Genomic DNA, 72,089 nt, shown 5'->3' with positions numbered 1-72,089 from the left:
TTATTTCAGAACGATTTGATTCTGAAAATATCACTTGCCAAAAGAGATGATAAGTGAACTGCAATACAGTACATGCTTTTAAATCCGGTATTGTAGCAGTGTGTAAAAGTCCCCATTAATGACCCAGCAGCAACATGAAATAAAAATGTTACCAATGCACAGAACTGCGTAAAACGTAAAAGGCAATAGAATTTAGCAAAAGATTTAAAAAAAAAAAAAAGTTTCCATAATTAAAACAGTATCCAAAGGTAGTATTCAAAATTTGCAGAATATTTTCTTTCTTTCTTTTTTTTTTTTAATTTCTTAGCAGACGCCCTTATCCAGGGCAACTTACAATTGTTACAAGATATCACATTATACATTATTTCACATTATACAGATATCACATTATTTTATACAGTTGGGTTTTTACTGGAGCAATCTAGGTAAAGTACTGCCCTATATAGTGTTTTGATGAGGCCCTAATGTCACAGTGCACTTGCAAATGAAAATGCACAAAATCACCTAAAGATCACAGATTTGACTGTTACTTCAGTTTCTTTGATATTTTGTTTAGCGTAAGAAAGAGATTTTGAAAACTTTGAAAAACAATTTTGTTTTAAAAGACTTAAAGACTTAAAGACTTCAGTTGGCTGAACTTAAGTTTCACAAACATAAAAAGTTGTCAAGACTTTAGTTAACTAGGACAATAGTTTAGTTTGGTTGACTTTGGCTTTGGGTTACTAGTTTGTATGTGAAAATGTGAGCTATTTCTTTGTAACATAACCCCTCCCCCTTTTCTGTGTTTTTTGTTTTTTTTTTAGTATCTCTCTGTCCAGCCCATAAACACTAGACCGGCTTTCGCACACACATAATTGAATAGAACCAAAGGAACTGAGGGGAGGAAATGGTCTGACAGGAGGACACCTCCAGGGAACAAATAAGTGCATTGTGTTTCCTCCTGACACATAGGCTTTGTGCAGCAAATAGTTCCTCATCGTTGTGATGAATGCATCTGTCTTGCTTTTGTTTTGTTATTTAGATTGCACCCCTGTTTCCTCACCAATTTCAATATCACCTTGTGTATGTAGCATTGAATATAGACAACCCCTGTTCCTGCAGTCAAGCTAATCACCTCTTTTTAACTTGGAGGAAAGGCCCAGTCTGGCTAACTTCTGCCTGGACTCAGCAGGCACATGACCTGTAGGGACCACCGTCGCACAGTGAGGCAAACTATCCCCAACTGATTTGCCTCCCTAACCCAAAAGCTAATGTAATGCTCCATGTGAGCCAAGATCAGCCATTGGTCTGAGCATGATTTAAACTAGAAAGCTCTTGATCATAAAACTGACCCTGCACTTCACACAGTAAAGCTTTTACCAGAGGACTTTCCAGTAGGGTTGCCACCCCGCCGGTATTTTACTGGGCTGTCCGGTATTTTTATGTACTTTGACCCCCTGTCCGTTTTTTTTTTTTGGAAGATGTCCAGTAATTCTAAGAATTCTAATCTACTGGATATGTTCTTAAAAAATGTGTTACAATAAACAATTTAATATCACATGTTGTGCTTGTATGAGTGAAATTCAAATACTATAACACAGCGGTGTGTAAATGCACCAGAAAGAATTGAGGTAACAACGTAAGCCACCAAAACGCTGTACCGTTATGTTTTTCTTGTGTGCTTACCGCTGTGTGTTATCTGGTATGAGCATGTGCGCTGCTGTTAAGTTTGACAGCCCTTTGAATGAAGAAGTGCGAAACTATTAAGTAGCATACTGTAACGTTAAGCGAAAAACTATTAAGTAGCATACTGTAACGTTAGTCACAATGGCAGAGACAAATGAAGAAGTAGACAATAGGATGGGATGGGGCATCCAGTATTTGTATCTCAAAGGTGGCAACCCTACTTTCCAGCCAAGTCTGTTTCCTCATGTATGAGTGACATATTTCAAAATCAATAGGAACCAAGTTTGTCTTATGACCCAATTTTGTTTCACTAATTTACTGCAAATGCCATAATTGTACCTAACAAAATGTATCCATTTTTGATAATTGGTTCCACTTCTATTATAGGAATATCAAGAACAGAGGAAGGGCCAGGAAATTCTGTGACCTTCCCCATCATATTGCTATACTGTGCTTCGCATTGCGTGGCTGTAGATACCATCACTTACTGTAGAATAGTGCCAATAGGCGCATGTGCTTATAGTTGAGAACACGTTGTTTTCTAAGTTGCTACGGTAACATAAATATAAAATACCACAATAAAGCCTTGTAAGTGGATTTATAATCTATTTTATCCTGTATTAGAGCACTTTCATACATAAGCTCATGTGCCTATTTGTGCAGTTACAGTATTAGAACTAACGGTAGCTCTGCAAAGAGAGGCCTTGCATTGCTGCTGCATCCTTATGCTCTATGTATAAATAGAAGACAGGTTTATTTTGTTCAAACTGTTTCGTATTACAAGTGCTACAGATAAGTAAGTAAATAAGAATGTACTGTAAGTAAATAAATTCATCTTCCTGAAAACTGTTTTCAATATGTAGTTGCAGATGTTGCATCATGTTTTTTCCATATGATTCTTGAAATGTATTTTTGTTTACGACTGTAAGTCGCCCTGAATAAGAAATAAATAAGAAGAAATAAATAAATAAATAAATAAATAAATAATAATAATAATAATAATAATACCTTTTTGTTTGAGTAACTGTTTTATTATTTGTGTGAAAAGAAACATTTATAAGAATAAACTGTTAGTTATAAGTACTACAATATTTCAACAGTATGCAAATGATGTAACGGTCTCAAACTTGTACATCTGTTGGGTTCAGTTAATGGTTTCAACTGCTGAAAGAGTTCAAACAAACTGTAAAGACTGAGTCTGTGTTTGTGAACATGCAGCCTGGGTCTGCATTAACCTTTACTACTTTTTCCAAAGCAGGAGGAATACATTTGAGCCATTCTTGTCCTTTAAAATTACCCAACAATAATTTCTGTAATTGTATACATTAAATATAGCAAATATGAGTTAGAATTACATTTTAAGACATGATTAATGAGTATATTACATTATTTACTATTACATAGAAATACATTCTATATCTCTTGTAACTTGTTTTGCCTTGATCACTTATACAATGCATACTTGAGACATTTTCTGTAAACGGATCCAAGAGACACAGATGAATACATAGTTAAGGTAATCGTGTCTTGGCTCTGATTGCATCATTACAGTTTCCTACAAGAGACCATTATTAATGAGATCTGTAGTGAATTCTTTGCAACTAGGTATGATTAACAGTTGCACATTATAATTAATCCTTCGGGGCAGGGATGAAGCACAAGCCAATTAATGTGCATTAGTTTTCCTTGCTTATTAATGAAGTGTGACTATAATGATGCCTCTAGGTATTTGAGCTATGAGCCCCACTAATGTAACACCAGGGCTTTGTCTTGCAGTAGCTTGTTTATTTAGGATTTATTTTTCTTTACACACACACTCAACTTGTACTGTTTCATCTTTCTTTACTGTTTAAAGGATATGACATGCTGATGTGTTTTTATCAAGAAGGCATTTTAAAATGTATCAAGGTTTGTTTAAACCTTTGTTTGTGTTGTTGTTTAAACCAGTTTGCTGTAGTATAGTGCACTATAGGAAACTATAGTTTTAGATGTTACTTTACAATAGCATTGGCCAATTTCACCAAGGCTATCAATAAGCCATTTGTATTTTTGCTGTTGTGTGGGTTGGGGCTCAGTGTTTCCCTGCTGTCCACAGCAGATTACATGTTTAAGCTTTCCAGAGGTGTTTGTTTTGGTCCTTTTCACTCAGCCTTCATCCAGAGACCCTTTAATATAATTACTATAGTGGCCAGTGGAATTAGAGAAGGGACATTCCCCATTGCTCATTAAACAGCTGTAGTTGAATAATCAGAAAAAAGACTGCTTCCGTGCACTGCTAATTAAATAGTTTATTGGTCATCAGTTGTTGGTAACAGGATGTTAACTGCATTATGAGGGTAAATGGAGCCATATGTTTAGGTCTTTCAAGCCTGGTGTCTCAATACATACAGCAGTTGCTCAATTTTCACCTAAAAAATAGCAGTTTATTAAAGTTTTTTAAAGACTTTGGAAATATGCCCACAACACACTGACAAGCTGGCAAGTCAGTACCATTCTGTACTAATGTCCTGGATCTTTCACTTTCAAAAATGAATGAAGTCATATCTTATCCTTACAGCACAGCAGAAAGTAGGCCGCAGTGTTTGTTAACTGGGCCCTGAATCAAGTAATTCCAGCTGGTGCAGGTTATTAACACTTTCAGTCAATGATGTCCCTCTATCTCTTTACTTTGCTCATCTGCTTTCCCATGAGGAGTGAGAGAGCATATGCCATTGCAAACCCAGACAGCATAGCATGCTGCCTGCACCAAGCAACAGAAAAAATGCACAAAAATATAAGTGTATTACTTCAAGTAGAGGCTTACCTATCATTTTTATAATATTGGTATGTCTATTGTTGAACAGCATATTGAAAAATGAGAATACACAAATACAGCCACTGTAAAACGGTGTAAAAAACCCTAAAACCGTCTGCAGTGCACTGCAAAATGTCTATTGACAAAACTTGTTTTAACAAATGTTTTGTTAAGGAGTGTTAAAGACCATTTTGACTACATAAATCACACATGCAGTTCTTAATCCTTTATTAACAGTTTTTACTGTTTTTTTAAAAGCATTTATTTACAACAGTTTTGATCAGGGCCCATTGCCTGGGAGTCTCTTTATTTATTTATTGTGTCTCTTAAATATTTGTAAAGAGCCAAGGATTTCTATTATTTAAACAGTGGCAGTATATAGATCCACAGCCATTTCAACCAATTAATTTGACCAATACAATTGTAATTCAGAATGTATTTTATTTAAATCCTATACTGTATAATACCTTTTTAGTGCATACACTGTATTATCTAGTCAATGTAATCCCTTCTTTTGTTGTGTGTACTTTTACTGGTATGAAAGAGGATTTAAAAATAAACTTGTACCAGTAACGCAAATCTGAGGGCGAAGTATTCACCAGAGACTACTGGAACTGTGGGAATACACACATCTGATTAGGAATACATCAAAGAAAGCAAGACAGGAGAAAATTAATGAGATTTTCATGGGAGGCCTGGCCAAGTGCTGACCTTTGTGCAAATGTTGCAATCCCCATAATACAATGTAACATTGCACATACTTTACAATCTAATATATCTATTTAGTCCTTAGTTTGCTTTGTTTTTTCTGTATGTAGAGAAACCCCAGGAGGTAAAATATATGAGTTACATGACCCCATCTGTGGCCCAGAGTCTTGAAGGGGATCAAAACAATAAAAACCTTTATAACAATAAATGAATACATAATAAATATATACATTATTTATATACAATGTTCAAACATGTTTAGTCTAGAATACTGGCCTGACCTCATTAAATTAAAGGGTAAGTAGCTTGATGCCTTTGTAATTTATTTTTACATTTTCTTTAATACTTCAAAGTGTGTCCGATCATTTCAAATGGTTCTGGGTTCTCCAATATTGGCTGTTTGCAAACAACATAAAATACATTAGTAAAGAAAAAGAGATGCCAATGACATCTGAAGCTACTAACTGTTTAAAACAAGAGTCTCCTTAAAAGGAGATGCCGATTTCCTTTTAAATTATTGCTTAGATATTCAAAGAACTGTGACCTTAATTTGAAAACGCATAAAGTATCCATCATCATCATCATCATCATAATAATAATAATAATAATAATAATAATAATAATAATAATAATAATAATAATAATAATAATAATAATAGATGGAACATGGACTCATTTTCCCTCCATTAGGGACGCTCATGATCTGGCTCACAGAGCACTCAGTTGTTTACCTCAAGTTACTGTGTAAGTCAGTCTATCTGCGTAACTAGGGCTTAATGAATAACAAGTAAAGTCCCCTGTGAAGCTTGTGAAGCTTTCTTTAAATATATTGTGTCAGTCATGTCATCTACATTTACAAACAAGCAACAAAGAAGCGACCAAATAACTAATCAGTGTGCCGAGTGGTTTGAGACTGCAATCGCTGACTGCCACCATGCATGTTGTAAGACAAGCAAATGTGAACTCTTCAGTGACAGACACATCCTACACTGCTAGCTAGCATACTGAACAGTGTTGCATCATTGTGGATAGCTCACATGAGGAGGGACAGCTAACACCTCACTGCAGGCTTCTTGAGTGCATTTATTTCTGTAACAACACATAATACTGCAGAGATATGGCTTTTATTCATGTGAATGCCTGTGTTATTAAGATCAGCCACTGTCTTAGCTTGTGTCAATTAACCCAGTTCATTCAATCCACTTTAGGTACAGATTTAAGGAATTTTTTTTAAGGATAGTTTTTTTAAGAGGCGTTATAAATATTATCTTAGCACTTTGGAAAATAAAAATCTCTCTCTCTCTCTCTCTCTCTCTCTCTCTCTCTCTCTCTCTCTCTCTCTCTCTCTCTCTCTCTCTCTCTCAAACAGTTGAAAATTGTTTTGTGAATTTATTTATTTAAATGGTCTTTAAAAATATCATTAACAAAACATTCTTTAAGCCAGTTCTTAAAAGTTAATAGCAGTACCTTTGAAGTAGGTCAAATGTATTTTTTCTTGCATACTTGTTTATGTTTCTTTGCTCAGAATAAAATAAACAGTCAGTACTCCCTGACAGCACAGTAACCTCCAATACAGGAACATGGGTGGGTGTAATTACTGCACAAATTGGCCTTGCAATAGCCTGAATAGCTTTGGCAGGGGAAGAGGTTAATTGAGCAATTTGAATAATGTCTAACTTAAACAAAGAGGTGGGCATTCTGTTACAATACTGACATGTTATTTCATGAATCCTGGATTCGCAGATACATTTAAATAGTTTGAAATACATTAAATGTAGCAGTCTGTAGTTGTATTATGTCACACTTACAATAAGACACCAACTGTGAGTTTGAAAGGAGAAGATACAAAATAGCCACCAGGGGGCAATCACTTCTTTCAAATATGCTGCCTGAAAGGTACTGTGAGAGAACAAGGAACAACTCTTTCATTTACACAAGTACAGGCTACTTGATAATACAAAGATACAAAGAGGGATATTAAAAGAGCAGATCCTTAAAAACATATATTTATGTACGCCTTTTTTTTAATTATATATATATATATAGTTTTCTTTATATTTCTACTACTGTAATATCTACAACCAGGAATAAACTGTGAAATGGACTCACTCTGATTCCCTTTACTTTAATTCTGAACAATATGAATCAGTTAAAGGAATGATAACCAAGGCTTTAAAAATTATCGATTGTGATGAAAATATTTTGTTTTCTGAATGACTTATTTTGTGTGCAGTCAGTGTGAGTCAGACAGTCAGGTTTGCTCTCCCTTGAAAACAGAGATACTACAATTGGGCAGTTTTTATTTTATTTTGTTAATTCAATTTAGGATATATAGATTTGAACAAGTGCTGACCTTAGAGTAAATGTTGCAATCCCAATCATACAATGTAACATAGCACATACCGGAATCAAATACATCTATTTAGTCCTTACTTTGCTTTGTTTTTTCTGTATGTAGAGAAACCCCAGGAGGTAAAATATATAAGTTACATGACCAAATCTGTGGCCCAGAGTCTTGAAGGGGCTCAAAAGAATAAAACATTTATAACAATAAATTAAAACATAATAAATATATACATTATTTATATACAATGTTCAAACATGTTTAGTCTAGAATACTGGCCTGACCTCAAGCAAGATACACTGAAGGGTAAGTAGCTTGATGTCTTTGTAATTTATTTTTACATTTTCTTTAATACTTCAAAGTGTGTCCGATCATTTCAAATGGTTCTGGGTTCTCCAATATTGGCTGTTTGCAAACAACATAAAATACATTAGTAAAGAAAAAGAGATGCCAATGACATTTGAAGCTACTAACTGTTTAAAACAAGAGTCTCCTTAAAAAGAGATGCCGATTTCCTTTTAAATTATTGCTTAGATATTCAAAGAACTGTGACCTTAATTTGAAAACGCATAAAGTATCCATCATCATCATCATCATAATAATAATAATAATAATAATAATAATAATAATAATAATAATAATAATAATAATAATAATAATAGATGGAACATGGACTCATTTTCCCTCCATTAGGGACGCTCATGATCTCTCTCACAGAGCACTCAGTTGTTTACCTCAAGTTACTGTGTAAGTCAGTCTATCTGCGTAACGAGGGCTTAATGAATAACAAGTCCCCTGTGAAGCTTGTGAAGCTTTCTTTAAATATATTGTGTCAGTCATGTCATCTACATTTACAAACAAGCAACAAAGAAGCGACCAAATAACTAATCAGTGTGCCGAGTGGTTTGAGACTGCAATCGCTGACTGCCACCATGCATGTTGTAAGACAAGCAAATGTGAACTCTTCAGTGACAGACACATCCTACACTGCTAGCTAGCATACTGAACAGTGTTGCATCATTGTGGATAGCTCACATGAGGAGGGACAGCTAACACCTCACTGCAGGCTTCTTGAGTGCATTTATTTCTGTAACAACATATAAAACTGCAGGGATATGGCTTTTATTCATGTGAATGCCTGTGTTATTAAGATCAGCCACTGTCTTAGCTTGTGTCAATTAACCCAGTTCATTCAATCCACTTTAGGTACAGATTTAAGGAAATTTTTTTAAGGATAGTTTTTTTAAGAGGGGTTATAAATATTATCTTAGCACTTTGGAAAATAAAAATAAACTTCTCTTTCTCTCTCTCTCTCTCTCTCTCTCTCTCTCTCTCTGTCTCTCTCTTTCTCTCTCTCTCTCTCTCTCTCTCTCTCTCTCTCTCTCTCTCTCTCTCTCTCTCTCAAACAGTTGAAAATTGTTTTGTGAATTTATTTATTTAAATGGTCTTTAAAAATATCATTAACAAAACATTCTTTAAGCCAGTTCTTAAAAGTTAATAGCAGTACCTTTGAAGTAGGTCAAATGTATTTTTTCTTGCATACTTGTTTATGTTTCTTTGCTCAGAATAAAATAGACAGTCAGTACTCCCGAACAGAACAGTAACCTCCAATACAGGAACATTACTGCACAAATTGGCCTTGCAATAGCCTGAATAGCTTTGGCAGGGGAAGAGGTTAATTGAGCAATTTGAATAATGTCTAACTTAAAGAAAGAGGTGGGCATTCTGTTACAATACTGACATGTTATTACATGAATCCTGGATTCACAGGTACATTTAAATAGTTTGAAATACATTAAATGTAGCAGTCTGTAGTTGTAGTATGTCACACTTACAATAAGACACCAACTGTGAGTTTGAAAGGAGAAGATACAAAATAGCCACCAGGGGGCAATCACTTCTTTCACAACCTTACATATTCCATAAGATGCCTGAGCCACTGAATATGCTAAGGAGGGGCAGCCTGCTCCCAAACAAACACATTCTGGCATCTAGCCAGCAAAGTAGTAAAACCCAGGGTGTCTGACTGTTATGTTTATTTATCAGACGCCTTTGTCCAAGACGACTTACAGAGACTAGGGTGTGTGAACTATGCATCAGCTGCAGATTCACTTACAAGTGCATCTCACCCGAAAGACGGAGCACAGGGAGGTTAAGTGACTTGCTCAGGGTCACACAATGAGTCAGTGGATGAGTTGGGATTTGAACCGGGAACCTCCTGGTTACAAGCCCTTTTCTTTAGGCACTGGACCACACAGCCTCCGACTGTAGCCTAGCCAGGGGAATGTCACTGGAAAGAACGGCAAATAGGGTAATAAATGGGACAGGATCAAGTGACTGCTGGGAAATCTGTGAAAGGGTGTTAAAAATAGATGTCCAAAATGGAGCCAACCTGGGACAGGAGCAATATGTATGAAACAGGGAAACAGGACACTGCTGTCATCTGTCACAGGTCAAATCCAAGGCCAGATAAACCGTGGCTAATATGATTTAAGATAGATGACTGTGGTGCAAAACTTTTTTTTATTATTTTTTTTTTTATCAGCCCATGTTGGGTAACGACAGAAAAGGAGTGCACAAGAGAGCATTGACCCATTCATCCTCAGAGAGGTCCAAACCCAGATCCTGCTGCCATAGATCCTTCAATGTGTGCAGTGCAATAATAAAATGGTGCTGTAGATTTTGAATACAATGCCTTTATAACTTGAACTGGATTTAAATATGCAATCTATAATGGAATTAAGGGGTCAGCAAAGAAAAATGGGCAATTTAGTTGTGCAGATGTAGAAAACAAAGTGTTATGAGCTGCATGCCTAATACCATGAGTTCAAATCCAGTTGTAAGGCGTGTCCTGGAGGTTGTCCCACTCAGCTGGGGTTTCCTTGTCAAGTGACACAATAACCTAAAGAAATAACACAAGAGAGAGAGTGGTGCCCGGGCCTTAGCCAGGACCTTAACATCCATGTTGAGCAGCAAACAAGGGCTCCTTCATTTTTTTAAATAATAGGGATATTGTTGCTTGACTTAGGATCAGACCTAGAGACACGCATGTGAAAGAACATGCAGCACAGCAAAGGAGAGAGTTGGGTGGAGGAGGGGTAATGCATTTCTATGGGGACCTACGTCTGGACCTGGGGACTCAGCACATTAACTTGATCGCTTGCATTATTTCATCCAAACAAACCTTAGATTGGGGGTTAATAATAGAAACGTTATTTGCAAAGAAAGTGTCAAATAGGGACGGGTCGGCAGGAGATTCAGACATTGAATGAAAGTGTTTAAATCAATCTTTTATATCCTGCAGATCAATAGGTGTTGAACCTGATTGTCATGAAATTCAGTGATAAACTCACAGAACGGATGAGCTAAGATTTTACTAGCATTGTCACCGACTCATATAAAACATATCATTATTTAAGCAACGGCTGTTTTGTTTGCTTGGTGGACAAAAGATCACATTCTGTTTGTAAGGCCAGCCATTCTTTGTATAGTGCCAGAGAAGGTATATTTGTATATTGCTGATCCAGTTTTAACATATGGCCAGTTAATAAACATACCCTAGTCAGCACAGACACTCTCTTAAACCAGGAATCAAGCCTTTTGGCAAGCCAAGCACTCTGTTTCCCTGATGGAGTTGAGGGAGAACACTGCTTGTATTCCTAAGTGATACAGCACAGGCGTATCACTGCTGTGTCTGCATAAAGGAATATATTTACTTTGTCCATGTTTTTAAAGACATACAAGAATGTGAAATTAGAAAAAAATTTAATTTATGCATATGGTGTGTACATACATAAACCGACTGTTACACATGTGGGTACCGGAAGAGACCCCACTCTTTCCTTGTCTATGATACAATGCCTAGGTAGAACATGTCTCAGTTAAGATTTCTGTATTGTAAAAATGTCTGGTTTTGTGTTTCTCGCGCAAACTTAACATTTTCTTAACATAGTTTTTTGCAATGAATAGGAAATGGGAGGCTGTGTGGTCCAGTGGTTAAAGAAAAGGGCTTGGAACCAGGAGGGCCCCGGTTCAAATCCCACCTCAGCCACTGACTCATTGTGTGACCTTGAGCAAGTCACTTAACCTCCTTGTGCTCCGTCTTTCAGGTGAGACGTAGTTATAAGTGACTCTGCAGCTGATGCATAGTTCACACACCCTAGTCTCTGTAAGTTGCCTTGGATAACAGTGTCTGCTAAATAAACAAATAATAATAAATGTCCACATAAGTAAACCTCCAGGTTCTCTCGGTGTAGCAAAATACATTTTTGGGGGTAATGTTAATGTGTCTCATTACCTTGACATTTGAAATTGTTATGTCAGGATCACAAGATGAATTCTCTTGTGGTCTTTAATTAATACATGTTTATTTATTTATTGTATATGTCCTCAATTAGCAATATAACTATATTTTTATTATTATTATTATTATTATTATTATTATTATTATTATTATTATTATTATTATTATTATTATTATCATCATCATCATTATAATAAAATCTATTTTCAAGTTTTTCAGGACAATCTGTAATGCCAAATTCAAACTCTGTATCTCCACTACACACACTTACCAATCAGCAGGACTGAAAATCAATGCACAAGACCCCGATTCCACTGTTATGTGAATTGCCTTGTTTTGACCCATCGCCATTAAGCTAAGAAAGTTACCAAGCAAATGAACCCTGAAGGCAAGAGCCTGGTAAGTCTCTGTCTAGACTTGGACCTGAGCATGAGGATTCATTTTACAAGGAGGTAGACATGAGCTTGTAGTGTGTTTTACAAGAAAAATGCAGTACGAAAAGTTCTAAAATACTGCAAGATTAAGAAAATACACACACACATACTGATACACAGAGACAGTGGCCAGGCTTCTATGGCAGGGTGGACAGAGGCCACAAGGCCTCAAAAGAGGACCATTATTTGTACCCTTGCCACTCCAGACATACAAGCCTGATTATGCAGAGCAGAAAATATTACCAATCGCTACAGTGGTAGATATTTATTATTACTCAGGATTGAAACATGTGTTGATTAAAATGAAATACTTATTCTAAATTACTTCTCAGAACACAGCTCTATCAGAACAGTTATTGATTTAGCAATACTTTCTTTCTAAGACGTTTAAAAATGTTATTTCTAATTGATTTAGTACTGATTCCATAAATAAAGGGGTTAATAGTAAGTGGTAAAATCATACACAACAGTGAAATAATTGTTCTTGAATTTGGGGTGACTTCTTCAAATCGGGAAGAAAGTATTACAAACAGAGACGATAACTCAAATACAACATAGACAGCTAGGTGAGTAGTGTATGTATGTCGTGCTTTGCTCTTACTGCTACTGTCCTTTTTAGTTAAACATGCAAGTATCTTGCTATAGGAGAATGTGATTATTAAAAAAGACCCAGTACTAAGCATCCAGGTCATGAATAAACCATAAATGTTATTGATAGAAGTAGTTATGCATGACAACCTCAATATCATTTCATTGGAACTAAAAATATGCAATATTTTTTATCCACATAAGGGAAGTCTCAAAGAGAGCCCTATGAGAACAATAACCAGCCCTGTTGCAAATCCCCAGGCAATTACACATAGTTTAATTAACGTATTCGTTGTCATAATGGCATGGTATACAAATTGCTACATACCTGTCTATAGCCATTATGGTCAATAGTATTTGTGTGGCTGAACCGTAAGTATAAACATAAAAAAATCCAGACAAAAGCAGCTGAATAGGACATGGTTCTCATGTCTGAGAAAAAGTCTGCCATCATTCTAGGCAGTATAACTAAGCTCCCAATCAAATCACATACAGACAAATTACATATAATTATATACATAGGCTTGTGAAAATGGTTTTTCAGTTGCAATCACATAGAAAACAACATTTACAAAAAGCACAGGGTAGAGAGTGTCAGAAAGCACAAAAAAAAACGTTATAGTTAAAATGATACTGTCCAGCAGTTGTCCATTTCTGAAGATTACAAAATTGTAGTCTGCTTAAAAAAATTAATGAATGGAGGCTCCAGAGTGGCACATCCGGCAAAGGCACTCTGCCCAGAGTGCAGGGTGCACCCTATAGCTTGGTGATCACTGGTTCAAATCCAAGCTATGCCACTGCCGACCATGACGAGCACTGTCTCTGACACTAAGCTCTGAATATGGCAGCATGGCAGGCTTGCAGAGCAAAATAAAAAGTTGACAGCACTCGTTTCAGAGGACACAAGTGCTCATCTTCATCTCTCCCAAGATAGTTCATGGGTTGCAACAGTGAGCCAGGTTGAATAATAATTGGACTTTTCAAAAATTGGAAAATGAATTCAAATATGTGTTAAAAAAATTAAACAATAATATTTACACATGTTTTGCGCTTCTTTCACTGGTATAGATATAACAGTACCTTTCCAAAACCCACATTTTATGTGATGGTGTCCACACCCATCGCATCATGGTATCAAATCCTAGTTAACAACACATCAACAGGGAATCAGTATGAGCTGTATGCTTTGGGTCTGGTTGGCAGGTATTTTAGTGAACATTATACAATGGCAAGAAAAATTCCTAAGCTCTGATTGGTCAGCCTTGCACTAGACCCGTGATGTTATTGTAATGAATGACCCCTGCTGGCTGAATAGGCACATTGTATGTGTGCGTAAAAATCATGACTACAAACCCCGCTACAGGGGAATTCCCCTTTAGCGAAACTGTAGTGTGTCTGGCTTTAGTGCCAAGGGTCAGTGGTTCAAAACCAGACCGAATGTTATCTTTTTTTTAAAACCTCCTCACTAAAAACCTAGACAGACATATCAATCCACCATAACTGTCAATAAATCAGATTAAATTACGCAATTCCTGAAGTGAATTTTACCTTAAACAACATGACAACTGTGGAAACCTCGTTTGGTAAAGAGCCTTCAAACACAGAGCAGCCTGGAGAGCAGGCAGCACCTCTCAATGAGAGAAAAAAAGAGACACCTGGAGATCAACTCTGAGGGACTAGACAAGATACAATCTGACAGGAAGCATCCACGAAACAACAAACCAACTGGGCAGTCAAAGTTTTGTATGACTGGGTGAGTGAGAGTAACACAAATATAGACTCGAAAACTGTCACTGAACACCCACAATACAGTTCTATGACAATTGTATGCCTCTCAGAAATAGCTCCAGAGAGCCATATGGCTTAAGTAGTTATGTGGGGCTCAGAGGGGCTTAAACAGACACTTAAATGAACCGCCCCTGAACCGTAACATTAATATACTGTCAAATGCAGAGTTCAACTCTGCCAACAATGTGTTCACAGCATACATAAAAAAACTTGCATAAAATACATGTCTTATTGTTATTAACTCACTTTAATCAGAAATAACGTTTAAGTATATCTATTAGAACATCATAGTTATACTTTACTACAGTTGTAAATGTAAAACAGAAACTATTTTATGAGGCGGAATGTTATTTTCACATTTAAAATCACCTTTAAACATGAAATGAGTCTTATTTGCTATTCTTTACAGTGTGAGCCACTGTGTAATAGGAATAATGGACTCCAGGTTGTGTGTTGTGCTGGGATGACATCACTTCTCGGATGTTGGACGCACTCGGCCTGCGGCCTTGTGCCCAACTACCTGAGGTGTGATGTGTTTGTTTACAGGGAATGTTTGTTTTCACTTAGGTGTTTCAGTGAGGATCCAGAATGGAGTCCACACCTGTATGAAAAAAACTTTCTTACTAACTATTCCAGCAAAAACTTCAATTTTCACCACTACTTTCTTTCCCCTTTGAAACTGTAGTTCTGTGAAGAGATTTTCCATTTGCAAACTAAACAGTTACAGAGGGGCACACATTACAGTTGTCAAACACTAGTGGTAGTCTCCAATATCTATTACTGCAGGAACAAAAGATGATTAAGAACGCAGCACATAAAGTAATAAACAGATTCAAATAAATTAAATATTATACAAACTGGGAAGAAACAGTATATTTCTTTCATGGGTCTGTATTTTTAAGTGTGTTCCTAAAATAAGTTATGGGTTTTTATAGAACCATATTATTCCTTAGGTCTTTCCATGGAAGCATCACTGCATCACTCTCAAGTTATTTCACACACATTCTTTAAACTGAGCAACAGAGGTTTGTTATTTTTTTTTTCAAGATGAAACCCAAGGGTTTAGATAAAAGCATCAGGGAGAATACAGTGCTGCATATACACTTCTAATTACACAGGGATGGGGTGTCAGTGAGCAAGAGCTGCATCTCACTTCACAGCAGGTAAGCAAAAGCCATGAAAAATCAAGGGCTGGGATGTTTCTTGTCCTGTTCCAAGGATGTTAAAAACATTTATACAAGTCAAAAACTGCATAAAACTTAAGGAACATAGTCTGGTAGACATGAGCTAGGACTGTTAACACTGATCTTGTCTGTTGGGTCATGAATGTGTTATTTAGTACGCAATTCAAAGATTTAGTACACATATTGATTTGATCAGAATAATAAAAACACTTTTCAAAACACAGCTATAAAATAAAAGTTGGGTGATACAGGGGCAGAGCACTACCTCCTCTATAAGGAGGTTCTTGCTACCGAAGTATGTGCACTACACACCCCTCACTATACTGTATGGGGATCGCTCCTCATCCCCCTGAACTAAACCCTTCTCTATTGCACAGACGAATTCCGGTTTCACACACAGCGACTCAGGTTGCAGTATTAGGGTATATTGCTCTTACTTATGATGGCTTGATCTCCTGAGCATAAAGGGCTGCCTCTTTGAGTGCTTTTAGCAGGCTCTGTGTCTCTCTCTCCTCCAGAGTAATCCCGCACTAGTTTGGCCATAACCTGGCAACCCGGGTGTGTAGTGCAGCATCTTTTTGACTGGTCACTCAGCCAATCAGGGATTCACGGTCAGCCAACCCTGGCCGAGTCCTCTGTTCAAGCAATTGACTGACAGTGCGGCTTCCCTGGAGCAACCAAGCTGCTGCTGTAGGGGCTTGCATGCACCGAGAAGCCAGTGCCAAAGTCTGCCCCTGTCACAGGCGGCGAGAGATTTTCTTCCATGGTGCAAATATAGATTTACTGAGTGCTGCTTATTTAGGGTTACCAGGCGTAGCAAGAAAACTGGGATTCTCCTAGTTTTAAGCCCTGATTTATTTATTTTTTGTCCCGGTCAGAAACATTATAATTGTTACATTTTCCCAGTTTTGCCATGTACAAAACTATAGCAAAACTATAGAGGTTTTGTCACAATGCAAACACCTGTACTTGTTGGCACAGATGCTGTGTCACAATACAAACACCTGTATGTGTCGACACTCACCAACGGGACTGGGCCCTTCAGCTGCCCGATGATGCTGCTGGCCTGCCACTCTGCCGTCTAAGAGTCCACTGGTTGCACCCATGCTCTGCCGATGCTTGACCAGGAGCTCAGTACCCTGGCTGAGCTGTTGTTTGGCCGGCCGGCAGACGCTGTAGAGAACACCACGGGACCAGAATATGCCAGGTGCCTACAGTTTCACTTGCAACCACCTTCAGCTAGTGGGCAGTCTCCAAAAGTGACACTATGACACTCAGGGTCAGGGATGGCACTTTCTTACCAGGAGTTAGTATGGGTCTACAGCCCCTGTCGGAAGTGGGGCTGCTGCCCCAAATTGGACAGTGCTTGGGTAGGACCATGCCGGGTCTATCGGGTCCAGATGCCACCAAGGGACTGGAAAGTAATGCTCCACTGGGATCGCCTCGCCCCCCCCCCCCCCCCCTGCTCCGCACCAGCCAATAGGGCACCGGATAAGGCTAAAACCTGTTCCATTTTCACATCGAACAAGCTGAACTTGTCAGAGTGTGTCCACCTCACGAAATTCTGCCTTAACTAACGGAAAGTAAAAATTAAATTAAAAAAAAAAGACATTTGGGATATTCATTTGTTAAGTGTGTTCATAGAATGATGTTTTCGCTTATGAGTTGTAACGAATGCATTTGTACTGTGGGCTAAGTTTTGAGATGCAGACGTGTTTTTTTTTATAAAAACGTTTTCATACTAACTTTTGTTTTGTACTTACAACATTCATTTAAAAATCCAATTGAGGCCTATGATTAATGTGTTTTGTGACTAATTTGAAGCTATTAATATGTTTCAATATTAACTAAATCAAGCAGTTAATCAAATTAATTTAATCTTGTTACATAATTGATTTATTAAAATGTTTGGATATACTGTTACTTCAGTCATTACTGTCTTGTTCACAGTCGTCTTAAAATAACGTAATATGTTTTGTTGGAAAATAACAAATAACACGTGTTTGACCGATTCAGATTTTGCTGCTGATATATTTATTTTCAAAAAGTTGTCTTTAGTTGTGCTGTGCGTCTTTATGTTTTTTGGGGGGAGGGGTGGGGTGGGGGGGTTAGTCCACTTCACAGTCTTGCACCAGGGCCCAGTAAATCCTACCGCCGGCACTGCGAGTAGTAATGCGTGACAGGCTGGATTTTTCATTCTACCAGTATTTATTTGTTTTAGTTTAAAATAAGCTTTTTGTATGGTAAGGTGTACCGTATGAGAAACAGATTTTAGATGTATTATTGTTGTATGTATTGTATTTGAATTAATTGTGCAGGTATTTGCAAACTGAGGGAATACGGTAACATTTAACAACGAATTGTATTTTAATGTAACTCTGAGGTGCTGTCTTTCTGTGCCATTTGTCATACAAACGAAAGTTTTAAAACACATGAGAAAAATAACCGGACCGTGACAAAAATGACATTTCTTGTGGTTATAGTTATCATTATTATTTATTTATTAGCAGACGCCCTTATCCAGGGTGTGGCAGGATAGCAGCAGAGGGAAGACTCAGAGACAGAAAGTGCAGTGAAACCAAAATATTATAATTAACAAAACACAAATAAAAAGGCACGATGGCCAACCAAAAAGACAAACACAAAACAGGCTTTAAACAAACCCAAAAAACCCCACTCACTCACATCTACAAACACTCACCTACTAACATACCCAACCACTCCCTTTTATACAGGTGCCTGGGCTAATTGGGCAATTCGCACCTCATTAGCCCAGGCACATTCCACACATACTCACTGAACCACACCCCAAACTCACTCACATCCACTCTAAACAATACAAAAAACACAGAACCACCACAAAATAGGCTGCACCCCATCACACAGGGCGACTTACAATTGTTACAAGTTATCACAGTGCAAAGTATCGCATTATAAAATATCATTATTATTATTTATTTCTTAGCAGACGCCCTTATCCAGGGCGACTTACAATTGTTACAAGATATTACATTATTTTTTTTTTTATTTTTTTTTACATACAATTACCCATTTATACAGTTGGATTTTTACTGGAGCAATCGAGGAAAAGTACCTTGCTCAAGGGTACAGCAGCAGTGTCCCCAACCGGGGATTAAACCCACAACCCTCCAGTCAAGAGTCCAGAGCCCTAACCACTACTCCACACTGCTGCCCATCATATTACAGGTTATCACATTATAAAATATCACATTACAGAATATCATAATACAGATGAGTAGTTGTGAAAACACAATAAAATCAATTAAGAGCAAAATTAATCATACAGTAACTTAAAAGCAGGAGCGAATTCGACTAAGAGCAGTTAAACCTTAAAGTAACTATATGGAGCAGTTCAGTGCAAGTACAAGCTGATGGAAGTACTGGTACAAATGGGTGCCTGTGAAAGAGATGGCTGTAGGGAGACGTCAGACCAGGGAAATTAATCCACAACACAGCCGTACTGGCGGGGCAAACTGAGATGCTACGGCGCTCAGTGCTTTATTAAATAATAAAACAAAAGATTTAAACAAAACACAAAACACTTTTTCAAAACAAAAGGGCACGTTGGCCAAACAAACAAACAAATAACAAATAAGTCTCGTGCTGGTGTATAAGCCAGCATGCTTAGCAATTGTTATCTTTCTGTTTGTGTTACCTCCTGTCTCCACTCTCATTCTCCACTCCGAACACACTCTCCCCATGCAGCCAAAGCTGCAGGGCTTTTATATTATGACCGAGGGGTTAACTAGCTAGTAATTCTTATAACCCCTAGGCCATAGTCTGCACGAGTTTAATAAGGATGTGTGACTGTCAGCTAGTTAAATAAATCAGTAGCTGATCAGTCACGCATCCTCACAATGTTTTTAAAATAGAAAACAATAACAAAACAAATAATTACATGGCGGACAGCACCTTGCTCATCCTTTCCAAACAATAATAAAATACAAAAACACAGCTTTTCGCCATCATATATAATAAATCATAATAAATACAAAATAATACAATAAATCATAAAAACGACATACAAATATACATAGGGGCGGAGCTCTCTACCACACATGCCCCTCCTTGTGCTCAGCACACATGCCGCAAAGGCCACCTCCAAAAACAGAGGCTTTAAGGGGCTCACTGGTGGCAAACTGGCACCCTCAAGCAGTAGCAAGGCTGTCCCGGGCCGTGGCAAGCAGGCAATCCCAGGTGAAGGCGAGCAAGCAACCCCTGGCGAAGCAGAGCCGGCGACCCCAGGTGAAGCAGAGCCGGCGACCCCAGGCGAAGCAGAGCCGGTGACCCCAGGCAAAGCAGAGCCGGTGACCCCAGGCGAGGCAGAGCCGCCGACCCCAGGTGAAGCAGAGCCGCCGACCCCAGGCGAAGCAGAGCCGGCGACCCCAGGCGAAGCAGAGCCGGCGACCCCAGGCGAAGCAGAGCCGGTGACCCCAGGCAAAGCAGAGCCGGTGACCCCAGGCGAAGCAGAGCCGGCGACCCCAGGCGAAGCAGAGCCGGCGACCCCAGGCGAAGCAGAGCCGGCGACCCCAGGCAAAGCAGAGCCGGTGACCCCAGGTGAAGCAGAGCCGGCGACCCCAGGCAAAGCAGAGCCGGCGACCCCAGGCGAAGCAGAGCAGGAACATGTCCCCGGGAGGCAATGTCTGCAGCAGACCCTCGGGAGGTGACGGCTCCAGACCCCCCTGCAGCGGCGGTTCTGGACCACCAGACAGAGACAGCTCCGGGCCCTCCTGAAATATAAAAGTGAGAGACAGCAACAGCTCCGGACCCTCCGACAGTGACAGCTCCGGACCCTCGGGAGGGGAGCCCCTGGCCATGAAGGCGGCAGTGGGAAACATGTTCGGTAGCTGGCAGCTCCCTTTTCTGGGGCTCCGGCCCAAGATTTTCCAGCAGCGCAAAGGCTGTTGCTAGATTTACCACCAACCTGGGCGATGCTGAACCGGCATCCCCAGGCAATGGCAAGCAGGCCTCCCTGGGCGATGGTCAGCAGGCCTCCCCGGGCGATGCAGGCTCAGCAACCTTATGCGTTGCAGGCTCAGCAGTCCTAGGCAGTGCGGGACAGGCAACCCCAGGTGGTGCGGGACAGGCAACCCCAGGCTGTGTGGGTCAGGCAACCCCAGGCGGTGCGGGACAGACAACCCCAGGTGGTGCGGGACAGGCAACCACAGGCGGTGTGGGTCAGGCAACTCCAGGCAGTTTGTTTTTAAAATATAAAACAATAACAAAACAAATAACATGGCGGACAGCACCTCACTCCTCCTTGCCAAACAATAATAAAATACAAAAACGCGGCTTTTCGCTATCATATACAATAAATCATAATATAAATACAAAATAGTACAATAAATCATAAGGGCAACTGAACAACACCACTGCTAAGGACTCCTACCTTCTTCCCCGCATCGACGAGTCGCTGGACCTTGTCTCAGGGTCGAGGTGGTTCTCCTCGCTGGATCTCCGCAGCAGATATTGGCAGGTGATTCTCTCCCTGTCAGCTCACCCCAAGACCGCTTTCTCCGCCGGCCAAGGGTTGTGGCAGTTCACCGTGATGCCCTTCGGCCTCTACAACGCCCCTGCCACTTTGGAGCGCCTCATGGAGAAGGTCCTGTTCAGGGTGCCCCCCACGCAGTGCTTGGTGTACTTGGATGACCTGCTGGTCCACGGAGGGACCTTCCCAGCCGCCTTCACTGTGCTGAGGGGAGTGCTGAAGAGAGTGACGGAGGCAGGGTTGAAGTTGCACCCGGAGAAATGCCACCTGCTCTGGCGAGTGGTCTCCTTCCTGGGTCACCGTGTGAGTGCGGAAGGGATCAACTCCGTGTTGCTGCCGTCCATGACTGACCTACCGCCATCAACCCCCACCAGGTGAAATTACGCTTAACTTTGCAATGGTGTCATACCCTTTATTTTCCTTTGTGTTGGTTGCTGTAACTTAACATGCAGTTCAAATGAATAATAGTAAATAAAAACACGATTTGCTAGCTCCGTCTTCTCATCACTATTAAGTTTTACACTATGGTCGAGAGCCTAAAACACACTTGATTGACTATTGCTAGGTAGCTAATTGTTTCTCTTAACCAATAGGATTTTTTCGATGTCCAAACTGATATACACAAAGCAGGTGATTGACACCTCCGCGGCGGTGCAGCATTTATATCCAGAAAAAAAATATACTGGATATATTTTAAGGGTCCTAAAACTAGATGAGTCCTGTGCGTGGGATTTTATGAAGAGTGTGTGCGGTGCTGCGCGCTGCTAAGAGGAAACATTAATTGTTTATTTTTACCAGTCCCAGGACGGTTTTATTCCGTGATGCAGTCTTTGCACTGTTTATTTTGACAGTTCATTTAAGGGGTGCCTTCCATGAGGAAGCCTATTTGACTTCATCACATTTCCCCCTCCTTAACATTGCCCTCTCATCGCAACTGCTGCCGCTGGGGAAACGAGAAGAAAAGTCAGCATTCGGGTTCTGATGTCCCGGACGGTTCTTTACTGTGTAAACCGGAAAGGTTGCATAGCGAGATACCTAAGGGTCACCCTGGCATTAGAATCTTCCTGACCATTGTAGTGCTCTATGGTCAGTCTCAAGGGAAAATTCTCTACCTAAAAGATAGTATTTAAAAATATCCAATGCCCATTTAAGGGTTAGGCATTCCTTTTCTATGGTAGAAAAACAATCCTGTCTTGGAAAGAGCTTCTGGCTTATGTAGGCCACTGGTTCTAACTCCTCTGGCTCCCCTTGTAGAAGCATAGCTCCAAGTCCAATTGCTGGCGCGTCCGTTTGAACCATGAAACAGTTATTAAAATCTAGACTCCTTAAAAGTTGACCCGAACATAAAACTTCTTTCAACTCTGTTTATTTTAGAAAGTTTACTTAAGAGGTGCCTTCCATGAGGAAGCCTATTTGACTTTATCACAAGCATGATATAATGTCCTCCAGAATGCAGAACAGCAGTGCATCAGCACTGCCTCAAATACATGGTGACTGGTAGCGTTGTGTTGCCCTACAAGAAATCTAATCTGAGTCTGGTGTTTAGCAGCATTAATACAGGGTGAAGTGATGGAACAGCTGCAGGGCTTATGTGAGGTGGATTGGCTACTGCTTACAAAATATTATGAGTTCTCTTTTCATGCCATATATATATATATATATATATATATATATATATATATATATATATATATATAAAGATGTCCAGAGATGAACAGTGCCTCACAGAAATACATAATTGCATCATTAAGTCAATATAACACTCGAGACACAGTTTCAAAACAACTAAACAATGAGTTGAAGTCATGAGCTCTGGAGATCAGAAACAAAGCCTGTTCATAAGGGAGTTGTGGGAAAACAGATACGACACTAGTGCTGTAAGCATTGTTTTTGTTTGGTTGATATTAAGTGCCAATACTGCTGTTGAAGGATGGAGAATGTACATGTTTGCTACAGAGTACATTATATATATATATATATATATATATATATATATATATATATATATATATATATATATACAGTACTGTGCAAAAGTTTTAGGCAGGTGTGAAAAAATGCTGTAAAGTAAGAATGCTTTCAAAAATAGACATGTTAATAGATTATATTTATCAATTAACTAAATGCAAAGTGAGTGAACAGAAGAAAAATCTAAATCAAATCCATATTTGGTGTGACCACCCTTTGCCTTCAAAACAGCATCAATTCAGGGATTTTGTAGGCATATAGTCAGGTGTATGATTAAACAATTATACCAAACAGGTGCTAATGATCATCAATTCAATATGTAGGTTGAAACACAATCATTAACTGAAACAGAAACAGCTGTGTAGGAGGAATAAAACTGGGTGAGGAACAGCCAAACTCAGCTAACAAGGTGAGGTTGCTGAAGACAGTTTACTGTCAAAAGTCATACACCATGGCAAGACTGAGCACAGCAACAAGACACAAGGTAGTTATACTGCATCAGCAAGGTCTCTCCCAGGCAGAAATTTCAAGGCAGACAGGGGTTTCCGGATGTGCTGTCCAAGCTCTTTTGAAGAAGCACAAAGAAACGGGCAACGTTGAGGACCGTAGACGCAGTGGTCGGCCAAGGAAACTTACTGCAGCAGATGAAAGACACATCATGCTTACTTCCCTTCGCAATCTGAAGATGTCCAGCAGTGCCATCAGCTCAGAATTGGCAGAAAACAGTGGGACCCTGGTACACCCATCTACTGTCCGGAGAAGTCTGGTCAGAAGTGGCCTTCATGGAAGACTTGAGGCCAAAAAGCCATACCTCCGACGTGGAAACAAGGCCAAGCGACTCAACTATGCACGAAAACACAGGAACTGGGGTGCAGAAAAATGGCAGCAGGTGCTTTGGACTGATGAGTCATAATCTGAAATATTTGACTGTAGCAGAAGGCAGTTTGTTTGCCGAAGGGCTGGAGAGCGGTACACGAATGAGTGTCTGCAGGCAACAGTGAAGCATGGTGGAGGTTCCTTGCAAGTTTGGGGCTGCATTTCTGCAAATGGAGTTGGGGATTTGGTCAGAATTAATGGTCTCCTCAATGCTGAGAAGTACAGGCAGATACTTATCCATCATGCAATACCATCAGGGAGGCATCTGATTGGCCCCAAATTTATTCTGCAGCATGACAACGACCCCAAACATACAGTGAAAGTCATTAAGAACTATCTTCAGCGTAAAGAAGAACAAGGAGTCCTGGAAGTGATGGTATGGCCCCCACAGAGCCCTGATCTCAACATCATCGAGTCTGTCTGGGATTACATGAAGAGAGAGAAGCAACTGAGGCTGCCAAAATCCACAGAAGAACTGTGGTTAGTTCTCCAAGATGTTTGGGCCAACCTACCTGCCAAGTTCCTTTAAAAACTGTGTGCAAGTGTACCTAGAAGAATTGATGCTGTTTTGAAGGCAAAGGGTGGTCACACCAAATATTGATTTGATGTAGATTTTTCTTCTGTTTACTCACTTTGCATTTTGTTAATTGATAAATATAAACTATTAACATGTCTATTTTTGAAAGCATTCTTACTTTACAGCATTTTTTCACACCTGCCTAAAACTTTTGCACAGTAACCGCCCCCCCCCCCCCCCCCCCCCCCACTTATCTATCTTATTGCTCTACCAGTTTTTATTGTTATCCAGTATTTCTATTCTTTGTGTTTTTGTTTTGATTGCCTCATTGCATATTTATTGTAATGAATACTGTCTTACCCTGTGTTTTATTCTTTTGATCTGGCACTTGGCTCTCCTACCGTTTTTAGTATATGGCTTATTGTGGTTGGGAATATAATTCTGATCAGGTAATTTTTAAATTGATTTCATTTTCCTGTAGTGTTTATTTGTTACACATGATCCATTCACTCTGAATCTATGCTTGGAAGATATGAAATCAGAAACCAGAGTGGTTTGCTGTGATATACATTATACTACGTTGTGTGTAACAGATGTCATCTGGAGCATTTTTATATTTTCATTACTTTTTTTAAGGTAACGTGTCTGACAGGTTGAAGCTCAGATATTTTTTACACGACTCTTTATCTGAGATCCCCATTTTGTTCAAATGTACCCTATTTGTGAGGCATGTTGCACATGGGCATGGGGTAACTATGCTGTGGAGAACACAAATCCAGGTTAGCACTGCAAACCTTTGTGCCTGTAAAACACAAACTGAATTGAAGATAAACAAGATAAATCATCACATCAATGTTGTGGAAGAATGACGGTTTGGGTTTACACAAACACAACTCATTTCATTTGGATTGCCACATTCTTTATTGTCTCATCATAAATGTACAACAATATTAGGAAAATAATATAATTAAAAAAATCTCTTGATACAGAATCTGATAGTTAATATTGTATATCCCAGTCGTTCTTCACTGTTTGCTATATTATATCTATTTTAAGACATATTAATGAATCATGTTGGTATATATTGATTATTCATTAAACCGATGTACTTGTGTAAATTTAAATAGAGTTAATTTGAGTGTTGCATAATGCACCACCAGCATCATTGATTTGATAGTATTGTATTTTTAAAACATTTTAAAACATTACTCCGAATTTCCTTTGTATGAATTCCATAAATGATAGGATTAACAAATGGTGGAAAGGTCGCAATTAACACCATAAACATTTTCCGTGCATTTGGGCTGACATTTTGAAATCGCTGCATAATGATGGTAAATAAAATAGTTAATTCAAAAATAATATAGACAGTTAAGTGAGTAGCACATGTATGAATGGCTTTGCTTTTACTACTGCTTTGCCTTTTATATAAACATGTAATTAGTATTTTACTATACGTCCAGACAATCACCAAAAAAGACAAACCGCTTAGAAAAACTGTAATAAATAAGCCATACATGTTATTTACAGTCGTGTCAGCACAAGATAAAAGAAATAAAGCTGCATTGCTACAACTAGCCTCCACTATCCGTGATCTGCATCTCGGAAGTCTAAGAGTCAGAGCAAAGAGGATTATTATTAAAACGAATGCCCCTCCCCAGGCAAGGGAGCAGAGCTTCACCAAAGTACTATTTGTCATTATGCTGTTGTATCTTAATGGGTCACAAATTGCAATGTATCTGTCATAAGCCATTACAGTCAATATCAGTTGAGCTGCTGAACCGTAGAAATGAATGCAGAAAGCCTGAACGACACAAGCTGCATGCGAGATATATCTAACCTCTGTGAGGAAGTCTGCCATTAATCTAGGCATTATCGCTGTGCTTCCAATCAAATCACAAACAGACATATTACATAGCAGGAGATACATTGGCTCGTGTAGATTCTTTTGAAAAACAATAACAGAAAATACTGTAACATTTCCAATAAAAATAACCAGATATGCTGCCAATGTTAACAGAAAAAGAGGATGAGCAGCTTCAGGAGACACAATGAAGCCCTCTAAACTTAACATGGAAGAGTCATCGATGGTGGTGTTCATCTTGTCCAGAAGAGCTATTTGTAGTCTGGATAAAGAAAGCGAAAAAGTTATTGGAGATTTTACCTTTTATAGAGCATTAGTCCCTTACTTAATCCTGTTTTTATTCATCTTATTGAAGTGCATTAACTAACTTGTCTTTTACTGGCAAACAATGCTTTATTATTACATAAGACTATGGAATCCATGTTATGATGTATCTTGAAAAATTAACCCATTTATAAATTGTCTTTGGAATATTATATGTATTTGTTGCTTTGGTTACATGATTCTAACACACGTAGATGTTATTCATTATCTTGTGTTTTTCTTATTGGTCTACTTAAGAGCTTTCGCAAAAAAGTAGTAAAGCCTACCTTCCATTCTTTACAATTACTGCTGTTTGTTGTAAATATCTTGCAGACAGCTCTTTAAATCACTTACATGGAATATTCTCCATAACAAAATTGGAGTTTATTAAAGACTAGAGTAACACTTTATCACACTGTATTGCCCTTTACCTGAGCATAAATGTACACACTCAATTTCCTTCATACACAGAGATTTAACTGAATAGTAAGCATGCAAAATCATTGAAACCAGATATGTCATGCTATGATTTTTTAGAGGCAGTAACGTAACATAAACCTATTCTACTATGCCTCGGTGTTTCCTTTTGTCGTCTTTTTTTAACATTAATAAGTATTACTATTAGAGTAATAACATCTCCTATGAATAAAAACTTGTATTGATTTGTTCTTTGTAGAAACATTTTTTAGACTAAAGTCTCATTTACAGGATGACAATATGTACACATCACCTAATACTCTACAGCAAATCACATACACTTCCTTCATTATATTAAATCAATATCTACTTTTTCTATAGCCAAGGCTTTTTATAACTTTGACTCTGAAGTCATTTTCTCCTACCACCATGCTATGTTAACTTTCTGCATTACAAATAATTGGATTCTATCTAAGCATTAAACCCGTGTTCTATGCTGCTTATAGAAAAGGGGTCAGGTAGAGACCTCGTTACTGTAACACAGTAAATAAATGGGGAGAGAAAATCATGACACTGAATAGTCGGCATTATGGCAGATAAACATGCTTTAATCTCAATCAAAGTGTAAATAGTCTGGAAAACACAGATATCAACATCAAAACATTAAGAGAAGATTGGTAAGATAATGAGAGGTAAGAATATGTTTAAAAGCTTAGTCATCACTGCCTCAATACACAGAAATATGACCTCCTCTATGATATTATAAAATGTCTCACCTGGTTTTAAAATGCATATACTGTGCACAGGTCTTGAAGTTCCTTCTGAGATTCACAGATTCTAGTCTCCTTCACCAGAACCCACCTTTAAAAAGGCAGTATATCCACTCCCATTGCAGCACTGCCATGGAATCCTGGTACGTAAACCTGTAGTAAATCCACATGGGAGTGTCTTATGAATTGCTTCATATTTCAGTTCACCTAAGACACTTTCTGCCTAATTACATAGGGAATAGCTGATGTGGAAAATAATTCACAATTGCAGTTAATTCACAGCTGTACTTCACTGTATAAGGGCCCTTCACTAATTCATTGTTTTCAATATTTAAAAAAAAAAAAAAGATTTGCGAGTCAGAGAAAAATAACGATATTAGAAACCTCACTACTTCATCCACCAATTATGAAGCTCCATATTGTAGATGATTGCACCTCGGCGCTTACCTTCTTGAAGCAGTGTAGTATCAGACAAAGTGCTCAAATTTGCGAGCTGTAGGTTGCCAGGTGTAGGTTGCCAAATTAGTCTCTGCGATCCATTTTTTAATGTGCATTTGCCATCGGCGACTGTAGGAGTGGGCTGGCCAGGTACGAACAAAACCTGGTTTCGCTGATTGTTTTTATTTATTTTTTCCTCCCTGATTTTTATCACTCCCTAGTTTTGTTGTTAATGAATACAAACGTTTACCTCTATTCCATGCATGGTTGGGTAGCCAGTTGTTCAGTATCCCAGCGGCGGCGTACAAAATAATATCCATATATATATATATATATATATATCTTAAACAGATAAAATGCTTAGTTTGCTACATGGCGGGAGTCCTGACTTAAACAGATTCCTGCACTGGTTTTAAAGCAGATAGGTTCACATAGTGTGGCCGCAAAAGGTAGACACCAGCAGCAAAGAATTCAGTGCCAGACAGTTATTGTATACGTTTGCATTTCAGAATAAGTTGGGGGGGGGCTTTATTATGGCAGGGTTTGATAATTTATTACCAGTAGGCTCTCTGGTGCTAAACTTTCAAAACAGTTATGCACCAATTTTCAAATTTGCAACCCTGAGCTGAAAAATTCCATTGATAAAAATATTTAATAAAGTGTAATTGTATTGTACAGATCATCTGCCTGGTACCATGAAATCAATACACTCAACCCTAATGACCTGAGAAGTGCTTCTTGCGTGTTCTCCAAGTTTGTATGGTTCACACTGCCTTTTCAGAACCCACTTTGTTTTTTATTGTGTCCACACCCACAAAAGCATGACAGTACATTTTCTGGATGAGGAATGCATCAATTTGGGAATGGGGCAAAGGTAACTAGAATAGCTTAGTTGGTATTTTAGTGATTATCTGATTATTGTTCCATTGGGAGTTGATTATGTGATATGGGACTGGTTTGTTGTTTTTGTGAACATGTAACAGTACATCAAACTGAAGACCACGGTAGTCATTTATACTCAAATGGTCTATCACTCTCCTCTGCAAGAACTACTGAAAAAAGACAAATGGCTTATCACCAGCCTCAGACCTGTAGGGTATCTGTCTATATGTTTTAAAATTAATTTGCAATATGTAACTTATGCACTCTGTGGAAATGAAGTGATGACTTTTAATCCATAAGGGTGTATATCACACCTCTGGTGTTTCTTATTGTTTTAACAGTGATTCTCATGTGTGATTTTTTTAAATGATATTTTTCCCCCTAGTGGTTAAGCTAGGAACAAGGCCAAATGCAAAAGGTTTAACACTAGACCGCTATAGCTGTTTTTTGAACGGCTTTTGCAATTCAAATTTAAATATCTCCGCGTATGTTAATATCTTGTGCATGTCCGTCCTTAAGCGTTACTAAATATTTGAATTAAATACCCATACGGTGTTTCAGCTGCAGCATCATAAAAATGAATACGTTATAAGCATTTGCTTTTTCAACCGCCAGACCCGCAACCCGCAACATCATATATTTTTATTAGGCAGAATGTCTGTGCCACCCTGAGTGTGACGGTGCAAAGAAATAAAAAAAAAAATGTGTGTATTCTAAGCTCTGCACAGATCAGTGACCATTTGGACTGATGCTAAACTAAAGCCAGATCCTGTTGCATTTTACAACGCAACGAAGTACAGTGTCGATATACTGGATCAAATGGCACGGCTGTATTCTGTCAAAGGTGGTACTCGCAGGTGGCCTGTGGCTGTTTTTTATGTTTTGGACCTGGCAGCCATCAGCGCTTTGGTTTTGTACAAGGAGTGCATCGGCAACACAATCACTCAGAGAGACTTCATTTTGCAGCTAGCCCTGGAGATACGACAAACATTTTGATAAAAGACACAAAAGCCAGTTGGCAAATGCCCCTCAACCTTCAACCAGCGCTGCGCCCACTGGCACACAGAATAAAAGACAATGCCAGGTAAGGTTGCTAAGTGCAATAAAAAGAGAACTTTTGATGTTTGCGCCCATTGTGAAAAGGCAGTCTGGCAAATGCACTGGTACAGTTGAAAAGTGTGTTTTCTGCGTAGAAAACACACTTGGAAAGCTGTAATAGAAGTCTGAACAGACAGACAGAGCCTTTGAACTCTGTTTCACTCAAAGCGTTTTAACGTTTCATAAGTTGTTTTTTTTGTTGTTGTTTTATGCTATTTTTATAGTTAGTTATTTGTTTTATAATTTTATATGTGCATACAGCTTTTTACACCCATTTACACAAGTTTATTGCTCAAAGTTTATTTTATTACAGTTTTTCATGTATGTGCTTTTTGAAAAAATTAAGTTTAATTTTCAATGTAAATACAGTGTTTCTGTTCTGAATCTTATGTATGATGTTCATAAATAAAAATGATGTTGTATCAGATTGTTTGTTTGTTTTTCATTTTCATATCGAAGCCGTTTTAAAATGGAGCCGCACATTTTGCGGGTGTGGCGGTTGTATGTAGTCTGAAATCTCGGCGGTTCTAGTGTTAATAGCATTGATCGCTATCCGATCTTTGAGATGTACTCTTTGGTAGCTTAGAGTTGAGCTATTTACAACATTTCTGGATCAAATGGTTCACATTTTTGCAATGTATTCTCAGATGATATCGATCCTCAATAGTGTTCCCTTGTTATTTTACTCCTTTGTGAATTACCAAATTAGAAAATTCAGTTTCTTTTCTTGCTGTGACAGGGTGGCATCACGACCCAGGCTGGTTACCGTCGGGAATTAGACCCACAGACAGAAAGCTGGAATTTTTCATGTGCCGTTGCACACGTTATTAAACAAAAACATGGCCTGAGGGCCAAAATAAAAGGTTTAAACAAAAGAATAACCATGTGTAGGCTGGGCATTCGCCTTCACTACACCGTTTGTCAAAATTACAACACAAACTCACTCCCAAACACCTTCAACAAATAAAGGATTTTGCTTCCTTTTTATACAGGTGGCCATACTACAATTAGCTCTCAATTACCTTATTGGTGAATGGCCACCTGTGATTGTTGGCAGGGACAGAATTAACCCCGCCATTCCCACACGCTATTTATTATTGGTGGGCAACGATATGAAAATTGTAAATCAATATCGTGCATGTCTTCCAACTCCCAAACACCTCCAACAAACAAAGGATTTTGCTTCCTTTTTATAAAGGTGGCCATTTTCCAATTAGGTCTCCTTATCTTGTCGGGGAATTGCCATCTGTGATTATTGGCAGGGACAGAATTAACCCTGTCCCTGCCCAGCTTGCATTACCACACACACACACACAGGACCCAAAAAGAGGAGGCAAGCTGCATGCAAGTAAACGACCAAAGGCAAAGAGACCGAGGCCTGGCGGGAGGACTGACATAAAACTTACAGACTTTTATCAGACACACAAGTCTGAGTCTGCTGCCCTAAGCCACAGTATTCAAAGGACAGAGCGGACGGGTGCTGTTGTTGATCCTATGTGGATTGAAGACTTTGTTGCAGCTGTTTGTTAATCCTATCGGGGGTTGAACACTTTATTGCTGAGAGGAGCCTTTTTACTGGACACTTCAATAGATTGAGTTCCAAAACAGCCGACCAAGAGTCTAAAGAGGAACCATTACAAGGAATCGTTGAGTATAATTCTAGCTGCATTTTCCACTCATGAAACTAAATTAATTAATTGTAACACATTCACATAGAATTGAACTATTAATTGTTTGGTTTGTACACTTTGTGTGAAATAACTTTTTAGTGAAACTTGATGAAGTTAACTAAGTAATCTACCTCATTGTTGTATGAAGTTTATTTTAAAGTAAACTTGCTAGCTCGTTAAACAATATACTATTAGTAAGCTTAGTGTGATCTATTCTAAGATTCTTTTCACCATTTCAGTTAAGGCTGTGTGTGTGAGTAGAAGCAGTGTCATATTTCACTGGCCTGCTAGCTGCTTTAACGCAGGGTGAGAGCTTTGACTTGTCTTTTAGGAAAACAAGAGTGACTTCCTGACTTCTGTGATTTCTGTTTAATATTTGTGTACTTAATAAAATAATACGATTAAACATTCCTTGTGTCTAGCGTGTGTGTGTTCATAGTAAAACCTCGATCTTGTAACACATCAATTAAATATTTTTATAAGAGAACTAATCAACCTAGATAACTCTAAACTAACATTTATAGAATTGTTCTTAAAATCTATACTTTATACACTTCAGGCGATGGAGGGATGCGAAATAAATAGGATTGTATTTTTGGCAAATATGTACGTAAGGGACTGAGCAATCACAGCTATCCATTCAAACACATTCATTGCCAGGAAATAATAGAATCTAAAAATGAAGTGGAATAATAAATTAAATCATAATTGCATTTAAAATTACCCATTTAAATTACAAGTTTCTTCTTTGTTGTTGAACCAGCATTTAAATCCAAGGAGAAATTATACAACAATGAAAGAGATCATCATTGGTGCCTTGTCAAGGAACTGGATATCCTTGCGGTGTGTGGTTTTCTGATATCGAGTGAAATGCAGTGTGATGAAATGTCATTCAGAATTCGGAACAGCACTGTCTCAACACATGATGACTGGTAGTGTTGTGTTGCCCTACAAGAAATCTAATGATGGAACAGCTGCAGGGCTTCTGTGAGGTGGATTGGATACTGCTTACAATATATTATAATATCTCTTCAGATGCCATATCCATGTACTCTGTAGCAAATGAGTACATTTTCCATCCTTCAACAACAATATTGGCACTTAATATCTACCAAACAAAAACAATGCTTACAGCACTGGTGTCGTATCTGTTTTCCCACAACTCCCTTATGAACAGGCTTCTCCAGAGCTCACGTCTTCAGCTCATTGTTCAGTTGTTTTGAAACTATGTCTTGAGTGTTGTTGACTTAATGATGCAATTCTGTATTTATCTGAGGCACTGTTAGACTCTGGACATCTTTAGAGAATTAATTGTAGCCGATTAGTGAATCTCCAGGTGCATTTAGTACAATGGCTGTTGCTGTTAGGATTCATTACACTGTAATTGCTTGTTGTCCATGTTTAATGATATTCCATTGGGGTTCCATGAGCCATTCACTCTGAATCTATGCTTGGAATACATTTGCTGTGATATACATTATACTATGTCGTATGTAACAGATGTCATCTCGAGCATTTTTACAGGTTCATTACCTTTTTTTCACCTCATGAATACATAGTTCGTATTATGGTAACGTTTCTGACGGGTTGAAGCTTAGTTATTTTTTTACATGACTCTTTATCTGGGATCCCCATTTTGTTAAAATGTACCCTATTTGTGAGGCATTTTGCACATGGACATGGGGTAACTATGTTGTGGAGAACACAAATCCAGGTTAGCACTGCAAACCTTTGTGCCTGTAAAACACAAACTGAATTGAAGATAAACAAGATAAATCATCACATCAATGTTGTGGAAGAATGACGGTTTGGGTTTACACAAACACAACTCATTTCATTTGGATTGCCACATTCTTTATTGTTTTATCATAAATGTACAATAATATTAGGAAAATAATTCAATAAATCTATTGATACAGAATCTGACAGCTAATATTGTATATCCCAGTGTTTCTTCCCTGTTTGCTTTATTATATCTATTTTAATACATATTAATGAACCATGTTCGTATATATTTATTATTCATTGAACTGATGTACTCGTGTAAATTAAATATTGACTTAAAAAACGGAATGTTGCATAATGCACCACCAGCATCATTGATTTGGTAGTATTGTATTTTTAAAACATTTTAAAACATTATTCCAAATTTCCTTTGTATAAATTCCATAAATGATAGGATTAACACATGGTGGTAAGGTCGCAATTAACACCCCAAACATTTTCCGTGCATTTGGGCTGACATTTTGAAATCGCAGCATAATGATGCTGAATAAAATACTGAATTCAAAAATACTATAGGCAGTTAAGTGAGTAGCACATGTATGAATGGCTTTGCTTTTACTACTGCTTTGCCTTTTATATAAACATGTAATTAGTATTTTACTATATGTCCAGACAATCACCAAAAAAGACAAACCGCTTAGAAAAACTGTAATAAATAAGCCATAAATGTTATTTACAGTAGTATCGGCACAAGATAAAAGAAATAAAGCTGCATTGCTACAATAAGCATGTCCTATCCGTGATCTGCATCTCGGAAGTCTAAGAGTAAGAGCAAAGAGGATTATTATTAAAACGAATGCCCCTCCCCAGGCAAGGGAGCACAGCTTCACCAAAGTACTAGTTGTCATTATGCTGTTGTATCTTAATGGGTCACAAATTGCGATGTATCTGTCATAAGCCATTACAGTCAATATCAGTTGAGCTGCTGAACCGTAGAAATGAACACAGAAAGCCTGAACGACACAAGCTGCATATGAGATATATCTAACCTCTGTGAGGAAGTCTGCCATTAATCTAGGCATTATGGCTGTGCTTCCAATCAAATCACAAACAGACATATTACATAGCAGGAGATACATTGGCTCGTGTAGATTCTTTTGAAAAACAATAACAGAAAATACTGTAACATTTCCAATAAAAATAACCAGATATACTGCCAATGTTAACAGAAAAAGAGGATGAGCAGCTTCAGGAGACACACTGAAGCCCTCTAAACTTAACATGGAAGAGTCATCGATGGTGGTGTTCATCTTGTCCAGAAGAGCTATTTGTAGTCTGGATAAAGAAAGGGAAAATGTTATTGGAGTTTTTAACTTATGGAGCAGTAGTCCCTTACTTAATCACTTACATCACTTAAATCACTTACATGGAATATTTTCCATAAAAAATAGGAGTTCATTAAAGACTAGAGTAAACACTTTATCACACTGTATTGCCCTTTACCTGAGCATGAATGTACACACTCAGTTTCCTTCATATACAGAGACTTAACTACAGAATGAATAGTAAGCATGCAGAATCCTTGAAACCAGATATGCCATGCCATGCTTTTTTAGAGGCAGTAACTTAGCATAAACCTATTCTACTATGCCTCAGTGTTTCTGTTTGTCTTCTTTTTTAATAATAATAATAATAATAATAATAATAATAATAATAATAATAATAATAATAATAATAATAAGTATTCTTATTACAAAGAGTAATAACCTCTCGTATGAATAAAAACTTTTATTTTTTTGTTCTGTATAGAAACATTTTGACTAAAGCCTCATTTACAGGATGATAATAGTATGTACACATCACCTAATACTCTACAGCAAACCAAATACACTTCCTTCATTATATTAAAATAAATAATATTCATTTTTCTATTTCCCAGGCTTTTTATAACTTTGACACTGAAGTCATTTTATCCTACCACCATGCTATGTTAACTTTCTGCATTACAAATAATTGGATTATATCTAAGCATTAAACCCGTGTTCTATGCTGCTTATAGAAAAGGGGTCAGGTAGAGACCTCGTTACTGTAACACAGTAAATGAATGGAGAGAGAAAATCATGACACTGAATAGTCGGCATTATGGCAGATAAACATGCTTTAATCTGTAAATAAAGTGTAAATAAAGTCTGGAAAACACAATGTCAACATCAAAACATTAAGAGGAAATTGTTAAGATAATGACAGGTAAGAATATGTTTAAAAGCTTAGTCATCACTGCCACAATACACAGAATATCTGTGATATTATAAAATGTCTTACCTGGTTTGAAAATGTTTACTGTACACAGGTCTTGAAGTTCCTTCTGAGATTCACAAATTCTAGTCTAACTCACCAGAACCCACCTTTAAAAAGGCAGTATATCCACTCCCATTGCAGCATTGCCATGGAATCCTGGTACATAAACCTGTAGTAAATCCACATGGGAGTGTCTTATGAATTGCTTCATAGTTCAGTTCACCTAAGACACTGTCTGCCAAATTCCATAGGGACTAGCTGATGTGGAAAATAATTCACAATTGCAGTTAATTCACAGTTATACTTCACTGTATAAGGGCCCTCCACTAATTTCATTGTTTTCAATATACATTTTTTTGACGTGCAAATCAGAGTAAAAATATGACATTAGAAACCTCATTACTTCATGACTGCAAAATGTTCAGAAGTGAAAAATATGTCAATTAAAAATCAAATTAAATGAATATGTATATAAATAAATATGTAAATTAAAGATTTGAAATGGTTATAATACCAAAACTGTTTACCAGTCACAATAAAACCCTGCACCTCAGGAAGCTGTGCAGTATCAGACAGTAATGACTGAAATGAATTACTTATAAACCTGATGGAATGTTGGAAACAGGCTCAGCCAATTAGATTGTAGGATTGCTGGTCTATAACTCACTGGTCAAGGCCACTACTGTATAAAAAGTCTAGTCACTAATGCATTTATCTGCCACAGCTGTACTTTCTGTCAAAGTAAGGATGTTGGATGTTATATTACACAGTTATGAGAGAACAAGATTTTAAACAGATAATGTGTTTAGTTCACTACATGAAGGGAGTCCTTACTTAAATAGGTTCCTGCACTGGTTTTAAAGCAGATAGTTTCACATAGTGTGGCCGCAGAACAGGTAGACACCAGCAGCAAAGAATTCAGTGCCAGACAGTTATTGTATATGTTTGCATTTCAGAATAAGTTTGGGGGGTGGGGCTTGATTAGGTCAGGGTTTGATAATTTTGTACCAGTAGGCTCTCTGGTGCTAAACTTTCAAAAAAGTTATGTGTTAAACTTTCAAAACAGTTATGCACCAATTTTCAAATTGCAACCCTGAACTGAGAAATTCCATGAATAAAAAATAGATTTTTATAAAGTGTAATTTATTATACAGCATAACTGCCTGGTACCATGAAATCCATGCACCCAACCCTAACGACCTGAAGAATGCTTCTTCCCTGTTTTTCAAGTTTGTATGGTTCACTTAAGCCCTGGACACAGTGCCCGATGCAAACAATAGCAATGTGGTTTTTCACTCGCATCACGCAGTGTGTGGTGTGTTAAGATCTCCACACACCGGACGCGATGCGGTTTGTCTGGCAATAAAATTGTATTTTCGCTGCGGCTATACCTTCATGACAATGGCGATGTCATGCAAATTTCGCCCACCCCCCTATAAAAATGTAGGTTCTATAGACATTGTCATCACAAATATCCTTAACCGTGATTCTCGTGTGTGATTTATTATTTGAATGAATTTTTTTCCCCCGTAGTGGAAAAGCTAGGAACAAGGCCAAATGCAAAAGGTTTAATTGTATTGATCTCTATCTAGTCTTTTCTTTTTGTTAGCTTAGAGTTGAGCTATTTACCACATTTCTGAATCAAATGATTCACATTTTTACTATATATTGTCAGATGATATTGATCCTCAGTACAGTGTTCCCTTGTTATTTACCTCCTTTGTGAATTACCAAATTTAGAAATAATTCAGTTTTTTCTTTTCTTGCTATGACAGGGTAGCATCACGGTCCAGGCTGGTTACCATCAGGAATTAGACCCACAGACAGAAAGCTGTAGTTTTAAAGTGCTGTTGCACACGTTATTAAACAAAAAACACGGCCCGAGGGCCAAAATGAAAGGTTTAAACAAAAGAATAACCACGTGTAGGCTGGGCATTCGCCTTCACTACACTGTTTCTCAAAATTACAACACAAACTCACTCCCAAACACCTTCAACAAATAAAGGATTTTGCTTCCTTTTTATACAGGTGGCCATGCTCCAATTAGCTCTCAATTACCTTATTGGTGAATGGCCACCTGTGATTGTTAGCAGGGACAGAATTAACCCCGCCATTCCCACACGCTATTTATTATTGGTGGGCAACGATATGAAAATTGTAAAACAATATCGTGCATGTCTTCCAATACACAGAAATATAATAACACAATTGCACACACCACACACCACCCCCCGTGTGGGCTGCACACATGGCTGCCGCCGGCCACTTCCCCCCCTTGAAACACCAACCCCCTCCCATCTTATCCATTTTTCTCTCTACCTTGTGGGTAGGTTGGTGGGCAGGTTGGTCAGGGTTGTGGTAGAGGTGGTCCCCTCACCTCCTCCTTCAGCCATGGTGGTCCTGGGGCTTCTTCCAGAGTTGCCCGTTTAACCCCTCTTGTGACCCCTGAGCTTTTGAAAGGGTGAGCCCGTTTAACCCCCGTGGTTAGCTCTGGGCTTCTGTAATGGGGTGCCCATTTAACCCCCTTGGTTACCCCTGGGCTTTCTACCCCCTAAGCTCTAGTGACTTTTCCCCGCTCGGGGCTTTTCTATTGAAGGGCTGTCCCAACTTTGGCAGCGGCGTAGGGCCTTCCGCCTGTGGCGACACTGGCAGTGGCACGGGGCACTCTGGCGGTGGTGATGCTGGCAGTGTCGATGCTGCCGTAGTGATGCTGGCGGTGGCGCAGGGCACTCCAGCAGTGGTAATGCTGGCAGTGGTGACGCTGGCAGTGGCAACGCTGGCAGGAGCGATGCTGGCAGGGGCGATGCTGGCAGCAGCGCAGAGCACTCGGCAGTGGCAATGCTGGCAGCGGCAATGCTGGCCACGGTACAAAGCAACAGTGAGGACACTGGGCTCTCTGGCAGTGGCGACACGGGCCGAGGGCCAAAATTAAAGGTTTAAACAAAAGAATAACCACGTGTAGGCTGGGCATTCGCCTTCACTACACTGTTTCTCAAAATTCCAACACCAACTCCCAAACACATTGTAAGATTTTAAATATTGTATTAATTGTGACCATTTTACAATTCTCTTGTTACAGTAAGAAGGAATAAATTCTTAATTATCTCTCCCCCTGTAATCTCACACTCCGCAAAAAGGCTCTGTCTGTCTGGGGAAACAGGATAAGATCTGGTCACTTTGAAGTTCATAGTACCCTTTGAACTCGGGTGGAAGATCCTGGTTTTCAGGGTGCTATTTCCCCGATATAGAGCGGATTTGGGCATAGGTGTTCAAAACACAATCACACCCGACAGAGGCAGGTTCCCACAGACAAGGTGTCAGGGTTCGGCAGGGGCAAGGAGGGGGGCTGTATTTCTGTACTCTTTACTCTTTCATCAAGCTCACCTGACGGCGCTGAAGGGTCCTGTAGGGTTAAAACTACAGCATGGTTTTGTTGGAAGATTTGTCCATTCAGTTCGTATGTGGTTATGTTCTGTACTGTGTATCATTGGTTTGTTCTCTGTTCTGGAATTAAACTGTTTTTATTGAAAATCACATCAAAAGGACTGAAATTATTTCTGAGAAATAAACAAACCTATTAAATCTTACAACCTCCAACAAACAAAGGCTTTTGCTTCCTTTTTATACACGTGGCCATTGTCCAATTAGCTCTCAATTACCTAATTGACCAAGCCTGTGATTATTGGCAGGGACAGAATTAACCCCATCCCTGCCAACCTTACATTCCCACACAGAGGGGTGGGCAACGATATGAAAATTGTATATCGATATAGTGCACATCTTCCAAAACACAGAACTATAATAACACAAGTGCAATATCAAACATATAAAGATGTTTACATATGAAAAGTAATAATTTACCTGAATATGATATTAATACCTGAAAGTGTATTAGGAATGTAACTGGACTAATTAATGACATACCTGTGTCTTGAAGAAAAAGGGCCCCTTTCCTGGCAGACACACTGAACTGTGTGACCACTGAACTGGGTGACCAGGGCTAGGTAGCATCTGGACTAGATTAGGCTGAAAGGACAGTTGACTTATGTACAGATAATTCACAACCGCAATATCAGCGGTTTGACGCAAGGAATCCATAAAGCATCTATGTCCCAAGCGGAAAAGGACATTAAAAATCAGAGGACCATGAGTTTTAAGAGGTAAGATTGACAAATGACCACGTGCGAATAGCTACTTAACAGAGAGAAAAGACGATAAATATTCAAGCAAAACTAAACATTTTGTGTTTCACATTGATTGCTAGACAAGGTGCTGTCACTCTGCTAAGAGAAGCTGCAACTCTGGAACTCTGACTGAGAAGAGGGCCCAAAAAGAGGAGGCAAGCTGAATGCGAGTAAACGACCAAGGGCAAAGAGACTGAGGCCCGGCGGGAGGACTGACATAAAACTTACAAAGACTTTTATCAGACAAACAAGTCTGAGTCTGCTGCCCTAAGCCACAGTATCCAAAGAGACTGTGCCCTGCTACCTGCATAGCTAAAGATTCAGAGGACAGAGCGGTAGGGTTGCCACCCTTTCTGGTTTTGCCTTGTTCTCTTTTTGAGGCAGCTGTCCTGGAAAATCTGTAAGACTTCCCGGGACATTAAATGTCAAAGTATTTATTTACTTTTGTACAAAATGACTATGGTGTCCCGGTTTTCTGTAAGTCAAAGGTGGGAACCCTACAGAGCGGACAGGCGCTGTTGTTGATCCTATTTGGATGGAAGACTTTGTTGCAGATGTTTGTTAATCCTATCAGGGGTTGAAGACTTTGTTGCTGAGTGGAGAGCCTTTTTACTGGACACTTCAATAGACTGAGTTCCAAACCAGCCGACCAAGAGTCTGAAGTGGAACCGCTTCAAGGAACCGCTGAGTATAATTCTAGCTGCATTTTCCTCTCATGGAACTAAATTAATTAATTGTGACACATTCACTTAGAATTGTACTATTAATTGTTTGGTTTGCACACCTTGTGTGTGAAATAACATTTTGGTGAAACTTGGTGAAGTTAACTATAAGTAATCTACCTCAGAATTTATTTTAAAGTAAACTTGTTATATCGTTAAAACAATATACTATTAGTAAGCTTAGTGTGATCTATTCTAGGATTGTCTGCACCATTTCAGTTTAGGCTGCGTGTGTGTGTGTGTGTGTGTGTGTGTGTGTGTGTATTAGCAAGCTACTAGCTACGTCACAGCCTTCTGCTGTTGTGTGTATGTGAGTAGAATCAGTGCCATATTTCACTGGCCTACTAGCTGCTTTAACGCAGGGTGAGAGCTTTGACTTGTATTTTATGCTTATGAAACTAAGAGATTGACTTTCTGACTTTTTTGATTTTTGGTTAATATTTGTGTACTTAATAAGATACTATTATTTATTTCTTCTTAGCAGACACTATTATTGGGTAAAAATTCCTTGTGTCTAGTGTGTGTGTGCGTTCATAGTAAATCCTTGACCATCATTTCATTTAAAATCACCCATTTAAATTACAAGTTTCTTTTTTGTATTTTGATTGTTATTGAATCAGTGTTTAAATCCAAGGAGAAATTATACAACAATGAAGGAGAACATCATTGGTGCCTTGTCAAGGAACTGGATATCCTTGGGGTGTGTGGTTTTCTGATATCGAGTGAAATGCAGTGTGATGAAATGTCCTCCAGAATCCAGAACAGTACTGTCTCAACACATGATGACTGGTAGTGTTGTGTCACCCTACAAGAAATCTAATAATGGAACAGCTGCAGGGCTTCTGTGAGGTGGATTGGATACTGCTTACAATATATTATAATATCTCTTTAGATGCCATATCCATGTACTCTGTAGCAAATAAGTACATTCTCCACCCTTCAACAACAATATTGGCACTTAATATCTACCAAACAAAAACAATGCTTACAGCACTGGTGTCGTATCTGTTTTCCCACAACTCCCTTATGAACAGGCTTCTCCAGAGCTCACGTCTTCAGCTCATTGTTCAGTTCTTTTGAAACTCTGTCTTGAGTGTTATATTGAATTAATGATGCAATTACGTATTTATCTGTGGCACTGTTAGACTCTGGACATCTTTAGGGAATTAATTGTAGCCAATCAGTGAATCTCCAGGTGCATATAGTACATTGGCTGTTGCTGTTAGGATTCATTACACTGTAATTGCTTGTTGTTCATGTTTAATGATATTCCATTGGGGTTCCATGATCCATTCACTCTGAATCTATGCTTGGAAGATAAGAAATCAGAATCCAAAGGGTTGTTTGCTGTCATATACATTATACTACGTTGTGTGTAACAGATGTCATCTGGAGCATTACCTTTATTTTTTCCACCTCATGAATGCACAGTTCGTCTTATGGTAACGTGTCTGACAGGTTGAAGCTCAGATATTTTTTACACGACTCTTTATCTGGGATCCCCATTTTGTTAAAATGTACCCTATTTGTGAGGCATGTTGCACATGGGTATGGGGTAACTGTGTTGTGGAGAACACAAATCCAGGTTAGCACTGCAAACCTTTGTGCCTGTAAAACACAAACTGAATTCAAGATAAACAAGATAAATCATCACATCAATGTTGTGGGAGAATGACGGTTTGGGTTTACACAAACACAACTCATTTCATTTGGATTGCCACATTTTTTATTGTTTTATCATAAATGTACAATAATATTAGGAAAATAATACAATAAATCTATTGATACAGAATCTGACAGCTAATATTGTATATCCCAGTGTTTCTTCCCTGTTTGCTTTATTATATCTATTTTAATACATATTAATGAACCATGTTCGTATATATTTATTATTCATTGAACTGATGTACTCGTGTAAATTAAATATTGACTTAAAAAACGGAATGTTGCATAATGCACCACCAGCATCATTGATTTGGTAGTATTGTATTTTTAAAACATTTTAAAACATTATTCTGAATGGTTTTTGTATGAATTCCGTAAATGATAGGATTAACACACGGTGGTAAGGTCGTACTTAACACCCCAAACATTTTCCGTGCATTTGGGCTGACATTTTGAAATCGCTGCATAATGATGCTGAATAAAATACTGAATTCAAAAATAATATAGACAGTTAAGTGAGTAGCACATGTATGAATGGCTTTGCTTTTACTACTGCTTTGCCTTTTATATGAACATGTAATTAGTATTTTACTATACGTCCAGACAATCACCAAAAAAGACAAACCGCTTAGAAAAACTGTAATAAATAAGCCATAAATGTTATTTACAGTAGTGTCAGCACAAGATAAAAGAAATAAAGCTGCATTGCTACAATAAGCATGTCCTATCCGTGATCTGCATCTCGGAAGTCTAAGAGTAAGAGCAAAGAGGATTATTATTAAAACGAATGCCCCTCCCCAGGCAAGGGAGCACAGCTTCACCAAAGTACTAGTTGTCATTATGCTGTTGTATCTTAATGGGTCACAAATTGCAATGTATCTGTCATAAGCCATTACAGTCAATATCAGTTGAGCTGCTGAACCGTAGAAATGAACACAGAAAGCCTGAACGACACAAGCTGCATATGAGATATATCTAACCTCTGTGAGGAAGTCTGCCATTAATCTAGGCATTATGGCTGTGCTTCCAATCAAATCACAAACAGACATCTTACATAGCAGGAGATACATTGGCTCGTGTAGATTCTTTTGAAAAACAATAACAGAAAATACTGTAACATTTCCAATAAAAATAACCAGATATACTGCCAATGTTAACAGAAAAAGAGGATGAGCAGCTTCAGGAGACACAATGAAGCCCTCTAAACTTAACATGGAAGAGTCATCGATGGTGGTGTTCATCTTGTCCAGAAGAGCTATTTGTAGTCTGGATAAAGAAAGGGAAAATGTTATTGGAGTTTTTAACTTATGGAGCAGTAGTCCCTTACTTAATCACTTACATCACTTAAATCACTTACATGGAATATTTTCCATAAAAAATAGGAGTTCATTAAAGACTAGAGTAAACACTTTATCACACTGTATTGCCCTTTACCTGAGCATGAATGTACACACTCAGTTTCCTTCATATACAGAGACTTAACTACAGAATGAATAGTAAGCATGCAGAATCCTTGAAACCAGATATGCCATGCCATGCTTTTTTAGAGGCAGTAACTTAGCATAAACCTATTCTACTATGCCTCAGTGTTTCTGTTTGTCTTCTTTTTTAATAATAATAATAATAATAATAATAATAATAATAATAATAATAATAATAATAATAATAATAATAAGTATTCTTATTACAAAGAGTAATAACCTCTCGTATGAATAAAAACTTTTATTTTTTTGTTCTGTATAGAAACATTTTGACTAAAGCCTCATTTACAGGATGATAATAGTATGTACACATCACCTAATACTCTACAGCAAACCAAATACACTTCCTTCATTATATTAAAATAAATAATATTCATTTTTCTATTTCCCAGGCTTTTTATAACTTTGACACTGAAGTCAATTTATCCTACCTCCATGCTATGTTAACTTTCTGCATTACAAATAATTGGATTCTATCTAAGCATTAAACCCGTGTTCTATGCTGCTTATTGAAAAGGGGTCAGGTAGAGACCTCGTTCCTATAACACAGTAAATGAATGGAGAGAGAAAATCATGACACTGAATAGTCGGCATTATGGCAGAATAAACATGCTTTAATCTGTAAATAAAGTGTAAATAAAGTCTGGAAAACACAATGTCAACATCAAAACATTAAGAGGAAATTGTTAAGATAATGACAGGTAAGAATATGTTTAAAAGCTTAGTCATCACTGCCACAATACACAGAATATCTGTGATATTATAAAATGTCTTACCTGGTTTGAAAATGTTTACTGTACACAGGTCTTGAAGTTCCTTCTGAGATTCACAAATTCTAGTCTAACTCACCAGAACCCACCTTTAAAAAGGCAGTATATCCACTCCCATTGCAGCATTGCCATGGAATCCTGGTACGTAAACCTGTAGTAAATCCACATGGGAGTGTCTTATGAATTGCTTCATAGTTCAGTTCACCTAAGACACTGTCTGCCAAATTCCATAGGGACTAGCTGATGTGGAAAATAATTCACAATTGCAGTTAATTCACAGTTATACTTCACTGTATAAGGGCCCTCCACTAATTTCATTGTTTTCAATATACATTTTTTTGACGTGCAAATCAGAGTAAAAATATGACATTAGAAACCTCATTACTTCATGACTGCAAAATGTTCAGAAGTGAAAAATATGTCAATTAAAAATCAAATTAAATGAATATGTATATAAATAAATATGTAAATTAAAGATTTGAAATGGTTATAATACCAAAACTGTTTACCAGTCACAATAAAACCCTGCACCTCAGGAAGCTGTGCAGTATCAGACAGTAATTACTGAAATGAATTACTTATAAACCTGATGGAATGTTGGAAACAGGCTCAGCCAATTAGATTGTAGGATTGCTGGTCTATAACTCACTGGTAAAGGCCACTACTGTACAAAAAGTCTAGTCACTAATGCATTTATCTGCCACAGCTGTACTTTCTGTCAAAGTAAGGATGTTGGATGTTATATTACACAGTTATGAGAGAACAAGATTTTAAACAGATAATGTGTTTAGTTCACTACATGAAGGGAGTCCTTACTTAAATAGGTTCCTGCACTGGTTTTAAAGCAGATAGATTCACATAGTGTGGCCGCAGAACAGGTAGACACCAGCAGCAAAGAATTCAGTGCCAGACAGTTATTGTATATGTTTGCATTTCAGAATAAGTTTGGGGGGTGGGGCTTGATTAGGTCAGGGTTTGATCATTTTGTACCAGTAGGCTCTCTGGTGCTAAACTTTCAAAACAGTTATGTGCTAAACTTTCAAAACAGTTATGCACCAATTTTCAAATTTGCAACCCTGAGCTGAGAAATTCCATGAATAAAAAATAGATTTTAATAAAGTGTAATTTATTATACAGCATAACTGCCTGGTACCATGAAATCCATGCACCCAACCCTAACGACCTGAAGAATGCTTCTTCCCTGTTTTTCAAGTTTGTATGGTTCACTTAAGCCCTGGACACAGTGCCCGATGCAAACAATAGCAATGTGGTTTTTCACTCGCATCGCGCAGTGGGTGGTGTGTTAAGATCTCCACACACCGGACGCGATGCGGTTTGTCTGGCAATAAAATGGTATTTTCGCTGCGGCTATACCTTTCATGACAATGGCGATGTCATGCAAATTTCGCCCACCCCCCTATAAAAATGTAGGTTCTATAGACATTGTCATCACAAATATATTGCAAATGTCGTGGACTTTCTTATGCTATGTTCTTATGATATTGTATATGTTATCAGGAATCTACATTCAATGAACTTTAATCTAATTTGTCTAGCTTTGCCTAAAAAGGCTAATCAAACCCGTCTCCGTGATTTAATTAACCCGTCTAGTGAGAGAGAGGTGGTTTAGCATAGGAGTCTGAAAAGAGAGAAAAATAGCTTAAAGATTTAGAGATTTCAGACAAATTTCACATCATATTGATTTAATACCACTATGAGTACAAGATGCAAGTGTTTTTATTCTTAAATTGCCTAACAGGTATAGAATAACCCAGGTAATAAATCCCTAAGAGAATTAAACTGTTTGCAATGTCTAACCAAAGTCGCAACCCGACATGTTTGGTGTCTAAAGAAATGTAATTTCTTATGGTAAAAATAATGGGAATTCAGAATAAAATCTGAATTATTTAGCAAAAGTTATGCACATTTTAAAAGTTTCCCCTTTCCAGATTATGATAATGAACTAATCAGACAGAGGAAGGGGGGAGCAATCAATCAAGGCCGGCCTTTTTGACGCGCGTGGCTCCTCTATGCCCCTCTTCACCCTCCGCGCCCCGCCCCATTGGACATAGACCACCCCCCGACCACTGACTCTTGACTCGACTCTTGACCCTTGACCCACGACCATTGACCTATGAGCCCTTCAGCCTTTTTGAGGAATGCATAATAATAATAATAATAATAATAGGAATGCATCATAATAATATAATATAATATAGGAATGCATCAATTTGGGAATGGGGCAAAGGTAACTAGAATAGCTTAGTTGGTATTTTAGTGATTATCTGATTATTGTTCCATTGGGAGTTGATTATGTGATATGGGACTGGTTTGTTGTTTTATATTTTGGTGAACATGTAACATTACATCAAACTGAAGACCCCGGTAGTCATTTATACTAAAATTGTCTATTACTCTCCTCTGCAAGAACTACTGAGAAAAGACAAATGGCTTATCACCAGCCTCAGACCTATAGAGTATCTGTCTATTTGTTTTAAAATGAATTGACAATATGAAACTTATGCACTTTGAGGAAATGAGGTGATGACTTTTAATCCATAAGGTTATATGTCAAACCTCTGGTGTTTCTTACAGGAAATCCTTAACCGTGATTCTCGTGTGTGATTTATTATTTGAATGAATTTTTTTTCCCCGTAGTGGAAAAGCAAGGAACAAGGCCAAATGCAAAAGGTTTAATTGTATTGATCTCTATCTAGTCTTTTCTTTTTGGTAGCTTAGAGTTGAGCTATTTACCACATTTCTGAATCAAATGATTCACATTTTTACTATATATTGTCAGATGATATTGATCCTCAGTACAGTGTTCCCTTGTTATTTACCTCCTTTGTGAATTACCAAATTTAGAAATAATTCAGTTTTTTATTTTCTTGCTATGACAGGGTAGCATCACGGTCCAGGCTGGTTACCATCAGGAATTAGACCCACAGACAGAAAGCTGTAGTTTTAAAGTGCTGTTGCACACGTTATTAAACAAAAAACACGGCCCGAGGGCCAAAATGAAAGGTTTAAACAAAAGAATAACCACGTGTAGGCTGGGCATTCGCCTTCACTACACTGTTTCTCAAAATTACAACACAAACTCACTCCCAAACACCTTCAACAAATAAAGGATTTTGCTTCCTTTTTATACAGGTGGCCATGCTCCAATTAGCTCTCAATTACCTTATTGGTGAATGGCCACCTGTGATTGTTAGCAGGGACAGAATTAACCCCGCCATTCCCACACGCTATTTATTATTGGTGGGCAACGATATGAAAATTGTAAATCAATATCGTGCATGTCTTCCAATACACAGAAATATAATAACACAATTGCACACACCACACACCACCCCCCGTGTGGGCTGCACACATGGCTGCCGCCGGCCACTTCCCCCCCTTGAAACACCAACCCCCTCCCATCTTATCCGTTTTTCTCTCTCCCTTGTGGGTAGGTTGGTGGGCGGGTTGGTCAGGGTTGTGGTAGAGGTGGTCCCCTCACCTCCTCCTTCAGCCATGGTGGTCCTGGGGCTTCTTCCAGAGTTGCCCGTTTAACCCCTCTTGTGACCCCTGAGCTTTTGAAAGGGTGAGCCCATTTAACCCCCGTGGTTAGCTCTGGGCTTCTGTAACGGGGTGCCCATTTAACCCCCTTGGTTACCCCTGGGCTTTCTACCCCCTAAGCTCTAGTGACTTTTCCCCGCTCGGGGCTTTTCTATTGAGGGCTGTCCCAACTTTGGCAGCGGCGTAGGGCCTTCCGCCTGTGGCGACACTGGCAGTGGCACGGGGCACTCTGGCGGTGGTGATGCTGGCAGTGTCGATGCTGCCGTAGCGATGCTGGCGGTGGCGCAGGGCACTCCAGCACTGGTACTGCTGGCAGTGGTGACGCTGGCAGCGGCGCAGAGCACTCGGCAGTGGCAATGCTGGCAGCGGCAATGCTGGCCACGGTACAAGGCAACAGTGAGGACACTGGGCTCTCTGGCAGTGGCGACATGGGCTGAGGGCCAAAATTAAAGGTTTAAACAAAAGAATAACCACGTGTAGGCTGGGCATTCACCTTCACTACACTGTTTCTCAAAATTACAACACCAACTCCCAAACACATTGTAAGATTTTAAATATTGTATTATTTGTGACCATTTTACAATTCTCTTGTTACTGTAAGAAGGAATAAATTCTTAATTATCTCTCCCTCTGAAATCTCACACTCGGCAAAAAGGCCCTGTCTATCTGGGGAAACAGGATAAGATCTGGTCACTTTGAAGTTCATAGTACCCTTTGAACTCAGGTGGAAGATCCTGGTTTTCAGGGTGCTATTTCCCCGATATAGAGCGGATTTGGGCATAGGTGTTCAAAACACAATCACACCCGACAGAGGCAGGTTCCCACAGACAAGGTGTCAGGGTTCGGCAGGGGCAAGGAGGGGGGCTGTATTTCTGTACTCTTTACTCTTTCATCAAGCTCACCTGACGGCGCTGAAGGGTCCTGTAGGGTTAAAACTTCAGCCTGGTTTTGTTGGAAGATTTGTCCATTCAGTTCGTCTGTGGTTATGTTCTGTACTGTGTATCATTGGTTTGTTCTCTGTTCTGGAATTAAACAGTTTTTATTGAAAATCACATCAAAAGGACTGGAATTATTTCTGAGAAATAAACAAATCTATTAAATCTTACAACCTCCAACAAACAAAGGCTTTTGCTTCCTTTTTATACTCGTGGCCATTTTCTAATTAGCACTCCAATTCCAAGGGCCCAAAAAGAGAAGGCAAGCTGAATGCGAGTAAACGACCAAAGACAAAGACAAAGAGACTGAGGCCCGGCAGGAGGACTGACATAAAACTTACAAAGACTTTTATCAGACAAACAAGTCTGAGTCTGCTGCCCTAAGCCACAGTATCCAAAGAGACTGTGCCCTGCTACCTGCATAGCTAAAGATTCAGAGGACAAAGCGGTAGGGTTGCCACTCTTTCTGGTTTTGCCTGGATTGTTCTCTTTTTGAGGCAGCTGCCCTGGGAAATCTGTAAGACTTCCCGGGACATTAAATGTCAAAGTATGATTTATTTATTTATTTATTTATGTATGTACGAAATGACTATGGTGTCCCGGTTTTTTGTAAGTCAGAGGTGGGAACCCTACAGAGCGGAATTGAAGACTTTGTTGCAGATGTTTGTTAATCCTATCAGGGGTTGAAGACTTTGTTGCTGAGAGGAGAGCCTTTTTAGTGGAGACTTCAATAGATTGAGTTCCAAACCAGCTGACCAAGAGTCTGAAGTGGAACCGCTTCAAGGAACCGCTGAGTATAATTCTAGCTGCATTTTCCTCTCATGGAACTAAATTAATTAATTGTGACACATTCACTTAGAATTGTACTATTAATTGTTTGGTTTGCACACCTTGTGTGTGAAATAACATTTTGGTGAAACTTGGTGAAGTTAACTATAAGTAATCTACCTCAGAATTTATTTTAAAGTAAACTTGCTATATCGTTAAAACAATATACTATTAGTAAGCTTAGTGTGATCTATTCTAAGATTGTCTGCACCATTTCAGTTTAGGCTGCATGTGTGTGTGTGTGTGTGTGTGTGTGTGTGTGTGTGTGTGTGTGTGTGTGTGTATTAGCAAGCTACTAGCTACGTCACAGCCTGCTGCTGTTGTGTGTATGTGAGTAGAATCAGTGCCATATTTCACTGGCCTACTAGCTGCTTTAACGCAGGGTGAGAGCTTTGACTTGTATTTTATGCTTATGAAACTAAGAGATTGACTTTCTGACTTTTTTGATTTTTGGTTAATATTTGTGTACTTAATGAGATACTATTATTTATTTCTTCTTAGCAGACACTATTATTGGGTAAAAATTCCTTGTGTCTAGTGTGTGTGTGCGTTCATAGTAAATCCTTGACCATCATTTCATTTAAAATCACCCATTTAAATTACAAGTTTCTTTTTTGTATTTTGATTGTTATTGAATCAGTGTTTAAATCCAAGGAGAAATTATACAACAATGAAGGAGAACATCATTGGTGCCTTGTCAAGGAACTGGATATCCTTGGGGTGTGTGGTTTTCTGATATCGTGTGAAATGCAGTGTGATGAAATGTCCTCCAGAATCCAGAACAGTACTGTCTCAACACATGATGACTGGTAGTGTTGTGTCACCCTACAAGAAATCTAATAATGGAACAGCTGCAGGGCTTCTGTGAGGTGGATTGGATACTGCTTACAATATATTATAATATCTCTTTAGATGCCATATCCATGTACTCTGTAGCAAATAAGTACATTCTCCATCCTTCAACAACAATATTGGCACTTAATATCAACCAAACAAAAACAATGCTTACAGCACTGGTGTCGTATCTGTTTTCCCACAACTCCCTTATGAACAGGCTTCTCCAGAGCTCACGTCTTCAGCTCATTGTTCAGTTCTTTTGAAACTCTGTCTTGAGTGTTATATTGACTTAATGATGCAATTACGTATTTATCTGTGGCACTGTTAGACTCTGGACATCTTTAGAGAATTAATTGTAGCCAATCAGTGAATCTCCAGGTGCATTTAGTACATTCATTACACTGTAATTGCTTGTTGTTCATGTTTAATGATATTCCATTGGGGTTCCATGATCCATTCACTCTGAATCTATGCTTGGAAGATAAGAAATCAGAATCCAAAGGGTTGTTTGCTGTCATATACATTATACTACGTTGTGTGTAACAGATGTCATCTGGAGCATTTTTACAGTTTCATTACCTTTATTTTTTCTACCTCATGAATGCACAGTTCGTATTATGGTAACGTGTCTGACAGGTTGAAGCTCAGATATTTTTTACACGACTCTTTATCTGGGATCCCCATTTTGTTCAAATGTACCCTATTTGTGAGGCATGTTGCACATGGGCATGGGGTAACTATGCTGTGGAGAACACAAATCCAGGTTAGCACTGCAAACCTTTGTGCCTGTAAAACACAAACTGAATTGAAGATAAACAAGAAAAATCATCACATCAATGTTGTGGAAGAATGACGGTTTGGGTTTACACAAACACAACTCATGTCATTTGGATTGCCACATTCTTTATTGTCATCATAAATGTACAATAATACAGGAAAATAATATAATAAAGACATCTATTGATACAGAATCTGATAGTTAATATTATATATCCCAGTGTTTCTTCCCTGTTTGCTTTATTATATCGATTTTAAGAAAGATTAATAAACCATGTTAGTATATATTTATTATTCATTAAACTGATGTACTCGTGTAAATTAAATAGAGTTTAAAAACTGACTGTTGCATAATGTACCACCAGCATCATTGATTTGGTAGTATTGTATTTTTAAAACATTTAAAAACATTATTCCGAATTTCCTTTGTATAAATTCCATAAATGATAGGATTAACACACGGTGGAAAGGTCGTAACTAACAACCAGGTGATTTTCCGTGCATTTGGGCTGACATTTTGAAATCGCTGCATAATGATGCTGAATAAAATAGTAAATTCAAAAATAATATAGACAGTTAAGTGAGTAGCACATGTATGAATGGCTTTGCTTTTACTACTGCTTTGCCTTTTATATAAACATGTAATTAGTATTCTAATATACGTCCAGACAATAACTAAAAGAGAGAAACTGATTACAAAAAATGTAATAAATAAACCATAAATGTTATTTACAGTCGTGTCGGCACAAGATAAAAGAAATAAAGCTGCATTGCTACAATTAGCTTCCGTTATCCGTGATCTGCATCTCGGAAGTCTAAGAGTAAGAGCAAAGAGGATTATTATTAAAATGAATGCCCCTCCCCAGGCAAGGGAGAAGAGCTTCACCAAAGTACTAGTTGTCATTATGTTGTTGTATCTTAATGGGTCACAAATTGCAATGTATCTGTCATAAGCCATTGCAGTCAATATCAGATGAGCTGCTGCAGTGTAGAAATGAACACAGAAAGCCTGAACGACACAAGCTGCATATGAGATATATCTAACCTCTGTGAGGAAGTCTGCCATTAATCTAGGCATTACCGCTGTGCTTCCAATCAAATCACAAACAGATATATTACATATCATGAAATACATTGGCTGATGTAGATTCTTTTGAAAAACAATGACAGAAAATACTATAACATTTCCAATAAAAATAACCAGATATACTGCCAATGTTAACAGAAAAAGAGGGTGAGCAGCTTCAGGAGATACAATGAAGCCCTCTAAACTTAACATGGAAGAGTCATCGATGGTGGTGTTCATCTTGTCCAGAAAACCTATTTGTAGTCTGGATAAAGAAAGGGAAAATGTTATTGGAGTTTTTAACTTATGGAACAGTAGCCCCTTACTTAATCCTGTTTTTATTCATTATTATTACTATTTATTTCTTAGCAGACGCCCTTATCCGGGGCAACTTACTATTGTTATAAGATATTACATTATTTTTAAATACAATTACCCATTTATACAGTTGGGTTTTTACTGGAGCAATCTAGGTAAAGTACCTTGCTCAAGGGTACAGCAGCAGCGTCCCCCACGTGGGATTGAACCCACAACCCTCCGGTCAAGAGTCCAATGCTGCCCATCTGTGTTACTGTACTTCGGTTGGTTGAAGTAAGTATGCTAAAGCCAACACTGCGCTGCCTGTAACTCATTTGTCTTTTACTGGCAAGTAATGCTTTATTTATGCTATCCATTTTATCATGCTGTGTCTTGAAAAACAAATTTAGTATAAGAGATTGTGACCCATTGATAAACTGTCAAAAGAATATTCTATGTATGTGTTACTTTCGTTACATGATTGTAACACACATAGATTTTATTCATTGTTTTGAATTTTCTTATTTGTCTACTTCAGAGCCTTCAATTCTAAACAAAAAAAGTACTAAAGCCTACCTTCCATTCTTTACACTTACTGCTGTTAGTTGTAAATATCTTGCAGACAGCACTTTGAAAAATACAACTTGTTCATTTTGCTGATTTTATCAAACTAGAACCAAACAACTGAAGTACTTCTATTGGTGACCCTTCACACACATTAAAGCTGTTTGCTTCTCAGTTTTAAATCAATACATGGATTGTTTTCCATAAAAAATAGGAGTTCATTAAAAACTAGAATAAACTCTTTGAATATATGGCCCATCATTTCTTAACACTTTATTACTCTGTATTACTCTTTGCCTTGGCATAAATGTACACACTCAGAGATTGAACTACAGAATGAACAGTAAGCATGCAGCATCCCCTTGAAACCAGATATGTGTTTCCTTGTGTCTTCTTTTTTTAATAATAATAATAATAATAATAATAATAATAATAATAATAATAATAATAATAATAATAATAATAATAATAATAAATATTAGTAGTAGTAGTAGTATTTTGTATTAATATTATTATAAAGACTAATAACCTAATGAATGAAAACTTGTATTTGTTCTATTGTAAAAACATCTGTCAGACTAAAGTCTCATTTACAGGATGACAATATGTACACATCAGCTACTCTACAGCAAATCACATACACTTCCTTCATTATATTAAAATAAATAATATTGATTTTTCTATTTCCCAGGCTTTTTATAACTTTGACTCTGAAGTCATTTTCTCCTACCACCATGCTATGTTAACTTTCTGCATTACAAATAATTGGATTCTATCTAAGCATTAAACCCGTGTTCTATGCTGCTTATTGAAAAGGGGTCAGGTAGAGACCTCGTTCCTATAACACAGTAAATGAATGGGGAGAGAAAATCATCACACCTAATAGTCGGCATTATGGCTGGATAAACATGCTTTAATCTCTATCAAAGTTTAAATAAAGTCTGGAAAACACAATGTCAACATCAAAACATTGAGAGAAGGTTGTTAAGCCAATCATAGGTAAGAATATGTTTACAAGCTTAGTCATCACTGCCTCAATACACAGAAATATGACCTCCTCTGTGATATTATAAAATGTCTTACCTGGTGTACACAGGTCTTAAAGTTCCTTGTGGGATTCACAAATTCTAGTCTCCTTCACCAGAACCCACCTTTAAAAAGGCAGTATATCCACTCCCATTGCAGCATTGCCATGGAATCCTGGTACGTAAACCTGTAGTAAATCCACATGGGAGTGTCTTATGAATTGCTTCATATTTCAGTTCACCTGAGACACTTTCTGTCAAATTACATAGGGAATAGCTGATGTGGAAAATAATTCACAATTGCAGTTAATTCACTGCAATTGCACATCCAGAGAGTCCAGGCCAGTCCAGTCGTAAGTCTGCATCTGGAAGGTCCATCTTCCGTACGTCCGGTGGGTCCAGCATCTGCATGTCCGAACGGTCCAGCATCCGCACAGCCAAAGGGTCCAGTGTATGGCCGGAGTGCCGCTGTCGCCACTGCTGGACGCACACACACACACACACACACACACACACACACAAGCTATTTACATTTAGGGCCAGAGTTGCAATAAAAACAAAAAATGTTTAACAGTCGCAATAAAACCCTGCACCTCAGGTCAGTAATGACTGACATGAATTACTTATAAACCTGATGGAATGGTGGAATGTTAGGATGTGGGATTGCCGGTCTATAACTCAGTGGTAAAGGCCACTACTGTATAAAAATTCACAACTGTCATTTCTGTCAAAACAAGGATGTTGTATTACACAATTATGAGATACCTCTAACAAAGCAAGATTTTAAACAGGTAAACAATGTGCTTCATTTTCTACATGGAGGGAGTCATGACTTAAACAGATTCTTGCACTGGTTTTAAAGCAGACACCCTGGCCGACCTAACCCTCCCTCCCCCCGGGCGACGCTCGGCCAATTGAGTGCCGCCCCCTGGAAGCTCCCGTCCACGGTTGGCTGTGGAATAGCCTGGACTCGAACTCGCGACGTCCAGGCTATAGAGCGCATCCTGCCCTCTAGCTAGTGCTTTTACTGGATGCGCCACTCGGGAGCCCACAAATAGATGGTTAAGCATGCACATACTATTTTAGTACTTGTCCAGCATATAGTGATCATTTTTGTAGTTATAGTTCCATTTTTTAAAAGATTCTGCTCTGCATAATAGACTTGGTAATGTAATTATCATGGGGATATTAAAAGGACATGGGTTAGAAAAGTTTAGTATACCCTCCACAACAATAGTAAAGAGAGATGGTATTTGGATGAGTGTTATTAGTGAGGATGGATGTGTGAGAGGGGTAGGAATAATATATTGTTCCCAAGACCAGTTGAAAGAATTGAATGGCACCTGTGGCTGGAGTAATACTGGCACTGGTAATAATTAAAATTGTGGTATGAATGTGGAGAAGGTTGGAGGGGGGGTATACTGAAATACAACCTATGGGATATAGTGAGTGTTGTATTAACCTAGTTAAATAAATACATTCCTAATGGTAAGATACAAGTAGGGCTTCTGTTTTTCAGTTTTTATTAATTTCATTTTTCGGTTCTTAATTTTAACTATGTAAAACGTTTTTTGGGGGTTTTTTTCAGGGCTTTCGCTTTTTATATACTGTATGAAATTATTATTTTTGGTTACTTTCCAAAATGCTTGAGCATTTTTTTCTGTCAAAATATGTGTAGTAGTAGTATTTCGAAACTACTTGCAACTTAAGTTGTACTGTCTTTCCTTTGCTGTCTTCCACAACTAAATCCTTATGATCATGGGCACATTCGTCTGGGGTTTTTGTTTGTAGACATTTTTTTTACATTACATAATTTGCAATTCTGTTTTAAATCCTCTGTCTTAACTGTAATACGGCTTTAAATCCCACGAATATGCCTCCATTTCTAAGTGTAATCTCATTTTAAATATTGCAAGCGGAGTCTCCAATAGAAATGTAAGAATGTGCTGCAAGTCAGTTAGTTGTGGTGGTTTTAAAGCAGTGGTACACAACTCTGGTCATGGAGGGCTGGTGTCCTTCCTGGTTTTTGTTCTAAACATACCCTAAATTAGTTAATTAGACCAATTAAGCATCTAATAAGGTCCAATAAAGTAATTTAGGGTGCAGTTGGAATAAAAACCTGCAGGGTTCTCGTCCGAGAAAAGGTTGGCAGTCATCTTCTCTTTCAGGGAACCGGGGTTACATCCATAACATCGTTCCCTTTCATTTCGAAGATGACTGCCAAATTGAATACTTTTGGGAAAGTATACCAGAGCCGTCGTGAGGGAGAAAGAGCGGACAGCATCTGAGGGACATCTCACTACCGCCATCTAGTGTTGGTGGTGTGACCGTGCAACCTCAAGGACCCTAGTGGCTATTAAAGGCATCGAGGGATCTACGACATTAAATCAGTAGAACCTGGTAAATGTATGCGGGGTAGTCCAGCTAGCCACAGTATATATATCGGTCAACGAGGCACCTCTGAAGAGGGGCCCATGACGTAGCCACATCTCTGGCTGAGTGCGTGGCCACCCTCCCAGGTGGGGTAGGCCCTTTCGCCATGGCAAACGAAGAGGTGGTCAGGCTGACGCAGCGCTCTCGTTCTATTCACATAGCATCTCAATGCCCATTGCACAAAGGGCATCGCTGCACAGGGCTCAAAAGGCCTTTCGGTGTCGAAGCGCAGAGGTGTGTAGCTCTCGAGGCGCCGAGGATGCCGAAGCACCGAGGCGCAGAGGGTACCGTGGACATCGAGACCTAGACAGGGGGGCGCCAAAGCACCGAGCGCTAAGTACCGAGGGCAAGCACCAAGGTCACACAACCAGGAACAGCGTGTAGCTTGCAACGGTGTGGAGCATAGCCTGCAGACAGTTGCAGTGCAGTCACACAACCAGTGCAAAAGCTTACAGTGGAGTGGAGCACCCAAGATGGCGTCTGGACCGTGTGGAGCCCTCAACCTGTGCAGTGTAGCTTGCAGCGGGGTAGTGCAGTCACGAACCTGAAGAAAGGAGAGAGACAGAAGAAAGAAAAAGAAAATGCACTTGGTGCCCTTTTTTTTTGGGTGAGTGATGATGTGTGCGGTCTGCTCAACAGCCAAGGCCTAATGGAGGAAGCGCACGTTTATTTATTTATTTATTTATTTATTTTTACTGTAACAGTAAAAACAATAGTAATCGGTGGCCTGTAGGGGCACTAGGCCGCACACACCAAGTGGGTGTAATGAGGACGCCCAGAGCCCTCGAGGCAACAGCGGCTGCACAGCAAAGCTGGACTCGCTGGAGGGTGGTCTCTCTACTGTCTCTCCTTTTTTTTTTTTTTTTTTTTTTTACAGCTGCAAAGAGCAGAGGAAAAAACAGAAGGAACATATAGCAAGCTGCAGAGGTTACTGTCTCCGAGCAATGTAGGCTGATGAAATTTTTTTTTTTTTTTTTTTTAAACGAAATGTAGTTGCGTATGCGTTAGCTCAGTCTTCAGTTGCTGAGTTTCTGGTTCCTGGGAAGTGGCAAGCCTACTTACAGCAATTAATTGCAAAGGATCTCACAAAAACTCGAAGGAGCTCTAAAGAGTCAATCACAACTGGAAAAAAGGGTTAGAGTAATACTCACCACTATACCTACCTGTCTGTGAAAGGCAAAAGAGACTGAGATCTCAGCTCAGTGACTATTTATTACCTCAGTGAGGCGGGACCGAGGACGTCACTCTGCGGTGGGGCCTATCGGCAGCTTTGATATAAAATGCTCAGCGAATACCTGACAAGCAGGCATCTCCCAAAAGTATTCAATTTGGCAGTCATCCTTGAATTGAAAGGGAACCATAAGGTTACCGTTCCCCAATTTGTCATGCATGAAATATTGAAATATTGAATTTCCCCGGGCAACGGCGGGTACTTTAGCTGTGTTTTCTAACTGACAATCGCTACAACACCTGATGAAGACACACTATCAGCCTGATTTTCAGAAGGGGCAAAGTGAAAAACAGGTCGCAAAACACCTTTGCAACACCAAATAGGTGGTAAACTGTATTTTCAAAAGTCCTATAAGTCAGTTACGTAATGGCATTTCAGGGTGTGCGCTTTATGAAAATGCACTGGCATTGCAGCTTGTTAAGCGATTGAAGTCCTTAATTAGTTCTATTTTGCAAATAACGTCTTATTTTCAAAAGGTGCAAAACACTGATATGCCCACCGAGTACACTAAAATACACTCGCTAATTAAGACATGGCCCCTCTCGTGTCTTATTTAAACTGCAACCACTGACAGGGTTACTGATCAAGCTGCAATCATCAATGGAGGGTATCGAAGAGTTTCCAATTCTCCAACTGCAGCACGAGAGGGAAGGGAGGCGAAAACAACAACCCTACCCTAAAACCAGAATACTTCGCCCCCATAGGACATTTCAAGATCTAACTCCAGTACAAGTTATGTGTAGATACAGATTGGATACAGGCACTATAACAGAGCTGTGTGATCTGATTAAGTCTGATTTAGAATCACTAACAGCCAGCAGTCACGCTATACCTGTAAAGGCCACAGCAGCCCTTCATTTTCATTCAACGGGTGCCATCCATGCAACAGCTGGGAACAGTTTAGGTATCTGTCAGTCTTCTATGTCAAAGATGCTCAATGTATTATCACTGATGTAGTTGACAACTACCCTGGCTCATGCCTCGACTCATTTATCGTGGAGAACAGTGCCTTGTTCAGAAAATTCAAATGGGCTACTAAGTGGAGGCCTGCTAATAAAAAGTATGTTAAATACATATTTTATTAAATAACTGTCTGGTATTCCCGAACTGTCATTCCATGTCATTCCACTTTTAGTTTGTATAATAGTTCATGTCTATGTAATGACTAAGGGGCTTTAAGATGTGTCTTTGGCATTATAAATTATAAGCTTTTTTTCCTGTTATAATAGTCAATGGGCATTCCTTTCTCCATTGTAGTCAATGGGTATTCCGTTTTGTCTTTAGTTTTAGTTTGTCCCTTTACTAAGTTAGGGGTGGAAGTTAGACAAAGTTAGGTTACATGAAAAAGGGCCTGTATTTTTTTACCACATTGCCAATGACTTACACACCCTCAGAGGATATAGCTTATTAAGACCTAGTCTGTCCCAAAAATGCTGTACAAATGATCTCTACCAGGGGTTGAACTTTTTCAGAATTTAAATACAGATGATAATGCATGGAGCTAGTTTGTTCTGGGCTGCTGAGGTGTGTAGAAGACCGACGGTGCTGTTGTGTTTGTACAGCCGTAATTATAAAGAGAAGGTAGTGTAAAGCCTGTTTGGTGTGATTTGCTTAAACAGTGTGTTTGGTTTGGTTTTTCGATTGAACAGGTAAACAGCTCAGCTGTCCTGTTATATAGTTTAGGTTCCTGTTTTGTGTTTTAGTTTAGTGCTCAAGAAAAGAGCTAGGCGTTTATTTTGTTTTGTGTTTGTTTATTAAACAAAATAGCGCGTAAGTGTTTAAACCTCAATTTCCTGTGTTGTGGGTCTGTTTTTAAAGGGGCAAAGAACCTGAGTGGTGCAATTCTTTTACAGGATATTTGATATGAATATAGAACCCAGTGTTGTCAATAGGCTGTAAGAATTGCTGATCATCGAATATTCAATGGAAATCTTATTTATTCAATAAAGAACCTGAAAAAGAAATTACTCTGGTCATAAATCCCTTTTCAACATTAGTGCCACCAATATAAAATCTATATAACTTCTGCAACAACAGAAGTCTATGCTTCACAAACATGTTGAACAAGTCTGTAAGTATACTGACCCTCGCTTTATAAATTACTTTTGTAAATTACATTTTCATAAAAAAAAAATATTTCTCTGAATAACACTGAAAAAAAAAATATTCAGAGCAATATGTGGAACAAAGGGGGAATAAAAAGCATTTCCCCTTAACAAGTTATTCAATATAAATGGATCTCCTCCTAAAAGAAAAGTGAAATGAAACACAAGGAATCCATATCTGCATGCATATTTTATTCTCTGACTACACATTTAAACACTTTGGAACATGTAAGACATTGCAACACGATTAAAAAGCTTTGTATTTTTATTTTGAAAATAAAAGATTTATTAATTTAGAGGGTTCTTTTGAAGTGCAAAGACAGGGGCATAGAAGAAATTCAACCCTATCAAAGTGAAAAACAAGTATTTCTGAACAGTTACTTGTTAAACTTCCAAGCATGAACTGTACACTAGAATGTCTGTTTTGGTAAAACAAGCAATAAGCATTAAAACGATTGCTTCTATAATCTGTTCCATACGGTATATGTTATTCTGACAATTTAAACCACTGCTAATGTTTGAAAATAAGTGATTCTCCAAACATCTCCAGAATAATTGACATGTGCAAATGTAAATTGGTACCCTAACTAAAACCCCTGAATCTAAGTCGCTCCCCCTGAATATGATCTTTTATTTTAGCCACAAATGTGCGACTTAAATTCGAGTAAATATGGTAACTATCTTAATATAGGTTATTATTATAAGACAAAGAGTCACACATGCCATTGTCAAATGGCATGCGAAACCTACCAAAGTATTCACTTATGTGTTTCCACAAGCCAAGTTTACAACAAAATAATGAACACAATAATAATTACATAACTTATTGGGTCTACAAAATAGTTATCTGGCATCCAGGAGAATTGTAGGTATAAGTAAGCTTCCCCTGAAAGCCCATGCAGCCAATACCAAAAGAACGCAACACGTCCTTGTCATAATAGCTGTGAAGCGCAAAGGATTACATATGGCAACATAACAATCAAATGCCAACCCAGCTGAAGTTAGACACTTATTCCATATTCAATATTAAGATGTGGTTAAAACCTGAAGTTAGACACGTATTCACTATTGAGTGCTTATAACTGAATGCGGATTCAGTAGATATTGCTAAGAAAGAAGTGGCAAGTGTGTGACAGGGAGGAGATGTGTTGAGAGAAGGAGAGGGAGGGCTCAAAAATGACCGCTAGGTTTTTAGCAGAGAGAGATGATGGTGATCGTGATCGGATAACATCAGGAAGGAGACTCAGTGTCAGGAAGCTGTAGTGAAGGCGCTGTTGTAGATTTTATTTACAAAAACACCAACAAAACAGGAGTTAAACAAAACACAGGAACAAACACTAAAAGCAATATTCATCTTTAGGCTGGGCTGTAGCCTTCCTAAAGGTTCCCCTGAAAATCTCCCCCAACAAACAAAATAGTTTTCTTCCCATTATAAACATGTGGCCATACCCAAATTAGGAAATGGCCACAATCCACCTGTGGGTTCTGGCAGGGATGGAATTAACCCCATCCCTGACAAACACATTCAAAATATACCTATTTACACCTGCAATAGTAAAGATGAAATATTGCGAGTACTCATGCTACTTAATCACATCATGTATTATAGTTCAAACCCACTCCTCTGGTCTAGGTAGTTATCTATAGAGTGTGGTATTTGAAATATTTGCATATCCTGAATTAAGATACAAAAACAGGAAGAACCAAAAGAGCTCAGCATAATATAATGGGGGGACCAGTAATAATTTAATGAACTAATAATGTCACTTCCTGTACTCCATGTTTTATCCATGTTTCCATTTGTGTGGGGTGCACTTAAAGACACATTTAATGGCAACACTGATACGTTAGTGGATATTCAATGTTGAAATTACATTATAAAATATGGTACAGTACTTCAATGTACAGCTTACTTTTCACCAGACATGATTTTATTTATGAAACGACACTAATAATACTTTGCACACAATGAAGCATCAGCGTATGGCCTAGTATTAGAAATCTATGTGTGTGCCTTGGCTGTGTGAAGTTGCCTGTCTTTGCTGGGAATTCCACAAGGAATGTTGCCTTAGCTCTGGGTTAGATCAAGGAAGCAAAATCTCTGGGGACTGTTTCTTCTAAACACAATACAGCAGACCCTACTTAGCCAAGAGCATGGTGTGCTCACAGTGGACCCCTGCAGAACTTGACTTTCTCCTCCAGGAGAGCACAGACCTCATTAGAATCACAGTGAAGAGAACCATAGGTTTACAATAAGCAAAATCACTTGTCTTATCCCATCTGTAGCATAGAAAAAGTGCTTTGAATACATAATCATACAAACAAATGGGGGTTAAAACTTCTAAACAATTGTCTCTTAAACAGTTTATCTGCCAACATTTCTAAAACTGCTGTGTCACAAACATCTCACCCCTTGATGACAACTAGCAGCAGCAGTAGCTTAATAAGTAATGAAGCATTGTTTTTAATTGAGTTTCTTTTTAGCAGTTCATACATTTTTTTGAGCGGAGTGACGTGTTCGAAAGAAGCTTGATGAGGCTGTAGTCGGTGTTCTACCAGAGATTAAAGGGAGAATAAATAGTATATTAACCCCCTATGTAGCACTGTGTATATTAATGAAAGTAGAGTCAAACGCCTTTGATAGCACTCCTGTTACTGTCACCCTCCTCTTATCCCCCTGTTGGCATTCCCTAATGGAAATTAATGGGGACAAGCTCCTGATAATATCACTGGATTTATTAGCACACTCCAGATACAATCATACCTATTTATCACTCATACAACTGATTTCCACCCCACTTAATATCACTTTGGAAAATGAAAGCCTAAGATAATAATGTTTTCATGTACCGTTGTTGTACAGTTTTGGAATGCTCTGAAATATCAAGTATTTATAATGCAGAACACGTAATATCTTTAACTATTGTGATGTGTTGCATATGTACAGTATAGCAGACCATAGTGATTAAAAATAATAATACAAAATATATAACTACTACCACGTTTGAGAAAAACGTTTTTTTATACATATTTAAAACAATGTAAGTCACAAGATATCAGTTTAACAAGCCATGCCCTGCAACTTTGCTTCTTTGAAGAAATTTGGAAAAGCTCTTCCTGATGTCTTTGGTTTTGAGGCAATATATTATTGGGTTCACCATGGGGGGTAACACATTCTGAAGTACTGCAGCCATAATACGAACATCCGATGAGAATCCTGTGATTCGATAGGATATAAACACCAGAACTGCAACCACATAGAAAATTACAATCACAAACAGGTGAGAAGCACAGGTAGAAAAGGCTTTTTTTCGCCCTTCTGTAGAGGCAACTTTAAGAACTGAACTAATTATTTTAATATAAGAAAAAACTATAAAAGCTAAAGGAATTAACAACACAGACATAGCTATTGTGAGAGAAACAACAGCATTTAAGGTGACGTCAGCACAAGCCAGTTTAACAACAGCAGAATAATCGCAAAAACAGTGGAGTACTACATTGGGTCCACAAAATGGTAACCTAAGAGCAGCAAACAAAGGCACAACTGGTACCATCATGCCTCCAATCCAACAAAAAATACATAATTTAATCACATGTTTATTAGTCATTATTGTCGAGTAATGCAGTGGATTGCAAATAGCAACATAGCGGTCATAAGCCATAACCATAAGAATGAAGGATTCAGTTGAACCGATACCAAGATAGAAAAACGTTTGAGTGAAGCATGCTCCGAACACAATACTTTTAGAATTAAATATAAAATTTGTTAACATTTTTGGAACAGTAACAGAAGGAATACATACATCTAAAAAAGCTAAAACGCTTATAAGGAGGTACATAGGAGTATGCAGTGCCTCATCTAATGCAATCAGAATTAAAATAGAGAAGTTGCCAAATAATGTAATTATATAGATTGTAATGAAAAACACAAAGAGTATAAGCTGCGACTGGTCGTCTTGAAGCCCAGAGAAACCGTTGACAATAAATTCTGAAATGTTCGTAGCTGTTTGATTGTAGCTTGCCATGTTCAGCAGAAGGGGTTCCAACCAGAATCAAGCTAAAATAATAATAGAAAATGATTGTTAATAAGTAAGTACAGTTAATCAGCTCCTGTATCGGTATCCCTCCAGTACATTGTAAACATCTTACATCTTAGAGCCTCATGTACAATCAGTGTCACCTCACTGGTGCCCTACATCCTATTGACACTGTCTTGGGAAGTGTTTCAATGTGTTCTGTGTATTAGCATACAGTCAATCCAACCTAATATCACCCTCTGCTTATTATCACCCCCATTGAAATGTCCCATCCAACATATGTTGATAATATTTCCACCTCACTAAATATTACTTATTAAAATTGTAAGATTGACAGTTTACATGTAAGACACTGTACAGCACTGAGACGGTCTGAAGCAGCATAATCTATCATACAGAATTCAATAAAATAAAGGTTTACAATTATCACAACAGATTGCATATGTACAGAATGGTAGATTGAACCGATTAAAAAATATGTAAATGAATGAACATATAAGTCCTCGTCCTGGAGATGCTGTTTAGTAAATTACTGGTTGCACACTCAATAATTATTTCATTGAAGTTTCTGCAATTAACCAAAACCAGTGCACATGCATTTATAACTGAATAAATATTTGCCAGATTTATATAAAATTGATAGTTTATGGGATTATGCACAATTGCAATTCATAAAGTCTGTAGGATGCTATGAGTCTGTGAAAAGATGGAAATTCAAGGCAGTACTCTGCATGTACAGCATGGTTTTTGACTCGTCCTCAGTGACTCCTAACAGTTCAGGTTTTTGTGTTAAGCAGTTATTTTTTTCTAGTTTGCACTGTAATTTAGTGTACACATAGCAATATAAGTACAGTAGGCTATCTTTGAGTCTTTGCTGTGCTCTTTCTGTGCACAGTAAAGCAATGCAAATTTAAAACAAATATTGAGTTCCTGGTTGAAAAAAAAGCACTGTGAGTGGAGAACTAGATTTGATAAGCACGGATCTTGAGCGTGTCTAAGTCCATATTTTGAATAAGGGCCCTACAAGCAATACAGGTTAAATAGACAGCCATTCCCCCTTTGGAAACTGAACTATAATACTATCATATATTGCATATGATCTTCACACACACACCTCCCCATACAGTACACTGTACAATACACAACACATGCCATAGGAGAGTTTTGCAGATGATGTGTATCAAAGAAACTTCTTACATGTGTCCAGTTTCTTTGGTGTTTGAGCCATATTAATAATAATAATAATAATAATAATAATAATAATAATAATAATAATAATAATAATAATAATAATAATAATAATAATAATAATAATAATAATGTTTTCCGTTATACATACCCCGCTGTACAAAACAAATTGTTTGACTGCAGTCTGAGCTGTAAGGAAGGTACAGAAACAGATATTTATTTCATTATCGAATCCCAAAAGAATCATTAATGACTGTATAATGATGTAATTTGTACAGGCTGATGAAAAACCCAAGGGTGCAATTTTGAACAACATGTACACCCATGTAGCCAAAGTATACAGTAGAAAGACCACACATTTTAATGTGAATTTAACATTCATTAAGTACAGCATATCAGGTATGCAAGAACAAAAGTTATTGTGTTAGGGGAGAGCATGCTGGTTTTTAGAAGGCTAACATTGTTTCTGAATGGGCAATCAGAATATGTCCTGCTGTTTATAACAGACACAGACTTTAGTTCTCAATGTGTTAATGAAGTTACTAGGACTTTGTGTCATTTTGCTTTGCTGGGAGCCTGTTTTAGGGATTTATTATAAAAGGCTCCTATTTTATATCTGAGCTCTGTAGTTAATGCATCACAGAGGCATTGTGTGTTACATTGACCTTAAATATGAACTGTCTGATCTTGTTAATGGTTGGAATAAGGAAAGGGCAGCTGTAGCAGTAGGGCCCACTCCATTCCACAGAACAAGCAATGCTGATCCTGAAGTGTTGTTCTATGACAGGTTTAGTTGCTATAGTTAAATATTAAGGGGGAAATCCTTATCTCACAGTATTAGGAACCAGTTAGTTCGAAACCAGAACTCTTTGGAACACGAAAGCAAGGCATTGCAGTGTATGTGAGTGAATCTCGGGTGTATTTCTGTCTTTTAAAATGTGTAAAATCTCAGAAAGGGCTATTTTTAATATGTACATGATGGCAGTTTTGAGATCCATCACCGTTGATTTAATAGACCCCATTATCATGTTGTAGCGTATTAATTTCATACATAAAACCAAATGCAATGTTTATAAATAGATTAATGAACTAATGTTTTATAAACCTTTATGTGTTGTGTAAACGTAAAGACATTCCTTCAAGACATATGCTCTTCACCTTTTCTCCCAAGAAGAATACAAATAAAACTACGTTTCTGCCATGTATTTGCATAATGCAAAACAAAAATAGGCTAAAAGCAAATACATGGTACTTATAATTGGAGGAGGGAGTGGGGTTCAATTTAGTGCTGCACAGGAAGTTCACTTGGGCACTAAAGCAGAATAAAAAAGGATTCACTCCAGAAAATGAACTGTGGTTTAAAAAAAAAAAAAAAAAAAACTTTTTTGTGTGATAAACACCAGTATAAGATATGAATTGAATAGTTATTGACAAGCCTATTCATAGCAATATTAAACATATTACTCATAAAAAACAGATAAAAATAAATATTGAAATGGCTTTCTAAACTGTGCCCATAATCTTTTGCTGTCAAAATTATGACACTTTTAACTGGTCTCATGGTCCCTGATTAGCAAACATCTTGCACTACCTAATGTTATTCTAGGTTATGTAGTCCAGGATTAGAGGTAATCGGGGTGTTTGAAACTAGCTGTTTATATGTACACACACGTACCATAATAAAAAGCTTGTGTACAGGTAAACTATGTTTTTCTTTCAGGCTGTCAACACCCATGTGGCTTCTGCAAAGTCCCCACAATATGATTAAAAAGCAGAGACATACAGAACAGAAAGAAGGCACACACACAATGATAAATTGCACCAGCTCCTTAAGCAAGGTATATCTTTAGTTTGCTAATAAACCAAATGCAGGTTAATTGCTTGGAGAGCTACCATATCCTTGAATTGTAATTAGTCTGAGAATCACTAATGAGAACTACAGAAGATGTATTCACTTCGGAGCTTATTATTTGTATATCATCAAAGCTGTCCCACCGAAACTCCAGGCGGGTTAACAAGGGGCAGTAATTGCTTTGAGCATTTAATTGGAAGAAAAAGAGTCAGCACAGATAAAGTGTGTTCTCTACCAAGCCCTTAGAAATGTATTTTACAATAGCGCTCTATCATGCAGCATGTGTGCGGCTGCAGTTGTGAATATGACTACAGTAAAAACCACTCGGGTGAGATCAGTGAGAAACTGCTTGGAAAAACTGGGGTATTTTTGTTTCTGGTGGGAGATTTCTTTTTCCAGATATTTGCTTATAGTTTTTTTTTTTTTAACAATTATTGTTATACAGCTTTCAAGGCCAGCAATGAATTCTACAGCAGTCGTCCTTTTTTCAGCATTAAAAAAATTGGTATTTGTTGGTGTGATCACATATGTTATTATCCAGCATCACTGGGTTCCAATGAGCTTTTTCTAGTGGGAACACACCCATCACTGAGGGTTATTGTGAATTTGATTCAGTTTATCTCAACATCATGGCATAGAACTGAATTATCCATTAAAGTATCAGACCATGTTACTCAGTACTTATCAAGCACTAACCCTTTATAAGATAGGCTTAAAGAAACACAAATTACATTCCGGCAAATCACAGAGTGGTGTGTTTGTGTTATTTTTCCTGGAATAGATGGACAGTCTACTGTTTTGAGAGCTGTTATTCCTAGGCCTCTGTAGAGGGACGCATGTGTTAAAATATAAATAGGGCTTCTGTTTTTTGGTTTTTATTAATTTTATTTTTAGCTATTTCTGACTTTTATGTCAATGTTGTTGTTTTTTTCGTTTTTTTTTTTTTTCTGGGGCTTTCGCTTTTTATATATGTATGAATGGTTACTTTCCAAAATGCTTGGGCGTTTTTTCTGTCACATGTATAGTAACTTGACAGTACTTGCACACTTCAGTTGTACCTTCCATCCTTTGCTGTCTTATACAGCAAAATCCTTATGGTCACTGGCACATTTTTGGGGGGTTTTTGTATGTTGGCATTTTTTTACATTTCGCCTCAATTTGCAATTCTGTTTTAAATCCTCTGTATCTTAACTGTAATACAGCTTTAATTCCCTAGAACACGCCTCCATTCCTAATTGTAATTTCAATGATAGACACAAGTCAGGAAGGAGGGACATTACCAAGCCGCACTGGGAAATGTACCGTAGGGTTGTTTTGAGTAACCATTTCCACTGATTCTCCTGTGTTTTACGGTGGTTATTGGCTATACACAATTTCATAATTTTTTTTTTTTTGGTATCTGGGGTGTTTTATCTGTTTTTATCGGTTAAAGCCGAAAAGCCCTAAATATAAACTGAAACTTACTCGGTTCTCCAGCTTGAACAAATTTGTTTTCTGCTTTTTTACAAAATGTTGAGATGCTTACCATGATAAGGCCCTATATAAATTTAAAGTACAACATTTATTGCTGAATATTGTTTTTTTCCCCACACTTTATTGTTTTTTCAAAGGCAAACAAATGATTACATGAATATATAAATAGATTCATAAATCAATCAAGAAAGAAATACATAAATCAGCGACACACAGTGCTTAACATTGCAGTAATCGAGCAAGGCTTACCATAGTTTTTACACTGTTTCACCAGCTTATCTGAGATTTACCAAACTTGGCTATACTTAATCATGATTTCTCTATACTTCCACTAGGCTGTACTATGCTTGGGATACTCCAGGAATAGCATAGAGAAAGAGAAAGATAAACAGTGAGAGAAAGAGGAGTGGGAATGGGAGAAAGGGAACAGCAGGATAGAGACTGAGAATAGAGAGAAGAGAGTCACATTGGGCAGACAGGCTGCCACACAATGTTGGATTTTTCTGTGTGTACCTGGAGTGTACGTTTATGTTTGTATCTATTGAGTACATTTCAAATCCAGTGAAAACAAGGGGAGGGGCAGCCACATTTTATTCCAGTAAACATTTTTGTCCCATTCATTTAGTGATGAGCATTGAATAATTACCTTACCACATATTATGCACTTCAGAGCACTTAAGACAGTACTCACAGCCTGTTACATTTTACAATGTCTTTTAAATTTTGTGAAATGAAATGTTTAATTTAAATTGTATTTTTGTATTGTTCAGGGCTAATGGGACCCAGCTAGTATTGTATCTGGGCTACTCATACAACCATCCCAATAAATTGATGCAAATGACATACTGTACTTGCTATAGTGAATCAAATATGTATACCTTTATTATGGAACTTGTGCACCACCTTGTGTACACTGCAGAGAACAAAACCTGGTCAATGCATCTTACTTGTATGCACAGCAATGAATGTGAATGGAAAAACAAAAGATGACAACTCTGACTTTTTTTTCCCCCTGAATAAATTAATTTGGCATCACTTTCAGGAATTAGGGGGATTCCGCATGCTCAGTGATTCTGGAATCACACTTGCATGTCCATGACACATTGAGTTTGAATAGGGTATAACATCTTATTGAGCTGTGAATGTATCGTTAGATTTGTTTGCATCATTCTGTAATATTCTTCTACTATACAGCTTATCAATCTCACCCGACATGTGAGTATTAGGTTTTCTTAGGCATGAAACCACTGGCACAAATACAGTGAGTATATAGAGTTCAAGGAAATACTCTGTTTAATGCAGTGTGTCTTACAAAAGAATCTCTTATTTCTTTATTTCTTAAACTATAAATGATGGGGTTTGCCATTGGGGTTGCAAAGGAGTAGCATACAGCGAGTAAGGTGCGTGTATCAGAGGATACATTTCCAATCCTTACAACGATGTAAACAAATGCACTGGAAAAAAAATATAGAAGAACAATAATCAGATGTGAAGAACAAGTTGAAAAAGCCTTACGGCGACCTTCACCAGGTGGTATTCTGAAAATGCATATGATTATTCTAACGTAAGACCAAACAATAATCAAAAATGGAATATAAATTACAATCATTGCAACTGCAAGGGCCAGATCGATTAGAAATGTCGTGTCTGTACAGGCCAGTTGAACAACAGGTGGGTAATCACAAAACCAATAGATTAGTTTGTTTGGTCCACAAAATGGCAACTGAGCAGCTAAACTCACTGACGTGACTGGCCCTAACAACCCTAAAATCCAGGCGATGGCTACAAGTATGACACACATTCTCTCTGTAATAATAGTACTATAATGCAGAGGCTTACATATGGCAATGTACCGGTCATAGGCCATTACAGTCAGAAGAAAGCATTCAGTACATTCAAAAGACAGAAAGAAATACATTTGTAAAAAGCATCCCTCAAATGAAATCACATTGTCCTTCATCAGACACACTGCTAACATTTTGGGGATAATAGTCGTTATAATCATTATGTCAACAAAAGACAAATTCCAAAGAAAATAATACATTGGGGTGTGAAGTCTGTGGTCTATCAGTACCAAAACTATAATCACAAGGTTCCCTATCAAAGTTATAAGGTAGACCAACAGAAGGGAGACAGAAAGTTCTGTATAGAACTCTTCAAGACTCTGCTCTCCACCAACAATGACAAACTCTCTGACTGTAAAATTGCTCCTGTTAGAATCCGGCAACTGGAACATATCTGGAAGACAAAATACAAAACATTATTACTTACCAAATTATCTTCTAATGTTACTGCGAAAAGAGCATAAATCTGACATAAAACCATCACTGATATTGCAATTAATTTAAGTAACATGCCATCCGCTTACAATAGTGTTTTAGAAGAAAAAAGTGATGTTACATTTTATTTTCTTAGTGGATTAAGTAACACAATTCATCAATAACACTATGTAACACAATTTTTGTTCCTGGGTAGTAAGTGTTATTTCCTAATTGCTTATGCCTCAAAAGTATAGAAAATGGCTATTATTCCCCACAAACTTTGCTTTTGTGACCAGGAGTGATATTTTGAAATTTATCTATTTCCAATGAGAAAACGGGCGAATTTGTGTCTTTTCATTCACATAAAGTCAGAAAAAAACAACATATGAATCCAAATTAACATGTATTTATACTAAAGTAATACAAAAATGACTACAAAAGATTTAGAAGTGAGTAGTTTTTTGAGATTTACGATTATACTGTAAATCACTTTCACGAATCAGCCCCCAAATGTAGTCTCCCATCTGTTCTCGTTATACTGTCCTTCATTGACAGCTCATCCAGGAGCCTCAAAGCCGTGCTGCTCCATAATGGTAACAAGTACCCGTCTCTTCCCCTGGCTCACTCGGTGCACCTCAAAGAGGATTACAACAG

The 72,089-nt window shown here is 38.1% G+C and overlaps 6 protein-coding genes across 6 annotated transcripts; all 6 read right to left on the bottom strand.

Moving 5' to 3' along the window:
- Positions 1-25,840: 25,840 nt before the first annotated feature.
- Positions 25,841-26,797, bottom strand: LOC117972879 (olfactory receptor 4Q2-like). The gene has a single exon (XM_034923269.2). It carries the CDS (start codon positions 26,777-26,779, stop codon positions 25,841-25,843), a length of 939 nt encoding a protein of 312 aa, XP_034779160.1. The 5' UTR covers positions 26,780-26,797.
- A 7,272-nt stretch (positions 26,798-34,069) lies between these two features.
- Positions 34,070-35,438, bottom strand: LOC117406262 (olfactory receptor 4Q2-like). Its single transcript, XM_034923268.2, has one exon. The coding sequence runs from the start codon at positions 35,153-35,155 to the stop codon at positions 34,217-34,219; it is 939 nt and encodes a 312-aa protein (XP_034779159.2). The 5' UTR covers positions 35,156-35,438; the 3' UTR covers positions 34,070-34,216.
- Positions 35,439-42,771: 7,333 nt separating this feature from the next.
- On the bottom strand, positions 42,772-44,254 carry LOC117972878 (olfactory receptor 4B13-like). Its single transcript, XM_059029542.1, has one exon. It carries the CDS (start codon positions 43,953-43,955, stop codon positions 43,017-43,019), a length of 939 nt encoding a protein of 312 aa, XP_058885525.1. The 5' UTR covers positions 43,956-44,254; the 3' UTR covers positions 42,772-43,016.
- A 7,913-nt stretch (positions 44,255-52,167) lies between these two features.
- Positions 52,168-53,209, bottom strand: LOC117972877 (olfactory receptor 4B13-like). The gene has a single exon (XM_059029631.1). The coding sequence runs from the start codon at positions 53,207-53,209 to the stop codon at positions 52,271-52,273; it is 939 nt and encodes a 312-aa protein (XP_058885614.1). The 3' UTR covers positions 52,168-52,270.
- A 10,471-nt stretch (positions 53,210-63,680) lies between these two features.
- LOC117406264 (olfactory receptor 6N1-like) lies at positions 63,681-64,649 on the bottom strand. Its single transcript, XM_034922739.2, has one exon. It carries the CDS (start codon positions 64,647-64,649, stop codon positions 63,681-63,683), a length of 969 nt encoding a protein of 322 aa, XP_034778630.2.
- Positions 64,650-70,302: 5,653 nt separating this feature from the next.
- On the bottom strand, positions 70,303-71,410 carry LOC117406265 (olfactory receptor 6N1-like). Its single transcript, XM_059029630.1, has 2 exons — positions 70,487-71,410; positions 70,303-70,377 (listed from the first exon to the last, which is right to left on the bottom strand). The coding sequence occupies exons 1-2, from the start codon at positions 71,408-71,410 to the stop codon at positions 70,303-70,305; spliced, it is 999 nt and encodes a 332-aa protein (XP_058885613.1).
- Between the last annotated feature and the right edge of the window lie 679 nt (positions 71,411-72,089).

Source organism: Acipenser ruthenus, chromosome 8, assembly GCF_902713425.1.
Source record: "Acipenser ruthenus chromosome 8, fAciRut3.2 maternal haplotype, whole genome shotgun sequence".
Lineage (NCBI taxonomy): Eukaryota > Metazoa > Chordata > Actinopteri > Acipenseriformes > Acipenseridae > Acipenser > Acipenser ruthenus.
The sequence above is the reverse complement of the archived record's forward strand: the minus strand, read 5'-3'. Positions and strand labels throughout refer to the sequence as shown.

Bases quoted from the DNA above. Each gene is read 5' to 3' on its own strand.
- LOC117972879 (XM_034923269.2), bottom strand. From the start codon at position 26,779: ATGAACACCACCATCGATGACTCTTCCATGTTAAGTTTAGAGGGCTTC.
- LOC117406262 (XM_034923268.2), bottom strand. From the start codon at position 35,155: ATGAACACCACCATCGATGACTCTTCCATGTTAAGTTTAGAGGGCTTC.
- LOC117972878 (XM_059029542.1), bottom strand. From the start codon at position 43,955: ATGAACACCACCATCGATGACTCTTCCATGTTAAGTTTAGAGGGCTTC.
- LOC117972877 (XM_059029631.1), bottom strand. From the start codon at position 53,209: ATGAACACCACCATCGATGACTCTTCCATGTTAAGTTTAGAGGGCTTC.
- LOC117406264 (XM_034922739.2), bottom strand. From the start codon at position 64,649: ATGGCAAGCTACAATCAAACAGCTACGAACATTTCAGAATTTATTGTC.
- LOC117406265 (XM_059029630.1), bottom strand. From the start codon at position 71,410: ATGTTCCAGTTGCCGGATTCTAACAGGAGCAATTTTACAGTCAGAGAG. The intron at 70,378-70,486 runs GTAAGACACACT...ATGTCGGGTGAG, and splicing joins AAGAAATAAGAGATTCTTTT to ATTGATAAGCTGTATAGTAG.